The sequence below is a fragment of the Papaver somniferum genome, unplaced genomic scaffold, assembly GCF_003573695.1.
Source record: "Papaver somniferum cultivar HN1 unplaced genomic scaffold, ASM357369v1 unplaced-scaffold_81, whole genome shotgun sequence".
In the NCBI taxonomy this organism is placed as follows: Eukaryota; Viridiplantae; Streptophyta; class Magnoliopsida; order Ranunculales; family Papaveraceae; genus Papaver; species Papaver somniferum.
This window is the reverse complement of record NW_020651082.1, coordinates 2831600-2903688: the sequence shown is the minus strand read 5'-3', so window position 1 is coordinate 2903688 and position 72089 is coordinate 2831600. Positions and strand designations below refer to the sequence as shown.

The following is a 72089-nucleotide window of genomic DNA, read 5'->3' as shown; positions in this document are numbered from 1 at the left end:
CGTATTTTAGAGAAAACAGTTAATCCAAATAGGAAAGACTGGTTGTCGAGGCTTACTGATGCCTTATGGGCTTATCGTACTGCGTTTAAGACACCCAATGGAATGTCACCTTATTGTTTAGTGTTTGGCAAGGCATGTCACCTGCCTGTTGAGTTAGAGCATAGAGCCTATTAGGCTATTAAGAACTTAAACTTTTCACTTGACAAGGCAGGAGCTCAAAGAAAGCTCCAGCTCAATGAGTTGGACGAGATTCGTAGAGATGCATACGTTAGTGCTAAGGAGTATAAGAACAAAATTAAACTTGTGCATGATAGGAATATTTTATGAAAGTCATTTTCTCCAGGTCAAAAAGTTCTTCTGTATGACACTCGTTTGCATCTATTCCCCGTGAAGTTGCACTCTAGGTGGACCGGTCCTTTTGTGGTCCGTACTGTTTTTCCTCATGGCGTTGTTGAGATTGAGACACCAGATGGTAGTAGTTCTTCGAAGGTTAACGGTCAGCGATTGAAGCCCTTTTTAGAGCCTTTTCCTACAGGTGATGTTGAGGAGGTCTCTCTGGAGGACCATGTTTACCTTGATTGACCATCGAGGCGATTTTGTATGTTGTATAATATTTTTGTAGGTTTTTGGTTACACTTCACCCAGGTACAATCTTTCCGAATTCTCTCTTTACTATTCCTCATGTTACTTATATTTTTGGTACTGTTATCTAATTAGAAACATTGAGAACAATGTTAGATTTAAGTTTGGGGATGGGGTAGAACTTTTTGTTACCTTTTCGTTGCAATAAATAAACTCCAGAGCATAGAAATTTATGCCTATTAAGGATGGCACTAACCAATCTAAGTGGATGGAAGCATTTTGGTTGTAGGAGTTGAGGAACCAATCTGACTAGATGGAAACATCTAAAGAGTCTATTCATAAAAGCACAGAGCTCAGGTGTTAGAAATAACATGATAGTTTCACCATATATCGTTGAGTCCTTTTCACTTTTGTTTTTATTTTGTTTTGTTTTTAAACTATGTTTCTCTAAGTGATTAGGTGGGGCTCACGATTCAAGTTGTTACCAATGCCAGGGTGAATTAGAGTGATTGAGATACGAAGAAAAAAAAAAGAAAAAAAAGTTGAAAAAAAGTTGGAAAAAAAAAGAAAAAAAAGAAAGAAAGAAACTGAGACCAGACCATCAGACCAACTGGAATAAATTCAATAAAGTCGACCACTGGAACCCTTGTATATGCCAGTTGTGTTGACCTAGAGTTAGGATTATCGACCATTGGTACCCTTGTATATGCCAGTGTGTTGATATTGTCAGACTAGTATCTCAGTCCATTAGGATAGGTTCATTTTGGCGGAGGCCTTTAGACAGATATGAGAAAAACCGTTCACCTAGTAAACATCAAAACCATCTATGTTTTTCTCTATATTCATCTTCTTGATCTATCCATGTGATTACTTTTGACTCGGGATATTGATGTCCATAGTGCGACTATCTGAGTAGAGCTCTGTCACTTATATATGAATTTTAGTATGCTTGAGTGCAAACTCGTGTACAACAATTGGAATTTCGCATCAGGGTACTTCCTCCTGTAGTCAATAAGTATGCCAACCAAGGAGATTCTTTAGTGCCTTCCAAGGTTCTGTGTAGATAGCTAGGGTCTGGAGTATAAAGGTTTTGTGGGTATACCTCTAGTAAGCCCTCCGGAGACAACACTCCGCCACTAGGGACACCTAGGAGTTTAAAGGCTTATTGCATACGCTAAATGCAATCGACTATGCCTGCGACAGTGAGTTAGGATTTTATTTCTATTTTATTTTTTCTTGAGGACTAGCAAATAATAGGTTTGGGGGTATTTGATAGACACATTTTTGTGTCCGATTTGTCTCGATTCTATATATTGTTAGGGCTCATTTTTGTACTTATTATGGTGTTTTATTTATTTGCAGGTATTTTTGGCCAATAAACATTTTTGGAAAAATTGGCTCGAAAAGTTGTCGGAAAGCACCCGGAGGAAACTTGCTATCTGGACCCCCGGTTTGGATAAGGGGCACACCCAGGACACCCCTTAAGGCAGCTGCTAAAGGCACCCCTACTCTGGTTAGGGGGCATCCCTGTTCTTCCCTATTTGAACAGAAAATTGGCGGGAAATATTTGGAAGTTTTGGAAATCGTGATTTGGAGGAGTTTGAGGTCGATTAAATCTCTGATTTTCATAGGATAGACTCTTTATGGGTCTAGGAATCTGATATGGGTGTTGAAATCGATTAGACTGGGCTCAATCGACGAATTTTTATCACAACAGAAATATATGGAAAGTCACGTGTGTGACCTGTTTTAGGGAATTTTAGAGAGATTAAAGTGCTATGAACCTTCCCAAAGATCTGTATCTATCTAAGGAAGAGTTTAGAATAAAAAGGAAAGCTCAGAAACGCGTAGAAATTCTAAAACAAGAAATTGCCGCAACTTTTCCGTGAAGAGAGGGGAAGAGATTTTGGAAGATTTTGGGGGAGATTTAATCGAGCTGTGGCCTATAAAAGGAGAGGGGATAAGTCATATAAGGGGTACGAAGCCTTTCAGAGAAGTTTAGAACACCACAGAGCTCCAGAGATCGAGTTGCATGAAAAATACCTTATTCTGATGCTGCTGCTGAAGAGGAAGAACACGAAGAACATTGAAGCACAAGCAACTGTCGCAGAATCCGTGGCCTTTTCTTTCAAATTCAATCACTTTGTCACAATTTATGTAACAATTATTCAGAGTTCGCAACAGTTCTGTGTTAGGGTACTTTGTAATAGTGGTTCGTAACAATTATATCTGTTACAAACACACTGTTTTATACCTTCTCTTCTTTTTAATCAACTTTTGAGCAACAAACATGTATTTTGAGCAAGTGGTTAATATGAGGAGCTAACCCCATTGCTGAGGAGATAGAGGTGGTATATTCTTATTTATTTATTTATTTATCGCAATTATTTTTATGATTGTTTTGCCTTAAATGAAAATTGTTTGAATGATTCTTGTTAAGCAATTGTTATTTCTTTCGATAGAGCATGCTTGGACCTAGGTTTTTGATGTTCTATGCTTAGGATTTACACTTGTTATTTTGAGAATCTACTTGTTGCAATAGTTTAGAATCAAATTGAACGAAAAAATTGCATGAATATAAATATTGGATTAAATCACCTTGAACTTGGAAAATAGTGGAATCTTAGCCTCAGTGTTCTTTTAATATTGATACCAACTTTGTCAGTGTTTGTTATAATTATTAGTGAGTTTTCTATTTAGTTTTGAATTTAAGTCTAAAGTTATCCTTCACAAGTTCGAGAATCGAATCACTTTTTACTACTATCTACAAATCACATCATATACATTCGAAGATTTCGAACCCAAGTAAGTATTATTGAAGAACCCTTTTTGCAATCAGTCACTTCTCCTTCCGCTAAGGCTCGGGGAATCAACAACCCGACCGCCACTTGGAGATGTGAATGGGAAGCTGGTCCTTTCAAATGCTTTGTCAAAAATTTAGAAACTGTCTCAGTCAAAGATAACAAGTTCAAGAATCAAGTAGTTGTACAACGCCCAAACCCATTTCAAGTTGGAGATATGGTAGTGAAGGTGACCGCGTTTCAAGTTGGAGATGTGACAGTGAAGGTAACCGCTCAGTCTGATTCTCCTACATAAATGAAAGACGAGCCATACCTGGTGGCAGATGTTATCTTAGGCGGTTATTGCAAGCTCATCATTGCCGATAAACTGGAAGGCGTGACGATTCACTCACGATGGCTCAAGCCCTTTAATACCTAAAACGCTGTGGTACCTTTTCCTCCAGCGTTCTTTTTAGTATTTCCTCCAGCGATTTCTCCTTTCATGCAATATTTTGTAATTCCTCCAAAATGATTGCACTTCTTGCATTCATAATTAGGGTTTCAATTTTTCAGTTAATCAAAGTATTATTTCCTTTTATAAATCTCTCTACTCCTGAATCATGAAACAATGTATTGAGCAAGCCTACACCCTTATCATTACCCATCAGTTCAAACCAGAAAGACAAAACCCTAAAAATAAACATCTCATATCTTTCGAGAGACATTGAAGGAATACAAAGAAAAGGGGAAAAGGGGAAAAGGAATCATATAATTATTAGGGAAAGCGTACTCTGAAGAGCAGCTTACTCCAACGGTAAAGCGTCCTTTCGATCATCACATGATTAGGCGGATTGCAACACGAGGGCAGACGGGTTCGTGGTCAATCTTTGATTTCCATTATTTCATCCCCTTCATTATTTTTAGGGTTACATGCAGTCATCATGAAGAAAGTGCACGGTTACATAAGAACACATCATCACTTATGAATGTCGTGTTCCCATTGGCTGTACGACTCGATGGAATGAAGAGTTGTATTGCAACCTTACTGGGAAGCATTACAACTAGGATTCCCAGATATCGTGAATAAATAAAAAAAAAACATCATTCAATGAAAACCAGGCTCAGCCGCAAAACTACTGAGTATAAGAAGAAAATGTCTACAAGCTATGGAAAGTGCTCAACTATGAATGAAAGCAACAAAGGAAAGTCTAGTCATTAGAGGGATCAGCAGTGTCATCACTGGATCCATCATTGGAAGTTGCTTCAACACCTTCATCACAAGCCGTTACTGCATCCTCTCTGGAAGCCGCATCGACTTCCATTTCTGATGTCGTTTCAACGCCTTTCTCAAAAGCTGCTTCAATATTCCCTCCAGGAGACGCGCCGACATCTTTCTTGGAAGCTGCTTCACCATCTTCTCCAGATGCCGCTACCATGATCTCCTCAGCAGCCACTTCAGTGTTTCCTCCAACAGTTGCTTCAGTTCCCTCCACGGAAGCTACTTCGACCTCCTCCCCAGGAACTGCCCCAACGACCTTATGAGGATGCTCCGATTCGTCCACGTCAGAATCTAGAATTATGATTCCTTTAAGGATAGGGTAATCATACTTGTTTTCACTGGGAGGCCGCTCATGCTCAATCCTTCGCCGCTTTAGCCGAGCTGCAAACCTTTCAGCTCTTGCGCTCGTCGGCTGAGACGCTTCGTCGTATCTCCATTTCTCCTCCATGCTGACTGAAGCCAAAAGGCCTGAGTACGCTCTCGAACGATGCGTAGGTGCAGAAGAGACATACCATGTATGGCACGACCAGCTTCGCGAAATGGGGAATCTATTTTGGCCATCACCTCCTCGAACACGTTAGCCTTGGGTTTGTCGACTTCAAAGCTCTTTTCTGGAGAAGTAAAAGAGTAATCATCACCAGCAGTTCCCATCATATACTGCAAAAATGGCGTTTTGATCACATCAGCAGCTGGTACATATATATATATATATATCATTACCATCATCAATCAAAAATCAAACTGCAAAATGAACATGGAGCAATACCTGGAACGAAGAAGAGAAGAAATTCTGTTATGGGAGAAAGGCTTCAGCGTCTTCTTTATATTCCACAAATCAGCAAGATCCCGGGAAGAAAAGGAGTCTCTACTTTTCGTGTATAAAGGCTCCAGATGCGGGATAACAATCAAGTAGATACTTATCTATCTGAAGACAACTGATGTGCTTTGAAAGGAAACGTATGTTAATCAAAAACCGAGACAGACTCTATCCTGGTAATGTACGCCGAACTTCTCTTGTGAATTTATCCATCTGTCACCATCTAGTGCTTACCCCGTAATAGCATCGCTATTACGTGCTAAACAGGGGACTTAATGTTGATGGTGGTTTTAGTTTAGGGTCAAAATTATAAAACCACGTATTTTAATACGATGTCATCCTGCAAAAGAACATGAGCCATTTGAAAGTGATGAGTGCACAAACCTTTTCACTTACATATGTATTGAGCAATTCAACATATTTATGAAATTTATCCAGAATGGTGCGTGAAGCAATAATCCCAAATATTCTGTAAATTTCAATCTATTGCATTATTCGCTAATGCATGGCCTGTCTAGTATTTTCTTATGCTATGTTCCCAGCCGAACTCTCAATATTGGCATGACATGACGATTAACGTTCGCTCACAGCGGAGTAGAAAAAATCTCCCGAAGTGTCAGTATTGAGACCTAAAAAAGTGGGAGTACAACAACCACACCCAATATTTCGCTTAGCAATCTGTATGGACTAGATCCAATATACTTTCAATAGAGAATCAACTAGATAGTCAGACTCAATCTAGATAAAAGTATATCAATGAGTTAATATCTCAATCTCTCGATTCGATCTATACTCAAGCAAATAGAAATCTACGAGTCTTTATCAAATACTAGAGAGATAACTTGAACAGTACCAAATACCAATGTTCAAGTATCAATCAACAACCAAAGGTCGGATTTCCAATTGATTGATTCTAACGCACAACCTGTGATATTTCAATTATAAAGATAAACAATATAATCCAGAAATAGAAATAACACAGACACCAGAATTTTGTTAATGAGGAAACCACAAATGCAGAAAAACCCCGGGACCTAGTCCAGATTGAACACACATTGTATTAAGACGCTACAGACACTAGCCTACTACAACCTAACTTCGGTCTGGACTGTAGTTGAACCCCAATCAATCTCACACTGATCCAAGGTACATTTGCGCTCTTTACGTCTCTGATCCCAACAGGATACTACGCACTTGATTCCCTTAGCTGATCTCACAAACAACTAAGAGTTTCTACGAAACAAAGTCGAAGACTTTAATAAAAAAATATGTATCACACAGAAAAGTCTACGATAATAGATAAATTCGTCTCCCACAGATATACCTACGAGTTTTGTTCCGTGATAAATCAAGGTGAACATGAACCAATTGATAACCCGGACTTATATTCCCGAAGAACATCCTAGTATTATCAATCACCTCACAATAATCTTAATCGACGCAGCGAAAGAAAATATTGTGGAATCACAAACGATGAGACGAAGATGTTTGTGACTACTTTTATATCTTGCCTATCGGAGATATTAATCTCAAGCCAATCTTTGCGATTGTACTCGTACGATAAAAACAACAAGATCAGATCACACAACTACGAGAAAGTAGTATCGGTCTGGCTTCACAATCCCAATGAAGTCTTTAAGTCGTTAACCTGGTTTTAGAGAAGAAACCAAAGGTTAAAGGAGAATCGACACTAGATTACACAACTAGTATCACACGTAAGGTGTGGGGATGAGGTTTCCCAGTTGCTAGAGTTCTCCCTTATATAGTCTTTCAAATCATGGTTTGCAATCAATGTTAGCTTGGTAACAAAGCATTCAATATTCACCGTTAGATGAAAACCTGATTATATTCAAGATAATATCTTTCAATCGTTAAATCGAAAACCTAGCTTGTTACACACAATGAAATGCACGTTTCTAGGTTTGTGTAACCGTACCCAAACATGTACATTTGTTGGTTCAACAATAGTTAACCAAATGGTTAGCCATATGAGCACCTTCATATCAACCATATTCTTCTTGACCATAACTAGTTCAAGTGACTCAAATAAACTAGTTAGAGAGTTGTTCAATAACAAGGAAATCTTATGTAACTACACAAGACACAATTGAAGCAAAAAAGATTTGATTCACTCGAATCGGTTCATGAACTTTATAGCCACGGTTTTTAATTAGCATTTCTTAGTTTATATAAACATGAGTTCACAGACAATCGTCTTTAGATGTTTCTTGCACATCGATTATTTTCAACTGCTTAATTAAAAGCGATGCTTCATACACATCGATTATAAGCGATGTTTTATAAATATTGGTTTCACAAATAAATTATTATTTAACCTAAAAGCACTATGTGCTGATTTTAGCGGCAAGTCTCATGACTTGACCCATTCGCTCGAGACATCAAACATGTCACAAACTGGGGGATGCTCACTGGGGTATTGTTCTGGCGGTTTACAGCGTGAGGCATGCAACGTGTCCATTACGAGAAAATGTCAGGAAAGACGGACGGTTAACAGTAATGAGAGTAGTGGGTGAACATGTGATCAGTCTTCCCTCACAACGGAAACACGATGATTGCCACCTTCTGCACAACTCCACTTCTTCATTACTTAACTTCCTCCACTTCCCATGAGATCAGGGTGCGCTCGATGACTTATATAAATAGTTTTTCAACCTATTTCAACAGGATACAAGTGTTATAAACACAAGTATCCAGAAACCATTTTTCTGATACAAGTCATAAAACAGCAACACCTTCATAATTCAACATTCTGGTCTCAAACACCTTCTTAGCTTCCCTCCCTAATATCAAACCTTTTCCTTCACCTTGTGACCGAATTGAATCTGGAACAACCATTTCTTGGTTTAGGCCAGAGTCTTACAGATTGATCTCTCGAATCTAAAAGTACTCACGTGCAGTACATTTGTTTAGGGTATGAATTAATTTCTCATCAACACACCCAAATTTACCAAAAACAACAGAGTTAGTTTTTACCCCAAAACAGATATGTAGGAGCTAAGGACAACCTTCGTTTATTTCTTTGACTGTTTAGAATATAGATGAATACATTTGAGCCAAAGATAAGCTTTAGTTTCGCTCCAAGGCTTCGTAATCTTGACCTTTGTATTTTCGTTTCCTGAGAGTAAAAGAGAAAAAGGGGTAGGCTAAGTTCCTAGTAGCCCCATTACAGAAATGAAAAAAATAAAAAAATAAAATTCTAGTATAGAGCTTAACAGAGATATGTTTGCTGAGTTCATATTTAATAGAACTGTCCGATGTTTGAGACTTAGTTCCTAAATGAACCTCAGTTTCAAAAACGGCAGAGAGTACTACAAGCTGAGTAGAAGAAGGCGTATGCGAAAGAAAACGACCCTCAACTCACAAATAACCTGAAAAAGCGGGGGTCTAACAACACCACCCAAAATTTTGCTTAGCAATCTGTATAGACTAACTCCGAAATACTTTCTAGAGAATCAACTAGACAGTCAAACTCAATCTAGGTAAAAGTATCTCAAGGAGTTAATATCTCTCTCTTGTTTTTTGATTTACTCAAGCTAATAGAATCAGCGAGTCTTTAATCAAACACAAGGAATAACTTGGATGGTACCAAAGACCAATATCCAATGATCAATCAATGACAATCAACAACCAAAGGTTGGATTACTCTAATTGATGATCTAACGTACAACCTCTATTATTTCAATTATAAAGATAAAACAATATAATGCGGAAATAGAAATAACACATACACCAGAAATTTTGTTAACGAGGAAACCGCAAATGCAGAAAAACCCCGGGACCTAGTCCAGATTGAACACACACTGTATTAAGCCGCTACAGATACTAGCCTACTCCAAGCTAATTTCGGACTGGACTGTAGTTGAACCCCAATCAGTCTCCCACTGATCCAAGGTACAGTTGTACTCCCTACGCCTCTGATCCCAGCAGGATACTGCGCACTTGATTCCCTTAGTTGATCTCACCCACAACTAAGAGTTGCTACGACCCAAAATCGCAGGCTTTGAAAATAAACAAATCTGTCTCCCACAGACAAGTCTATCAAAGGATCAATCTGTATCCCACAGATAAACCCTAAAGTTTTTGTTCTGTCTTTTGATAATAATCAAGGTGAACAGGAACCAATTGATAATCTGGTCTTATATTCCTGAAGAACAGCCTAGATTTATCAATCACCTCACAACAATCTTAATCGTATGGTAACGAAACAAGATGTTGCGGAATCACAAAAAATGAGACGAAGATGTTTGTGATTACTTTTTATATCTTGCCTATCGGAGATATCAATCTCAAGCCAATCAATCTAATTGTACTCGTACGATAGAAGATGTAAGATCAGACCACACAACTATGATAAAATTAGTATCGGTCTGGCTTCACAATCCCAATGAAGTCTTTAAGTCGTTAACCTGGTATTAGAAGAAGAACACCAAAGGTTAAAGAAGAAACGACTCTAGCACGCAAACTAGTATCACGCGTAAGGTGTGGGGATTAGTTTTGCATAATACTAGATGTCTCCTTTATATAGTCTTTCAAATCAGGATTTGCAATTAGGTTACCTTGGTAACAAATCAATTAATATCCATCGTTAGATGAAAACCTGATTTAGATTCAAGCTAATATTTCTCAACCGTTAGATCGAAAACTTAGCTTGTTATACACACTTGAAAATGCACGTTTCTAGGTTCCACTTGTTGGTTCAACAATAGTTAACCAAATGCTTAGCCATATGAGCACTTCATATCAACCATGTTCTTCTTCACCATAACTAGTTCAAATGACTTCAAATGAACTAGTTAGAGAGTTGTTCAATTGCAAGGAAATATTATGTACTACACAAGACACAATTGAAGCAAAGATGATTTGATTCAATCGAATCGATTCATGAACTTTTATAGCCACGGTTTGCAAACTGCATTCCTTAGTCTTTTTAAGTTTGAGTTCAGAAATCATCTTCAGATATACAACCTTCTCAAGTTCGCAGACTAGGTTCGCGGACTTAAGTTACCGGGCAGAGTTTACAAACTCCAGCATAAATTCTCGGGTTTGAGAACTTCGTCGGTTCGCGGACTGAGTTCGCGGACTTAGCTTCACGCAAGTAGTTTATCAACTCCAGCAAAAATTCTCGGGTTTGAGATCTTCGCCAGTTCGCGGACTTGGCTCACGCCATTCTTTCGGTTCTCTTGATCAACAAAGTTCGCAAACTTTGGTTCAAGGAATAGGACTTATACATAAATGTGTTTCCACAACAATGCTTATGTCCACCATTGGTTATGTAATCTAAACTCTCATTTCAATCATTGAAACATTCTTAGAGGACATTATATAGTTGTTACACCATTTCTCGTCAAAGCAATTTTCAAGATGATTGAAACATATTATGACTTTCGTCACATGGTAAAGATAAACTTGATCGAAGCGAAAATCTTACCAACACATATTTCGAGATATAGATAGGCGAAGTATACTCGGATCGAAATATCAAATGTGTATAATCCAAGTCTATATATATAGCATACGACTTCTTGTCTCAAAGAGTAGGAGATATAGTATATATACTTTTGAGTGACAGATAAGTTCAAGTCTTCACATACCTTTTTGTCGAGAAGTTCCACTGTTTCCTTGAGTAGTTCTTCTACTTGTATGATGAATCTCCATGAAGTCCTTGAGCTCAACTACACTTTCTATCCTAGTCTGAGACTTAGCTATAATAGACTAGAAATCAAGACTTATAGTTTTGATCACTAACATTGACAAACATGCTTGAGATAGCAACGCATGCGAGTTCGACCGAGCAATGCTCTACCAATCTCCCCCGTTGTCAATTTTAGTGACAAAACTATCAATACATACGGAATAAAAAAAAGATAAAGAAACTTTAGTAGCTCCTATTCCACATGTCTAATCTTCAACATTCCTCGAAATTTTCGTCACTTCCAAGTACTCCAATGATCCCAAAGGTTGTAAGTTTAGCATCACCGCTGTTGAAGATCCGTAGCTATAACAATGAGAAAACATAGTTCTCGATAATTGTTATACACTGTCATAGTATTATTACACAGTGTCAAAGTCCAATTGTATCACAACTTCAACAATAACACTATGGTCATATGTATCACTCCCCCTTAGTCAATACTCCATCTCACATGGAAACCACTCCCCCTTACACAATGATCCGAAAACCATATGTATTTGTAGTGTGAACTATATATTAATTCTCCCCCTTTTTGTCAATAAAATTGCAAAGGTACAAGAATGGGATCATAATGAAATTTCCGGAAGAGACATTTCATGACAAAAGGAAAAAAATACATACCAACTAATTTAGATGCAATCATAAATCCGAAGCTAAATGCATTCATCAAGGAGTTTAAAGATACAAGATAACCCCTATAAAATTCCACAGCCGCATACCCCTCAAGATATGACCATTATGCACAAGTTCAAAAGAACTCTCTCCCCATTTGATGTCATTCCTGAAAGAACAACAAGAGCGACCTTAATTTCGAAGGAAAAAAAATGATTTTTTATTGGACACAAAGAACCATGAGAATGATTTCCTATATCCAAAAACTCAACCAAATTAATCACAAGTAAACCCATGATTAATGTAATCGGAATACGCAATCAAATTAAACACAAAAAGGGATCAATTCAATTGATTATGCTCAACATAAGAGAACTTATGGAGACACGAAAATACTCAACTAGATTAATTACAAGAGAACCCATCTTTAATCTAATCGGAATACACAACCAAACTAATCACAAAATTATTCAATTTAATTGTCATTTTTTTTTTGCTCGACATAAGAAAACTTACGGAGCAATAACTAAATAACCAAACAAGATGATTAATTTAGTTAAATATGCTCGACATAACATATCTCACGGAACACCAACTAAGCTAATAAATCAACTTGGTTGTATAGTGCTCAACATAAGATACATTCTGGAGCCTCACAGTAACATGGATCAGAGATGATCAATACTGCGGAATACACAAGGATTCATTCTATCTTCAATAACTATTTGCATAATGACAATTAATAGACATAATCCTTGAAAACAAAAGATTTTAACCTCCTATCTTCCATAAAAATATTTGACAATATAGGCTTAACTTTTTTATTTGTCAAAAGTCCGTTCATTCTTTTACCAGTATGTGAATACCGAACACGAACGACTTTACTTTTGACAAAGTATGGGACAAATATAGTTCACAGACGTAAACACCAATCCCATAACAAATTGCAATATAACAAATCATAAAGATTAATACTGCAAAAACATCATCCTCCAAATATTTTTAGAATTTAAACCAAAAAACCTAAAAAAGATAAGAAGATGAAAAAATAATAGCTATGTGTAGTCACAATCATTGCTATTCCAAGCACTAGTTATTCTTCCAACTAAACCAAAAAGAAGACATACTAGGCAACATGAAGCTTTCCCAAGGACTCTTCAGAGAATTCCTTGTCGTTGTTGAAAAACCTATTGATAATGGGATCATTCAATTCCTCCAACTCTTTGGAAATAACTGTCAACTTACTAAGTTCTCTTTTCAGTTTACGTACGGTGTTCGTTGTTAGAGACAACATCCGTTCATAGTAAATTAGTTTTTCCAAAGACGAAGCGATTTGAGATTTTAAATCGTTTCTTTTGTTGATGAATTCTTTTACCAGGTTCATGAAGTTAACATCACTTTGATAAAAGGACAAGAACTAGTTTGAGGAAGGACCTTTACCATTAATTGCAGCCTTCACTTTCTTCACCCTTGTGGAGGAAATTCCTGTACACCGACGTACGTTAGCTGCTTCAACTGCATCCCTGCTTGTGCTGCCTCTAGTTACAGGAGCCATAAAACGGGATTCCTTTTGGGAATAACACAACGTTTACGAACGACTAAAAATCCTAGACAACAAGACTTTTGTAGTTCATTATTTATATAGTTTTAAACAAAAAATTTTAACCAAGAAAATACTACTTGAGCCAAAAAGACGCAAAGCCCCATTTTCTCAAGTTAAAGATGAGGATGCGAACGTCTATGGAGTTAGATAAAGACGTTGTGAGCCAAAAGCTCCCCTTGTTTATTATATCGTGAATTTTCAAGGTTTGTTGTGTGAGCAGAAATCCTCCTCCTTTTGATTCTGGAAATACTCATCTCATAGGTCCTATGACGATTATCCATTCGAAACAGCTTGTCCTTAGGAAAACAAGCATAAGCTAACAAAAGTAGAGTGGACTCAGGGAATCCCACAGGAACAAGGGTTTAGTCAAACTCAAATTCTTCAATCCGTGAATATCCTTTAGCAAAACGATTTTTGTCTCAAGATAGGAGATAAATTAGATAGACTTTTGAGTAATAGATAAGTTCAAGTCTCCACATACCTTTTAGTCGATGAATTTCCACCAGTTCCTTGAGTAGTTCTTCGTCTTGTATGATGATCTCCATGGAGTTCTTGAGCTCAACTAGACTTTCTATCCTAGTCCGAGACTTAGCTATAGTAGACTAGAAATCAAGACTTATAGTTTTGATCACTAACATTGACAAACATGCTTAAGATAGCAATGCATGCGAGTTCGACCGAGCAATGCTCTAACATAACCTTAGGGATTTTACTCCAAAACTTTTACTAAGGTTCCTTCGGAAACGGAGGTATCCAGATACAGAGAAGGTTTTCTCATGAGCAAGCAAATAATAATAAAATAATAGCTTTTTAAGCTTTGAATAGTATTTTTCAAGGTGTTTCATAACCACCTTTTGTAGATCCGTAAGATTTCAAGCTTCTTACAAGGTTTAATACTCGAAAAACTTGTCAAAGAATGATAAATCTTTACTATAAAGTAAGATCCAACTCTCTTATTCTTAGATCTGATCTTCTAACGAAGATCTAAAGAAAAAAGATTATGAAATAGCAAAAATGACGAAAATCAAGAGCTTTTCGGTCCAGCTCGTTTCTAGCGCCAAACTGTGACTACTAATTTTCCCATAGTCTACGTAATATGAATAGCTCAGAGAATCCAATACTAAGTAGTATGGATACCTCATTTGAACTGATATTGTTGATGAAATAAAAGGTACGTTCGTAATGAGATCTTCTCAGAATATCATACATTAAGTAAGTAAAGATACTTCGATAGGGCAGATGCTAAGAAAACAAAGGTATCTCTGTAATACAGAGACGAGTAAGAAAATAAGCTAAATGAAGAGATATCTCTGATGAACGGATAACTCAGAAAATAGAGATAACTCAGAATACAGAGATAATTCAGACAACAGAGATAACTCGGTAAGTAAATCTCTAAGAGAGAAGATAATGTAAGTGCATCTAAGTTATAAACACTCAAGAGATTATGTGGTTCAGTTAATCTTAACCTACGTCCACGGGTAAAGACGATAAGTTTATTATTGATCTTGTTACATTTGGGTGGAAGAACTCCATTAAAGAAAGTATGAAGCTCTAGTAAATAAGAGAGAAAGTAGAGAGATGATTCTTTTCTCTAATCCTACCTTACCCAAAAGTCCCCTTTCTTTGTTGGTGAAGCTTGGTATTTATAGCCTCTTCTGCTCCAGATATATTTTGCAGTCTTTGGGTCCAACATATCCTGATACATCTTCCGTACCAATGGTTCCTTCGTTCACCGCAAGCTTTATCCAATCGGACTCTGCCACCTCAGTTGACCCACGTTCCTTTGGGAACTACCCAGCCTTAGTAGAGATTGTACCTTCGTTAGCCGCCTACCATCTCCAATCAGACGATGCCATTTTAGCTTCCCCCACGTGCCATCGTGAACTATGAAACCTCCATACAAGTTGTACCTTCGTTAGCCGCATACCTTCTCCAGTCATAGGATGCCACGTACTCTGAGTCCACGTGGTTGACGACTGCTCATTTGTACTAAAAGCTGTGCAGACTGCTCAGCTACCTCTGACAGACAGACACATCCATGTGCATATACTACGACCTACTGCTTAATAATTAAACAATCTTGGTAGTGATTTGGTGTACTTCACTATAGCGTACTTTGATACTCCAAACTTTAACATTGCGCCACACGTTGATAGAGATAACTTCATAACTTAGCATCTTAAGGAGAGGTGTAGTGTGCGTTGTTGTAACATAGTAAGTTGCTCCACCTTTAATATTGTGCCACGTGGAACAGTAGATTTTTGGTATCTACACTTGGTGTCCAAACTTCATCGGTCTAAAAATATCAAAGTTTGCATTTCGAGCAAACTAATCCTCGGAGCCAGCAAAACTACCTAGTTGTGTTTTTACTGATGGAGCCTCCTATTCAGAGAGGAAAGTAACCTAATTAGGCGAAATATCTTACGGCCGCTCAGTTTAAAGACTTCTTTGGGATTGAGAAGCTCTATTAGTACCGTTGGTGGGAAACTAGATAATTGCGGTTTATTATTAGTTTTCGGTTGATTTGATTGACTAACGTTTGTTGAACTTTGATTGCACCTAGTTTGTTTATGCTTGAGAATCTTCTCTTCTGATATAAGATTCACTCAAACTAGATCAAAGTTTCAACGGGGATCTTTAGACTGTTTTTAAATCTAAAGAAGTCTTGTGATAATCCATTGTTAACAAACTCCATTATGTGCGTGGTTGATCACAATAGATTCAAGTTGATTGTGTGCAGGTGTTTATTGAATATCTAAGAAGATTTGAATACAAAGAAGACTTTGAAGATTTCTGATTTGGGTTCATAATCTTTGGTGTGCACAATACTTGTTTCGGTTAAAGAGGATCCAACTACAATCGGTTTATCCTTGTGGTAGATTGGATTTATTAGTTGAGTAGATCGGCATCAACACAATTCTTTGTGATTCAAACTATTGATTGCAATATCTTGACAATTACTTTGGTAGTTGTTATTAGATAGATCTAAGGACCTGACAAAGGAGTTTATTGGGATAAACGGAAGAGCCTTTTGTCGAACTCACATCACTTGGTTGAAAAGAGTTGTTACCAAACAGATTTGTTGTTCCTTTACTGTTTGAAATACGAACTAAAGAAATTTTTCCAAGTACGTGACTTATTACAAGTTGGAGGTGTGGGAATACAGACGGAACTAGGTGAACTATAGGTTTAGTTGCTTGGTCTCAACTATACGAAGTTGGTTTGATTTTGTATAACGGCTTAATCCTGGGAGTATTCAATTCTGGACAAGGTCCTGGGGTTTTTCTGCATTTGCAGTTTCCTCGTTAACAAAATCTTGCTGTGTCTTTTACTTTTCTAATTCCGCAATTATAATTGTTTTTATTATAATTAGAAGTAAAATACACAAACGTTAAATCCTATTTACTTGATAGTAATTCTATTATATTTGGTTAAGTCCGAACCTTTTATCAAGTAAACATACTTCGTTGTTGTATTGTCTCGATCTAGTATCCATGGACGATCACACGAAGTGTGAACCGATTATTTGTATTCTCTCGACTCAGTCCATAGATAATCACTTTCGGAGAAAGGACTTATAGGTGGAAATTTTTTACATTGAGGTATATTTGGATACCCTCGTCTTTTCAAATTTCATTTCAGACCACAAAAACCTTCTTTGAACAATCTTGACATGTGCATAAACTCCAGACACCAGCAGATCTCCAACACTTACTGTAAGCATTTGACTAGAAACAAAAATAACTTGGGTCTTCTTTATACTTTGTTCCAGAATAACCATATATTTCCTTTCATACCAGGACTATAATTGTGTATCACCATTTTTTCCATTCCAGGAAGATTCAATTTATGACAGAAATAATAACTACAGACAACTTTAAATTCAGCTATCCAAACTAAGGAAGGACTAAATTGATTCACTAAAGACCAAAGTTTTCCCTAGGCCCTTACTCTTCTTAGTCCCCTGACATTCCAAAAATTATCTTCATTGTTTAGGAGGGGGATTTCTATTTCCCCCTTTACCAGGATTCTTCCTAAAGTTGTATTTATTATTTAGTGGAATTTGGCTATTTACCTTTGAAGGATCAGAAGGACTTTTAGAAGAAGATTTGCTAACTGAAACAGAAGTACTAGCTGAAGTAGAAGTAACCATTTCTTTCTCCACAACTTTATCCCAAGAAGTAACTTGAATTGGTATATCCTTTACTGTGCCATTTGTCCCATTTAAAAATTTGACATTACTGTTATTCAAATTATTTTCTTCAACAACCTTCAAAATCTAAGGAACATCCAAAATTACTGCTTCAAGTATCTCTTCTTGTTGAGCATTTTCATGAGCACTAAACTTACTTATCTGTGAAATACTTTCCCCACTTTAAGTACTAGCATTAACAACATCCTTAATTGAGTTTACTATAGAATCTTCCTGTAATACATGTTCACAAATTTCAAAAGGTACTGGAGTATGATGCTACTTCCTTTGATTAAGTTCATGAACATTTTCGTAGGTTTACTAGTTTGGTTTTTGGTCTTCTCAAACCTACATTCAAATTCATATGTCCAACAATTTTACAAGAAGAACAGAATTTTGGACAGTCTGGAATTAGAACATCTTGAAAGAAACCAACATATTTGGTTCCAATCCATACCTTACTGGGAATGTCCTTAGAAAAATCTACTTCAACCAATACATTTGCAAAATCTACTTAGCAGTAGCATTATCAAACTTGATTGGTGTACCAATTTTTTACAGATTGTAAACAGAATTTTCTCACTCCAGAACTCCAATCCTAATCCAGGAAAACGTACCCATACCATTGCCTTTGAATTTCTTTGACTTGATGGCCGAAAGTTATAAACCCAATTTCTAACTTGTAAAATTTGATTGAAAACTTCCCATCTCTGAGATTTAATATGTTGTTTATCCTGTTCATTATCAAGCTTAATAGCAAAAAAAAACCTCCTAGAGGAATGAGTCTACAATCTCCCACTAACTTCCATTGACTTCTTAAAATAACTAAAGCATCAACAAACTTGATTTTCTATAAATCGAGTCTTCCAATAAGAGAAAATTTCCAAGGATCCAAGCTATTTTCAAACAATTCATCAGGCAATTCAATCGAAGGATTTTTTTTTTAATTTTTTTTCATTACTAAAGCTCTCCATTTAAGAAGTATTTTTATTAATCAAAGTATTTGTAGGACTTGAATCCATTAAAAAAAACACTTTAATTAATGCTCAACAATCATTATAAACCGAAAACCAGAACAAATGAATCAAAAATTTCACCTGAATTTAACATCCTCATGTAAGATGTTCAAGGTAATTTTCACGTGATCATCTTGACTCAATATTTAGTTTCCAACAAATAAATTGTTGACAACTAAACTTGTCAAGTAGATGATGAACTTAAGATAAAGCTAAAAATTTTCCAACTCGTATTTCGAGAAATATATAAACGAGATAAACTCGGCTCAAAATTTCAAATGTGTACAACAGAAAGTCTATATAGCAATACGACTTAGTCTCATTAGAAGATAAAATATAATAAACTTCTGAGTGATAGATAAGTTTCAGTCTCCACATACCTTTTGTTGATGAAGTTCCTCCAAGATCTTCAATAGGTCTTGTTCTTCAGTTGGTGAACGTCGTGAAGTCTAAAGCTCAACTACACAATATATCTTAATCCGAGACATAGCTATAAGTAGACTAGAAATCAAATATATAGTTTTGATTACTAAACTTGACAAACAAGCTTGATATAACAACGCTTGCGAGTTCGACCGAGCAGTGCTCTAACAACTCGCTTAAAAATATGCTTCAATATCATACAAGAAATTCTCAATTTCTCTAGCATTTATGGAAACCGCATAAATTGTTGGCTCGGAGATTCGATGAGAGCTTTCTCCATTCATATTTGCCCCTGCAAACATGTTATTGTTGATCAACTTGCGAAGGATTGTCATCTCCTGAGACATTAACTTCGCATGGCTTGTTAGTATGGTATTCATGTCACTGAATTTTCCCTTCAATTCCGTCACTACATCATTGGTTTCTCAATTCAACAAGGCTACATTCGACACCTTTTCATCTACTGCACCTATTATTCCATCAAATTATTGGAACCAATCCGATGTTCTTCCTTCAAGTAAATCTAGCATGCCAATATCTTCAAAAATAATAGGAATATCAAGGCCATCAAAACCCCTGTCAATCCTCATATTTCCATGATCAATATACTCCTCTAACTGATCAAATGTACAGGGTGGTTATTCGTCGATCACAGTGCCGTTAGAACCATTTCTAATTCAATTTCTTTGACTACAATGCACTAGTAACTTTCTCGCAGGAAAATAACTTAAGAGACAAAAAAGTACAAGCGTATTATCCAACAAATACACTTGAACTGTGTTCCAAACACAATTCTGATACCCGTACTGTCACACCAACAAATGCACCTTGCAATTTTTTGCGCAAGTGTAACCCGGAAGAACAGTGGTTCAGTGAATCAAGATTCACCACTTGTACTCATCCTTGTAAGTTTTCACAATGCAAACAACCAACTCTACAGTTCTACAACGGAAGTCTTTAGCCTTTTTTTCTCTTTACTTCTCAAATGCTTACCATAAAGCATTCAAACATTGCCATACATAAACTAACATAATCATCCAACCAAGAACACTTATAAAATGACACAATTCCTCATTTTATTGCATAAAAGTCAAGAATACAAAAGTTTCCCACTTAGGGACTTACACATACTTCTTCCTCTTGAACCAATTCTTAGCCTTACAAAAACTTTCTAAATTGAGTCCAAAAATACCCTATGTAAGCCTACTGATTTTCCAACGCCTTAGCACTATTTATACCTCACTTTATTGACCAAAAATCGTGCACAACTATTCATACGCATGGGACAGCCATCTTTCCCATTGGGCAGTTCCATAACCGCCAATACTGTGCCAACTAAGCCAGTTTCGTCTCTAACTCACCTCAGCCTTCAACAGTTGTTCCAAGACAGTTATGGACACTCTCTAACGCTTATAAACTTCCTTTACAACCGTCCTTACTTGTATCACACCATTGGAACACTTGTATAGCCAATAACCAACTCCTAACCGTTACTTGAGCCATATTGCACAATTGTCGCTCTTTACTGAACTTGGCCGGTTCCCATACTCAGTCAACATGTTGCAATCTTCCTGGGATACAGCCAATGCACAGCTGACATTGCACTACACTCATTTTGGCCAATTCCTTAGCGTTCTGATTATTCATGCATCATATGCTTCACTTATCCAACTTGCTCGACAATAGTAATGCCTAAACCTACTCTTGGATTACTAGCTTGTTTGCACTTTTCCAAGATTTGGACAGCCTTGGACTTATGCATAGGCCAACTCTTGACCTATTTTACACTCTTGCATCATCCTTGAGTTTGGGCCAACTTAATTCTACATATCTTCCTTAATGCCAACATGGCATGTTGCATTTGTCATCTTGGCCTGCCTTGCCTTTCCCTCCATGAAGCTTCGTTGTGTCGGACAACAAGCTTCACCACTTGGCCAATGTTCCTACAATGTTGTGCCATCTTTGCACTTCACTAGCCCTGCAGGGTCTTGCCAACTTAGCATTTGACATTCTATTCAGTGTCGCATAATCATTGTCGGACACTGACTTGACCAGCTATGTTGTGATGCGCAATCATTGTGCATCACTAGCCTGACTGGTCATACTAGGGGTTATCCCTTCCCTATCTCTTAATTGTGGGGAATGGATATGGGTCACAAGGCATCCTCACTATGGTCTGATTTTATCCCTTCCTACACTGCACGGAAACTCAGTTTACGTCTGGATAGTGCCAAGTTTCCGTTTTTTTTATTTTCTAAATTTTATTTCCACGGGTTTAGATAATTATTATTTATGGATAGAAAAAAATTAAAGAGCAAAAAACAGAGATATAATAGGAAAGTTTTAGTAGAAATAAAAGAGTTAAAGGTAAAAATCCAGGGTAAAAAAAAATTAAACGAAAACTAAGTATCAGTTGAAAATCACATGGATACTCAGTTTCCTTAAAGTAATTTTTCCCGCGTTTCCGTGCCATTTCCTTCCCTATTACATGGATCATATCTGATCCACTTTGAAATGTAGAGAAATGATATCCCTTCTAAGTAGGAATATCGGAGACCATAGCGGATGAATTTTGAGAAATTTACCTACATTTAGGGGATAGGGAATCACTTTGAAATGTAGAGAAATGATATCCCTTCTAAGTAGGGATATGGGAGACCATAACAGATGAATTTTGAGAAATTTCCCTACATTTAGGGGATATGGAAGGAATAACCCCTACCATAGTGTGCCAAGCCTTATAGCAGTTCCTATGGAATGAACAAACTTGATAGTTTGTTCATTTTTCTCCCACTATGCACTTAACAAACATGAAAATTGGATGTTCAAACCAACAAATTTGTTGGTTTGTTCATTGAGTTGGAGGATATATCGAGAGTTTGATGATAGGCCGGGTGAGATTGCCTCAAAGGCTGGCGTTTGAGACAAAAGCGTTGGTTCTTTTCTTTCCAGCGCGCGTTCTTTACTAAATTGCCAGGGCTTGTCCTTCTAGCGCCGCGTTTTTCATATATGCGCCAACGTCTGAATTTGGACGGTTGAAAACTCTTGTGATCTAACGGATATAATTTTTGAGTTCTATAAATAATCCTCATTCCAACTCTAAATTCACACATTCTTCTCTCTCAAATCATCTACAAAAATGCCTCCCAGAGTTCGTGGTATTAGATACACTAAACAAGAGGACTTAGATATATTCTAAGCATACGTTTTTCACACACAAGATGTTGGAGATATCGGTAGGAATGTATCCCAATCGACGTTCTGGGAGAAAGTTTATGAAATGTTCGCTTCTGAAACAATGAATATTTATGGGCGTGATTGTCACGGATTGGCGCACCGTTTTAGTGTAATTGGTTGTACTGTATTGGAATTCGTCGCTCAACTAATAGAGAATCATAAAAATAAGCTCAACGGTGAATCCGAACATGAAGTGGAACCCAGAACTCTAGCGATGTGGCCAGCATCTCACCGAGGTCGTCCTTTCGACTTTCATGCTTGTTTCAACATTCGCACCACCCTCCGAAAATTAACGCATATGTAGTAGTTGTTTTAATCTAATGTATTTCTTTTGTTCTCATGTATGACGTGGTCGTTCAATGCAGTATGTTTTTATTTATGAGATTGATGGTGCAATATTTAATCGAGGAAAAATTTAAATTACTTATGATAATCGTAACAACACAAAATAAACAGCAAACTAAATAACATAATACCATAGTGAATCGATTTGTCCTTCAACTTCAATCAGCCCACTCCACCAAAAAACACTTAGGACATTCCCAGAAATGGCTTCCATATGTGTCTTCTTCATAAGACGTCCGCAAATGCATAAAAGTCTTGCAATCAAGCTTTGAGCATTCACTGATTCTCTGTGGACAATGTTTGTATTCGTGATCTCCATATCCATAATGCTTGCAGTGTAATAACTCCTTCTTCAATTTGGCTTTAAGTTTGAAGTTTCTGCAGAGTGTTGCAATCTTTTCTTCTTCTTCTTTTTTAATCTTCATAGCATCATCTAGCATATGTGGTTCCTATGGACAGTTGGGATCTTGACATTGAAAATACCTGAGCTTTTCCGGTTGTGATTCAATCACCATTCTGATGCGCGAACAACCTTCCCACGGACACTTTGAATACATCCAAGGGCATTGCATAAGACTGTGGTTAACCATCAAAAATAATGGACAAACCTCTTTTGCTTCGACACATAATATCTGCTTCACTTTGCCTTTAGAAAACATGGTGGATGTTGAGAGAAAGAAATATGTTGGTTTGGTTGAGAGACCACCACTAGTGTTGTATTTATAACAAAAAAATACGCTTTGGTAATTAAAACAGGCGGTTATAGTAAAATCGCGCGGTTTTACTACAAACGCCAACTCATATGGTAATTCAAACGGGCGCTTAAAAGAAAGCCGCGAGGTTATACTACAAACACCAACGGCTAAATTTCAAACGGCTTGATTTTCTTTCTGGACCTATAAATTCCATTCTTCCCGTCTACAAAATCACATCTTCTTCTTCTTTTCTAAAACTCTTAATCTCTCTCACTCTCTAGAAATGTCTGTTAGAAATCGTGGTCCCAAGTTTACTGAAGAAGATGATATAACTATATGCAAAGCATATTTTTTTCATAGGGTAATCACTGGTATGGGCTTTCAAGACGCTTATTTTTGGGAGAACGTTTTTTTCAATGTTCGTCTCACTGATGGGAAACCCAGAAAACCGAGATGCTCGTCGATTGCGTGCTCGTTTTCAATCTATTAGGCTTACAGTCCAGCCATTTCTTGCCCTTGTAATAGAAATTGATCGAGAAAAGTTCATTGGTGTAACTGAAGATGAAGTGATCCAAACAGCTCTTGATAATTGGGAGGAAGCTCACGACAAACCTTTTCGTTACGAAGCGTGTTTCAGAATTCTAAAATATGGTCCATCTCAAGCAAATCGTTACTGCACTCGAATGGCGGTCCCGGTCTTTACAATGGAAGAAGATGTTACTCTTGTTCGATGTTGGATACATCGTTTGATGAGACCAATGAACAGTGACTATTTCTGGGAAAGAGTATTGGGACATTTTGTAGCATCGCGGAACGAAACCATAAGAAACAGTAAGATCGTAGAACTAAGAATTGCATTCATCACTAAGGAAGTCAAACATTATACGGAAGTTTTGTGGATGGTTCACCGTCGCTATTCTGGATTATCCAACGAAGAACTGGTGAGTATCTTACCTTTGTCCTCACTGATCAACTGCATCATAAATATTTGAACTTCTTGTTTATCTGTTTTACAGAAAACCATCACTCAGACCAAGTTTACTGAAGAAAGCGGAAGAGAGTTTAAGCATTTTGAATGTTATGAACTCTACAAAGAGAATGTCGTCGGATTTGATGTCGCTTGATGTTTTTGTTGTGGTTTATTAAAATGTAGTTTGATGTTATTTGCAAGTTTAAATGGTAATAAATTTCGCTTAATCTTAAGTGGAAATCTATTTTCATTCATTGATGCCAATTCTTTTACAGGATATATAAACTTAAGCAATAATAAAACGTACTAAACAATTTCAATACAAATCGAGTACAAGTTTTGGCCCCTGTTTATCTTCATTTGACGTATCTTCCATTCAACGTGCTCTTTGACAGTTTCGCCTTTGTTTTTGAGTTTTTTGTTGTTAACTTTCAATACTGGAGCTCTTCTTTGCCTTTTAGCGGAACATTTTCTTGGAGCAACTTCAAAAGTTGCACTTCCCTCTTACAATTTTCAATCTTTTTAAAACTCCCACATATCTTAGAAACAGCAGCTTCAAGTTTTGCATCGCAGAAAAGTGTGATCGCTTTTCAGCCATTGAGAAATAGATTTTAGAAGAGAAAACTCAAGAGAAGTGAATTTTGGTGTGAGTGAATTGTTTGAAATCGATGATAATTTATGGAGGTAAAAAGTGAATTTTGAATTTAAAAAAAATACTCGTTGGCATTTTTGCTACAAACGCCAGCATCTTACGTTCAAGCGTCGCGTTGAAGCTGTGAGCTCCAGCACTTGTCCTTTTGACGCTGGCGATTTTGCTACAAACGCTAGCTTTTGTCCTACACTAGCGCGCTTAGTTATCAAACGCCAGAGTACTTTACCAAAGTGGAAAAGCCAATATCTCAGCTTTGTTTTACAGAGTCTTATTCCACTAGATAATGAGATGCAACTGTAACATGATACAGGGGATTTTGACATAAAGTTCAGTATAGGTCGGGCAGTACCGTACACTATGGATGATGCGATGTGCCTAGACAATTCAATCTTTTTTCTACTTTTTTTTTAATAAGAAAGGATGACGTATTAAATAAAAGACTATTACAATAAGTTTCTCTATTATGAGGGTTTCTACCCAGGCTGGCAACTCTTGAGACCAAAACACAGTGGTTTGCCACATTGGTCTGCCCAGGAACATAATGAAATTCCCCCTTATCAAAAGACTTGAGCAAATTTAAGCAGTCACTGATAATGCCCATTCTTCTCTTTTGCCCATTTGAGACCCCTTCCCAAGCAGCTAAGGCCTCCGCTTTCTCTGCATCTGCATCCTGAGCTTTTGATGGTACATGCCCTGCTCCTTTGCATGTGCCTGCATTATCAATGGCCACAAAACCAGATCCCATTAGATTTGTTTCATTACAGTAAGATGCATCAAAATTAACTTTTATGAATGATTATGGAGGAAGATTCCAGGGTGTTATCACTCTGTTTTGTAGTATTCTTTCCACATTGTTTCCCACAGACCCTTGATGTACATTACACCAGTCCATTCTATACTGCTGAATCAAATCAACAGTCTGTCCAACATTCACTTGAACATAATCAAAACCTGCCAATAATATCAAATCTTTCATCCACTTGGCTACCGGTAAACTACTAATTAGTAATTACTTGATCTATACCTCTGTTTTATTCAACTTTAAGCCTAATTTGTAGTTCTGTATAGCATTTTTACTACCCATGAAGTTTCTAAGCTTATGACTACTACACATGGCATGCTGAAGGAAGACAAACCACATATTCATATCAAAATAATTACGGTCAGAAATCACACCATTTGCAGATTAATCAGTTTATCATTCATTTGAAGTGCATTTTTCATTTTTCACACCATTTTTCATTTTTCATTTGAACCTTAGAAATACCAAAGTAATTGTTTTCTAGGAATTGTCTCTACTGATTTTCATAAGAAATTATGTTCTAGATGTAGCCTATCCCTAACAATTTTCCACCACAAAATCAGAACACGCTGAACAATTTAAACAGAAACACTGTTAAGTTCGAGAAACGTACCCGATGATCAAGAATCTTTACGACCACCAAGAAGAAATCATTGTCAACTTTCGTGAAATCTTGGACACCAACAACAACTTCCTTTTTCATCCTCAACCTTGGGAGCAAACTCCGAGCCACAGTCAGTTTCAAACCGTGCTTCTTTAAACAACTTGACATAAACATCAACTCCATTTGGAGGTAGCTCCATGTATCTCACAACTGATCCCCTTATGAAGCAACTCCTTAATGAAAGCTGCCATAAAAAATATGTGCAACGCCAAAAACATTATAAAAAGTAATGATAATGAAGAATATGAAAATTTAGTGCAAACAACAGAAACTTAGAATCAACTACGCTTTAACGCTTTAAATGGTGCTAACGTCGGGTAATCAAAGTTATTTTGGAGAGTCTATAAATCTCAAAGAAATGCATGATGTTTGAACTTTTTTTTTATTTCCTCCGCGGTGTCCTAAATTATGAGTAAAGCATCAGCGACGGATATTATTAGGCGTAGAGGCATCTAGACACATGGACTTCATTGCAAATAGCCATAGCATGCTGCCTCTACACGATCATTCCACAACTAGTAACCTGGTTGGCTTTCACAAACAAGGTTCAAGTCCATTTGAACACCTACTCTAGTACACAAAGATTCCACTATTGAGGATTGTTAGAACACAATGAAAACTATAGTCCCATTTTTGCTTCAAGTTCATGTGTTGAGGATTTTGCCAAGTCTTGGAATTAGTGGTAAGAAAAAACACACATACCGGTTAGACCCACGCAGTATTTAATATCAGACATATAGTGAATCTATAAATCCAAGAATCGTCTGTGTGGGTGATGTTAGACTTGTTAAATCCGAACTGAACATAGCATGGCATAGAAAATTTAAGATCGTTAGGAACATACCTTCAGAAATCACTAGGTGGTTTTTTTCTTTCTGAATCAAGTGCTCAACTCAACACTGTAAGTCTGTTCTTTTTCCTATTCGTTTTAATGGCAACACTTCGGGAGCTTCTCTTCAAATGAGCAGGAAGTCCTAGGATAGAAGATGGATGGCCAACAGATGTTCTACCTTTTTTAGCAGTCCATTTCAAGGGTAAATTCTTTACGATGTTGGAAACACCATTAGAACTATCCAACTCAACTGATCTCTGAATTTGGTCCAATATCTGGTTGGACCATGCAAGTGACTGATCGAGTGCAACTGAATCATCCATGGGTTTTTGCCACAAACTGAGAATGATTGATCTGAATGACTGAAATGACATTGAAGGCTGATGATCCTGGCCATTACTACATACCATATTCACCTTTATCACATGCTTGCAAAGGTTTCCTTGCAATGACCACGAACAGTCGCAAAGAGAGAAATCTGAACCTGGATTCCACACTATATGTGTCTGACTAGGGTCTTTCTGACTAATGACCTTGGCGAAGAGGCGATCTTTGCCGTCAAAGATAACAGCATTTTCGGGAATTTGCGAAGCTCGATGCCATGAAGATGATGCAATGTAATCCTCCTTGACAGTTTGAAAAGAATCAATTTCATCAGCGTAGCGGTCGAACCAGTAGCTTGGGTGTAATTCAGTGTTCAGCTGGTGGACTAGCCAATCTACTCGTTGCAGTGATCCTAGATGTGAATCATCATACAATATACGCTTCAGCTTCAAATGGTAGCCTTCAATGGCACCAGAAGCCTCCTGGCTGGCAAGCGGTAGAGATCTCATAGTTGTGAGCCACATTTCTATGTACAGTAAAAGTAAATTACAAGGTAAGTACAAGATCATTATAATATATCCCAACATACATGATGAAAGAGGGAAAAAATTTATCTAACCAATCTTAGGGACCCAACAGGCCTTAAAGTATTGCACGAAGGAAGTTTGGTCAACAAAATCTTGAATGAATTCCTCCATGACATCTACAGGATCAACACCTCCCCATATGCTGTAGGCAATTCGCCCAAGACGTTTGAACATCTCCCGCTGAACTTCAATGTTATGACATCTTTTGATAATGTTTCGGAGCCATGACCTGCGGACACGCCAGATAGAGAAAAGGACAGGACAGCAAAATATTTCCCTGAAACATCAGTCAATAAAGAAATCAAGGCCTGAAATTGTGAACTGCAAAAGAACAGGTTAAGCCTTACAACAATAGGTTATTAGGTCTTATACCAAAACACTATAGGAGCCCCATTTTTGACTTAGCATACTTGAGAGTCTGTCCCTCCTAGTTTTTATCCCTTCAATCAGTGCTTCGGATCGCAAACTAATAATTAAACAGTTTATTTGTCTCTCAAATAACTCTTGCTGGCTGGATGAAGTGTGAATATAAAATTCTACATGATGAGCTAGTTTATGTTGTACAAGGCATCACCTAGGCACAGGTTAGGCGCCTTAGTGGGAGTTTGGTGCCTAGGCACCTCCTTTATCTAGGGTTCCCTGTCAAGACCTAATTTACTAACCTAATCCCTAAAATCTAAATATGCGTTCATTCTTATCCAGTGCCTTCTTTTGAGTCATATATCACCTAAATTAGGTTTTCTAGTTAGAAAACAATGTATGACTAACGCCACAGCTCCATATTTTATACCCCAAGGCCACAACCCAAACGGCATAGGGTACATAGGAAAAAACTTAAAAATCTTGCCTGATTGGATCCATCTCTGCAGCTGCATCATCAATCATAAACCCATTGATCTTCCAACCAGAGTCGATTGAACGAGCTCGATCAACAAGAGCTTTCATCCATTTGGACACATCTTGCTTGGCAAAGCTACGTGTTATGACCCAAGCAATTGGAAGGGCATGATGTCTTGAGTCAAACACTAGAAGTGTACACAAAGGATACTGCCACAACAATAACCACAATCAACAAAAGATTTGATCATAAGCTTGTATTAATACCTGGGCACTGTAAACAAACTGCATACTTTTACTCCCTACCTTTAGCTTCTTGAGGCCAAATGTTGAATCAGCAGCCATGAGACTGTGATGTCCAAAACGGATCATTTGTTGCAACTGCCACTCTGTCTGAATCCCTAAGATGAATGAATCTGTATCTGACGCATCTTGATATATAAAAGTTGATTTCTTATTCTTCTCTACCCACAATTTGATGCTAACTTGATCATCAAGATCCAACTCATGTGTTGACCTTCTGATAATGATTCCCATTTTACGGACATACTCTGATGCTGACATACTAACTTTGGAGTTTGAACCGCAGTAGCGTTGAACACTTTCAATGTGATTCTGCAATATATTCTCCTCAGGGATGCCCAGATAAATCAATGCCATTGTTTGTTGCTGGATTTCATCACAAATGTATGGAACTGTTTTAGCACCAGGACCTATAGCATCTCGGTCTAGTGGGCCATGGCAAACAAATCCAGACTTGTTCACATGTTGACGTCTATCATTGTATATAAGTAGCGCAGCTGATGGACGGGCATATAAACGCTTCACTATGAAATTGCAAGTACATCCCCTCATTGATTGAGGTCTTGCTGCTCGATTTCTAGTGTTTATTCGATATCTCCTGCTAGGCAATATTTCTCCGCCCTCTCCATAATTTTCTGGACCAAACGAGCACCAGTATCTGCATGGAAATGACCCACTAATTCAAGTAGAGCATCTATCATATGTGAAGATAATATTATCCCGAAAAGACCAATACAAAAGAGTTCTCTCTTGACAAGATGGAAGAACGCGTGATGGCACCCAATATTCTTTAATGCAGTTATAAGCTCCGAAATCCAAAAATCCAAAACCAATAAAAGATGTATTCTATTCTTTCATAACAACCGTTCCTATGATGTAAATACAAAATATCATTTAATGAATGTCAAAGGGATAAAACACTGTCAGTTTTCTGAGACGTTGAGTATCGAACTACGTAATACATGTTAAAACCAACATATGTGCCCATTCAATCGCTACACATAATTTTCTCTCAAACTTGGAAAAACCAAACCAACAGAATATGTGTTCTTTCATAACAACTGTCTCCTATGAAGAAGTACTGTAAAGACAAATAATCGTATAAAGAATGTCAAAGTGATACACACTGTCAGTTTCCTGAGACCTCAAGTGATGAACTAGGTATACATGTTGAAACCAACATACTTGCCCATTCAATTGCTACACATATAAATTTTCTTTCAAAATTGCGATTCACTGAACACAGTTTAGTTTCACCAGGGACTATCCAGTGATTAAGCTACAGTAAACATTGAAAGAACCATGCTGCCTCAGGTAACACAGAGAGGAAATGAGGTTCACTACTTACAGGCGATATTCGAGATATTCATCACTCTTGTAACTAGTCAAACTCCCTCTGGTACGTTTTCTTCCTTTTTCAATATGAAACCGGGTCGGACATTCAGCGATAGAACACTCGCCAATTATGAATGCATCAACTCTTTCATATGGAATAAGTGCTACATCATCATGGTGCTCTGAAGTTCCATATTTGTTCCAAGTAAGATCAGCAGATGTGAATTCCTCCCCTGGTGGATCTTGTAACCTAATATCTTCAATTGATTCTATTATCTCCATCAAATCTGCTTCGAAAAAGTATCTACACAAGAGAATTGGTTAATTAAATCAAAAATGAATTCAAAGTGTTGGAGAAAATCTCTAACCCAGATAACCTTTGCATAATCAAGGAAAACTAACCTGTTTTGAATGCCAAATTGAATAAAGTTTTAAATTAGGGTTTTCGTTTTCGTTTCCGCGGAGAGGTTTATCCAAATAGTAGCAATGAAACGATTTTCTGCCGATGCATTTCTTAAACCCTAACTTATTCTGCAACAGAAAAAACTTCAGCCCCGTCTTTTTCATCTTAATCAAAATTTTGGGCCTCTTCGTTTGGGCCACCTATTTAGTCAAAATTTCGTTGACTAGGTCAAACTCTCAAATGCCATTGCAAGGTCTTGGAGCAGTAAGCCGCTTGCAAGAGAACATAAGCTTCAACTTGCTCGAGAGCTAAAAGCAGCCGAATCGAACCCCTGAACTATAACTTGGGAGTTTGATGGGCTAATCCGCCTTGGTTAACTCTGGTATTTTTCTGTGATGTTAATCATATATTCCCTCCGTTTCTCGAACTTGTTTTTAGGTTGAAACGAAAATGTGGTAGTTTTTTTTTTCCCTAAAAACGGAGGTAGTATTTATATGCTCTCGCTTTTGAAGCTGGAGATTCCAATCCTGCTGCATTTTATTACTAGATACTTATTTGGAAGTTTTATACTAATTCAGTATATCCATTTTAGGCTCTTCGGACTCCAAACTGGTTGCACGCTCATCTGCACCGGAAACTGAACAAACTTTTGCAACATCAATTGTCATTTTTGTTTTCATTTCTTCTTTATTTTCCTGAATCAATGTGTTTATAGCTTCCATGAGTCTGTCAAAATCTCTGTTAAGAGAGTCACGAGCAGCCTGACGTTTCTTCATTGCTTTTTCAGGGTCTTCCCGAACAACAGCGCAGAAAATCGATTCTGGAGATTTCCCGCTCTTTATCATTCTTTTATTTATATCTTCAATGCTTCTTTGTAAAGAGGCAATAACATCGTTTGATTTATTAAGCTTTTCCAATATTTCTTTCGCAACATCTGCCATTATTACTGATGTAAAATTATCTCTGTTGATTGGAAATACATATGACGTTACCCTTATATATAAGATACAAGATGAGAAACTTAGACCGTCCCAAACTTGGAGACCGGTTTTCCGTTTTTGACAAGGATTTCTAGTTCTTGTTTACAAGTTTCTTGATAGATTTTTGTTTACTATCCATCTGGGGTTTACGGATCCAATTCTATAATAACCGACTAAAATAAAGTCATCCAATGATGCCCATAGACTAAAACACTGCAACACAATGCAACATAAATCCATATAATTATCAGTGTCTGTCTTCACAGTTCCTATGTTGAATCTTCACTGGAAAACCACCTTTCATTTTCGAGGTTAAGTAGGAAATGAAAACAGGTTCAAATTCGTCTCCTTCTGCAGGAACAACTCGAAACCGACGTAAAATTTCAACAACTAACATCTTCATCTGCAAGAATGCCATCTCTTTACCTAAGCAAATCCTAGGTCCTGCCTGAAACACTGGATATGTGTAGGAGTCTTTGGCCATAAAGTGTAGTTTTCCGGTAGTTTTATCAATCTCTAACCATCTCTCTGGCTTGAACTCATTCCAGTTTGAACCCCACAAATTTTCCATCCGTCCCATTGCGTAAGGAGAATATGTCACAGTCATTCCCTTCTTTATAATAGTTCCGTCTGGTAAGATATCGTCGCTTGCTGCTTCTTTACCGTCAGCTGGGACTGGTGGGTACAACCTCATGCTTTCGCAAATCGACGCGTGGATGTAAGCCATGTCTTTGATGTCGTCGTAACCAGGTTCTTCTGACGTTTGGTTTATCTCTTTCATTATCTCTTCTTCTACCTTGGGGTTGCAGGAAATTAACCAGAAAAACCATGTCAAGGCTGCTGAAGTGGTGTCCTGACCTGCTAAGATGAAGCTTATAACAATATCGATCACAAAATCATCGTCTAAGTGCTCGTCTCTTAAGAACCTTGAGAGAAGATCAGTGGCCTCCAGTGAAGACCTGTCTTTGTTTTCTTTCTTTTGCATTATAAGGTTTTTGGCGTACTCTCGAACCTTCGAAGTGGCTTGCTTGAGTTTCTTCTCAGACCCAATGTTGAGAAATCTCTTAATCTTCCAGACTAATGGGATCACAGAACGGAAACGTCTTCCGCTAATCTCGGTAGCCTCTTCAAAAGCAGTAGCGAATTCGGTCTTATGGAGTGAAGGTGAAAGGTAGGCAGGATCATACCCAAAAGAGATTTTACAAATGTTGTCGAAAGCAAACCTTTGAAGAATATCTTGAAGATCAAGAACTGAGTTTTGCTCTGCTGTTGTTGACAGAATGGGAACTAGCCGATCAAAAACCTCGGTCTTAACAACATCTTCGATGAACTTACGAAGAGATTTAGTGTTGAACTCATGGCTTGATATCTGCCTCTGAAACTTCCAGGTATCCCCGTTAGTATTGAATATACCATTGCCCAGGAAATCTTTGAGAATGCTTATAGAGATTCCACCTTTTGGGTAAACAGAGAATTGGGTCTTGAGAATGTGCTTCACATTTTCAGGATTTGCAGTCCAAACTTGAGCAGGACCTAGTAAACCTCGAGAAGCAACATAAGTTCCCGTGGAACAATGGCGAAGTACATCTGCAATCCATTGGTTATTTCTGTTTTCATTCGCACGAATAGCGAAAGTAGAACCAACCAATGGGTAAGATCTTGGTAACTTCGACGACGAAGAAGAAGAATTACCTCCAGTTTTGATGACTAAGAATAAAATGATAATAGGGAGGAGGATGAAGAGAAGGCATGATGAAAGCGTAAACTCAAGCTCTAGCATGGTTGATGACTTGCAAAGGGTTTCTTGTTTTTCTTTTTTCTGTCTGGAATTGATTGTGCCGGTTATGAATTTCTATCAAGTTTGCAAATTTCATATTTATACTTGTGTTTATGTTGGCTGTATTATGCGTACCTCACGAATTGCGTCATTGATTTCAACCCATGTGGAAAAGTGTTGCTTTCAACGTAGTCAAACACTCTAATGGAAATTTCCATCCCTGCTGTAGCCTCAATGATGTCCCCAAATGCTCAACTTCTTCCAGATGACCTTGAGAAGGAAGTAAGGAAAAGATTTAAGAATTCTGTCATTAGCAAGTGGGGTTCGGTTCCTCACGTGTGACGTTTTCTTTCAGGTTTCATGGTGGTGTAGCTTCCCATCACCTTCTGTTCTTTTATACAGTAAGGTTCTGTAACTGCAGCATCTAACTTTACCATGTGTTATTTGAGTTCAGATTTACTCAGGCTGCAGGGAGAGGAAAGTTTTACCATTTAATCTCAGCTCAGATTTACTGGCATGTACCCCACATATTCATATGTTTCTTTCGGCGTCCCGGAGGCAGGCTGCACTACAAAATATGAAGATAAATCCAGAAATGAACTGTATGGAACATAAATCCAGAAATGAACTGTATGAGCCAGTTGATGCTGATCCGGGCAGATGAGGATAATGGCTGAAGATAAGGTACATGATCAACATCTAGAAATTCAAAAATATGAAGAAGTGTGATCCATCAAAATGTTAATCCAGGAAATCCCCTCATAGTGCAAGCTTCGGGGTATTATTGATCAGTCAGAGACCACAATCTAATTACAATCCCATTATTATACAGAACATGACTCGAATTTGGAGTTGGCAGTCTTCTGGAACTGTTGACTGCGGATACACGCATTCTGCCTTTGTAGGAACGTCAGAATCAACGTCGAATAATCTAGAAAGTAAGAGCAGAAGGTGAAGTCAGATATTCTCTTCACAATGGGAAGGTTCTTTGTCTTGTCCAGTGACTCTTCATTGCCGTAGATGGAACTGGCGAAATTCTCAACAGGAAATGATGGCGAAAGAGGCCCCTGCCTAGAAAGAGAAAGTGCTAATTAGAAATTATACTTGGAAGTAATTTATTTTCCAGCAAAACCAGACTTGTCTCACAAGGACTCTCTGACATTAACGAGCTAAAGATTACATAGTTAACCGAACGAGCTCATGATGTCTTTTTGAAGTAAAGACGTGTATAATCTTATACAAAGCTACTAGGATGCTTACACCTTGGTCCCCAACATGTAGAAACCGTTTTCATCATCTCGTAGTGAAAGATAGACATAAATAAAGAGAGAAGATACTAAACTGATTGAGAGATGAAACAAACCCTACCTGTCATGGAATAGATTGTTGTCAAAAGTTGCAATGTCGAAATAAAAGATTAAACTACCTAATGAAGATTTGAGAGATACTGAAGGAACAGCAGTTTTGCTCCCCATAACCATTTCTAAGCTTCTGGCTACTACACCTAGTATACTGAAGGATGACAACCCCATATTCATCCATTAACACATTCACAGTCAGATTCAAATCAGAATATCACCAAACTAACCAAGCCATTGCGGCAGTTACCAGATAAAACTCCATGGTGTGTCTGCGTGTGTTTTCAGCTAAAAGTGTACTTTTCAATTTATTATTCATCTCAAGTTCATTTTTCATTCAGCTTTTCTATACTCAGTGATGTATACAACTACAAAAGTATTAGTTTTCTAGGATTTGTCTCGAGTCTCTCAACCGATGTTCATAAGAAATTTGTTCTAAATTAACAGAACATTCAACGATTCAAATGGAAACAAATAATCATAAGTTCAAGATATATACCTGATGATCAAGAATCTTTACGACCACCAAGAAGAAGTCATAAGTTCCTTAACATCTTCGATGCCAACATCAACCTCGTTTTTCATCATCAAAACCTTGGGATCAAATTTCAATCCACAATCAGTTTCAAACAATCCTTCTCTGAACAACTAAACAACAACTCCTTCCGGGGGTAGCTGCACATATCTCCCAACTAATCCTTACTGAAATCTGCCAGACATGCGAAAACGTTGTAAAGAAGTATTTATAATGAATAAGGCACATGTACTGCAAACAACAGAAACAACAAAGGTAAGAATTAACTACGCTGTACTACATGGTGCTAACATCAGGTAATTAAGGTGATATTGAAGAGAATAAGGTAAGGGTCGCAAAGAAAAGCATGATGTTTCACCTTTTCTTTATTTACTTTGCGGTGTCATAAATCATCTTTAAAGCATAGGCTACGAGTATAATTATGGCTGGAGGCATCTACACACACGGACTGATAGGACTTATTTACAAATAGCCATAGCATCCTGCCTATACACAATTATTCCGCAACTAGTAATATGTTCATAATGATGATACAGGGATTTTGACATTAAGTGCAGTAGAGGTCTGCCAGTACCAGAAAGATATGCTCTGATGTGCCTAATTAACACTTCAGTCTAGTCTCTGCTTGGCTAACGGTAGAACATACAACTACTAATTACTAGATATCTACCACTGTTCTATTCAACTTTAAGCCTAATTTGTAGTTCTCCATAGCATTTTTACTACCCATAACACATGGGGTACTCAAGGATGATAAACCCCGTATTCATCCATTCGTTCAGATTCAGAACAGCACCAGACTAATCAAGCCACTGTTGCAGTTACCAGATACAACTCCCTGGTGTTCTGTGTGAGTATTCGGATAAAAAAGTACTACTATTCAATTTATTATTCATCTGAAGTGCAATATTCATTCAGGTTCTCAATTCTCAGTAATGTATAGCACATTAGAACTACAACAGTTTGCTACAATTTGTCTCTACTGATTTCATAAGAAATTATGTTCCAAATGTGACTTCATTAATGAAGAGTAGAAGCCCTAAGTGTGAGCTAGAGAGGAGTGGAGAAGATCCTTTCTAACCTAAAACACCTTCTCTTTTATACGAGAAATGAGTCCTTGGCTTTATTAGTAAGCGAAGGGTATCTTTGTAATCTTGGTGCGCAGCTCTCTTATAAAAGAGAAAGTGATTTCGGTTAAAAAGAATCTTCTTTCTCCTTCTTCTGTACTAGCTCATACTTAGAGGTTTTACTCCTCATAAATGGAGTTTCATGTAAGAACACAAATCTAATAATATCACTAAGGACGTAGGGAAAAATACGCCGACCACGTTAAATCCCAGTATTAACAACATATAACAAATTAACAACAAATAACCAATAGTTAACAACAAATTAACCAATAGGCAGCACTCCAAATTGGTTAACCTATTAACAACACAACAGTTCTCTTCAAATAATTTGGAGTACTACCTTTTGGTTACCACATCACATAGATTGTCGAGGTCGACACGACGACGCTTGTAGCAGAATATAACGATTAATTAATCAATAGGCAGCACTCCAAATTGGTTAAACAACAGTTCTCTGTAGCTTGATAGTAAATGCAAAAGAAAGTACAGACAGACCAAACTTTCAAAATCCAGTGATTCTTGTATGCCACAAGACATACCTAAAGAAAAACCTAAACAGGCTTGCAGTTTTCCCGCAGGTCCATCACTAAGCGGGGTTCAGCCACTACGGGATTTTCTTGTCACCAACCACTAAGGGATTTTCGGTAACAACAAATGCCCATTAAACAAAACTACAACAGCACCAACACATTCATAATTTGAACTCACTCACACGGTTGTGCATCTCTATACTACCCAGGTTGGGTAACTATCAAGATTTGTTAGTTTTCGATTGTTACAGCCCACACTCAATAAAACCTCTTATACATCACTTTCTTTTCTATTTTACTTTAGAGCCAGAGAAAATTTGTTATTTTGTTTGTTAGATTAACCAATTTGGAGTATTTCCTTTTGGTTACCACGTCATTATAGATTCCCGAAGTCGACATTTATCAGTCGGATATAACGATAAATTAACCAATAGACAGCACTCCAAAACAACAGTTCTCTTTAGCTCGATAGTATTTAAAAAGAAAGTAAAGACAAACAAAATTTTCTCAATCCAGTGTTTCTTGTATGCCACAAAACATACTGAAAGAAAAACCTACATGGATTAGAAGCTTTCTAGCAGGTCCATCACTAAGCGGGATTAGCCATTAGGGGATTTTCTTCTCACCACAAAGTCCAAGAGTTGGTAATCATAGAGGTGAACTCAAAACATTGAACACTAATTCTATAAACTCTAGAGATTCTGTCACAATAAATGCCCATTGAACTTAATACCTAAATTCAAACACCTACAAGTCTCCACATGATTCACAAATATATGGAATGTAAACAACAAAACCCTAGAAAATAATTCAAGATGGTAGAGGAGTAAATACCATGTGATGTGAGGATACTGTTCTTGATCAACAACTCTAGTATTCTCAAGTTATGAATAATTGAATGAAGAGTTCCAGTTACAGCTAAGTCATCCTTCAACTCAACTAAATCCTTGAGATAAGAGAAGAATCACAGCCAAAAAAAAAAATCATCAGACACTGAACCAAAATACTACTAAAAATCCATAAGAATTTCACAGAAAATTATCGAATTTGACAGAAAACCAACCACATTTTTATAGCAACTTCTAAGGAGTTTTAAGAGATAGATCATAATAAAACCTAAAAATCAGATAACTTAGTAAAGTATAGGAGTTATTTACTATTGAATCGTCCATCCCAAGACATTTCTGACTTTTCCATCCATTAGATAATCCGTCCAAAGAGCATAAGAAAGCCCCAGAACACCACCAATTAACCCGCACCAAAGCTGTCCCTTCTTTTTCAGAGAAGCGTCGATCTGATCCTGGTGTTGTTGTTGAAGCAGCCTCTCCAACATCTCATCCACCTTGTCTTTCGGTTTAATTTCGTTACCAAATTCTCCCATAACCTTCCTTGTTAAGCCTATCGACCTGTGCACGAGGAGGAGCAGTGATTTTGGACCCTGATAGTAGATTGGACCTGTTTTCAGACGAGGAATTTCTGACCGAAACGAACTTCCTACCTAAACCCTAAATTGGCTACCCATTTTTCTCAAAGGAAATTGGATTGTTGTGAGTTAACAAGTTTCTTTCTCTTCTTCTTCTTCTTCAGGGAGGCGATACAATCAAAAGGGAGGCTGAGGTACAAACACTAATGAAACGAAAAATAAAAATGCCCGGCACTGGTAATTGGGTATAGAAATCTAAGTGGACTTGGAATAACGGCTAAGGGGTGTCTCAACCGGAAAAATTACATCATTGCTCTTGACCTTATTAGAGTTAAACCAGACTATAGTTTAGCCTCCATAGATGAATTCCTTGGCGAAGAACAAAAAAAATTGGTTTAGCGTGGTTATTTATTTATCGATAAATGAATAAATTCAGATAAAATTTTCTTGATTAAGTAGTTAAATTGTATAAGTGAAGATGTATCAATGTACTTGGAGGGTAGTTGAAGGCCTGAAAACTGTAGAGTTACTTTTCTTAACCCCTAACACAGCATCTAAAATTCAACCATGTGATACTCAGATTATTCGAGGATTCAAAGTTTATTATCGGCATTTTTTTTATTCAAGCATCTTGCAAAGCCTTGAAGTTGAGCCACCAAATCTTGAAAAGATTAACATTTTGGATGCTTTCAATTTTGCTACTATGGTTTGGAGATTTGATGTGACTACAAAAACAATTGCAAATTGTTTTCGTCGTTGTAAGATTCGGTCTGAAAATATTGATGTTCCCGAAACAGAAAATGGTCAATTAGAAAAGTATATTCAAGGATTAACTGGACGTCGAATATCTTTTAAACTATCCTAACGAGAATGATGCAGTTATGGAATCTCCGAGTTCCAACAGACGAATAAATTATCGAGTCAGTAATAAATGATGAGAATGATCCTGAACCAGATGATAATTGTGTCATACCAAATGGGTCATCTAAAGATGCCTTTCAAGCGATGACCACTTTAAAAAGTTACTTGCTACAACACGAGCAAAATATTCCAAACATTGCATAAAATTAAGGACGCGGTGCATTTTGGTTTTGGTGGAAAAAAAAGGAAATCAACCATAGATAAATTCCTTTTAGTTTATTTCTACATATATTTTTATGTAGAATTTACTGATTATGTATTTTGGGTTATTCTCATATATATTTTTTACAAGAAAATTAGTTATTATTCGTTTATGTTTTCATAGGGCCTTTGAGGATTCAAATTTTTTTATTCATTAATGCATTAAGCGAGGTTATTCATTTATCACCTTGGCCTGAAAATTATTCATTTAGCGGGTTATTCATTTATCGAGCATTCGTTTATCGAGGTTGTCTGTAGATATTAACATAAAAGTTAAAAACCTGTTTCATCTTCTCCACTCTATCTTCCATTATTTATCTCACAATTGTCATCTTACAGTCTCCTCAAAAACGAGTGATTAGAAACAATCAAGTATCAATTGATTTCAAAATCTCCAAATCCAAGTCTGAAATCTTTCAAAATATTGAAAAAACCCATCAATAACGAAAGGAAGACTATAAGTGATGATATAAACTCAATCCAACTACTATATTATGTCAAGTAATTGTTATTTTATTTAGATTATTGGAAACGGTGATTTTCAGGGTTTACGTTGTCATGATTTATGTATTAAAAAAATGACGAAATTTGATATATATTAGAGTTCGTAAGGGTCGCAGGATAAAGATCACGCCGACCTTTGATGGAGTTAATAATGACTGATAAACCAATACCCAGGGTCGTCATAATAATTATCTCTTAAAGATGACGATTTTTTTGTAGTTGTTTAGGTTGTCGTGTTTTGATTCCTTAAAATATGACGACTGAATGTCACAGAACATTGATGTTTTTATGTAAATGTAAATTTTAGCCATGGTCGTCATGGTTTGAAATATTAAAACCTGAAGACTGTGTAGACATACTTGTAGTCGGCATTATCGATTCAACTTCAACATGGCGACTAAGAACAATACTTTAACTCTCTTTTATGTTCATATAATTTAAGTTCCAACAACACAACAAAGGAAAGGGAAAGTTTAATCCTCCCTCAAAACCTCATTGCAAATAACTCGGGAGGTAACTGTATATGAAATTTTAGCTAGGATGGCAAATAATCCGGAGTTTGTATACTGGTTGAAAAGTGATGAAAATCCTTTGAATAGTGATCAGAATATCCTTAAATCAGAGGACGAAGGGGAGAAGAAGAAGATTATTATCCAAGACTTGTTTTTCAGAGAAGCTGACTTTTCAAATGTAAACCCCTGTTACAATGAAAATAGTGACTACATAGGTACACCTAAAGGGTTAGATGAACAAGCTGCTGAGGAGAAGTTGAAAGAAGTTTCTAACAAGAAGGTGGATGCTGACGAGAAGAGGGAAGAGTTGATGATGCTGAAAATCTCGATGAAGTGGAAGAAGAAGATGACATTAATATTGACCTATTTTAATATCTTTGATATTATTGCTTTACTAGTTGTTTATTGGTTGTTTTTAAGACATTTTGGAGAATGTTGTGTACTTTCATATTGTGGTTGTGATTTGAGACATTTTTAACTTACGTTAATTCAGTTACTCTTAAATTTTAGTTGTCGTTGTAGACACTAATTGAAGTTCGAGACTATGTTAGACTAATAGTCAGTCGTCATATCACAAAAGTAACTATAGTGTTGACTGCTTTATGGTTGTCATGTTACTGAAGTATCGTCCGTGGCGACTGTTTATGCATACCTTCTCGATCTTCAGTTAAAGAGGATTCCGGAAAAAAGAGAATCAAAAGACGTGTTTCCAGTAATATCCCTTGCATACTTTACTGAAAACTACCTTACTCTTGACGTTGAAACTCTTGTGTTTCCAGGTCTGGCCTTTTGGAGAACTTGAGTTAACATATGTTCAAAATTCGAAAGTATCATAAAAAAAAATCCTAAAGTAAAAAGTGAGTCCTTTAACACTAAAATGGAAATACCTAATCTATTAAAGCATTTATTATATCTCATTTATAAGATGTCCCCACTCGGAACTGTACCAAAATGTTGTAGCATTGCTTCCTAAGAGAAGCGTGTCTACTGATTTTACCATAGTGGCTTGCTCAAAGTTTGTTCTATTGTAAAGCACTAATTGATGTGTTTGGCCAATTTTTTAGGTGTGGTGGGGTAAAAACTGATTATGGAGAAAATAGTAAAAGTAGGTTGGTTGATGAGTAACGAGTCTAGACCCTAAAAAAATATATATATACTGCACAAGAGTACTTTAAATTCGAGATCAATCTGTACATTTCTGACCTAAACCAAGAAATGATCGTTCCAGTCTTGCTTCGATCACAAAATGAAGGAGAATGGTTGATCTTAGGGAGGGAAGCAGAGAAGGTGTTGAGATCTGAGAAACATGGTCCGTAACATGTGACTGTTTATGTCTTATCTCAGAAAAAATGGAACTTGCTTGTAAAAATGGAAGCTGTGAGTTCTCTGGAAATTTTATGTTAATTGTTTGAATAGATTGAAAATCTATTTAAATTAAGTCATAATCGAACATCCTGATCTCATAGGAAGTAGGAGTTGTAGAGTAGTGTGGAGAGGTGTGAAGGTGGTAGAAACCGTGCCCTATTGTGGAGGTAGGGTGGTTGTGTACCCACTTATCCTTTACTCATTAACTGTCCGCTCCTTCCGTCACTTTCTCATAATGGATGTTGAAAAGGCGAGCGTACCCAAATATACCTCAAGCTAAAACTTTTCCTACCTATAAGTCCTTTCTCCGAAAGTGATTGTCTATGGACTGAGTCGAGACAATACAACTAATCGGTTCACTGAAATCTGTTTGGTATCAACTCTATTCAACTAAGTGATATGAGTCAGACATAACTCTTCCGTTTATCTCAACATAAACTCCTTCGTCTGGTCTAGATATATCTTATGTTCAATTACCCAAAGGTAATCGGTTAAGATTAAGCCAACAACACCTTTAATTTGAAGAATCGTGTTGATTCCGATATACTCAATTAATCAATCCAATCTACCACAAAGATAAACCGATTATTAATTGGATCATCTTTTCCCAAACAAGTATTGTGCACACCAAAGATTATAAAACCCAAGTCAGATCTTCAAGATCTTCTTTGTCTTAAAATATTCTTAAATATTCAATAAACACCTTCACACAATCACTTGAATCTCTTGTGATCAATCACGCACAGAGCGGAGTCTGTTAACAATGGATTATCACAAGATCGTCTTTAGAACTAACAACAGTCTAAAGATCCATGTTGAAACTCTGAACTAGTTTGAGTGAATCTTATATTAGAAGAGAAGATTCTCAAGAATAAACAAACTAGGTGCAATCAGAGTCTATCAAATCAATCGAAAACAAAGATAAACCGCAATTATCTAGTTTCCCACCAACGGGTCGTTCTAGAGATTCTCAATCCCAAAGAAGACTTTAAAACGAGCGGCCGTAAGATATTTCACCTAATTAGATTACTCTCCTCTCCGATAGGCGGCTCCACCAGTAACAAAGACAAAAGAGGAAGTTTGTTGTTACGAAGGATTAGTTTTGCTAGAAAGGAAAACTTCATGTGTTTATAGACAAGGAAGTTTGGACACCGAGGAATTTCCAAAACCGAAAATATTCTCAAGATATTCATAAATGCACATATTCGGTTTTCATAATTACTGGAAATGTTTTGTCAAAAAATACAATCGAAATCTCTCAGAAAATCTAATTAGTAAATGCACATTACTAATTCCATAATTTCCCTACAAAGTTAAATGAATAACCTTAATTAAAAGATTCTTAACTTACTTATGTTTCGATCCTGGGATTCTCTTCCATTAGACTTTAAGGAATATCTTTGAACAATTATAGAAATAAACATTCACAGTACGTGTTCAAAGTTTGTCGACATCTTTACTTTGTAAGTCCTCTTTCACACTTACAACCTTGAAACCGATTTGCCACACTTCCAAACAAGTTTAGAATTGGTTCATCTGACTTTCAAGAACTATGTGATTGATCAAACCAACATTCAATCACAATCATGGGTTTACGGTTCTACCAAAACAAGTTCGGTTCTACCTCCATGTGAGTACTATGCATAGTCCCACTAGCTTTCCAAAGATTCGGTTGACTAGATACTAGGATCGGTTCCCCACATATATATGGTATTAAACTCATATGTATTGCACATGTCCATAGAATCAGATCCCCTTTCTGCTATAAACCTTGTTGCACTCCATACAAGGATCGGTTCCCTATTGCACTGCACCCCTTAGGTTCGGTTCCCTTTCCCTCACTGGGATCGGTTCCCTACCCCCAACAAGGATCGTTTCCCTTTCCCCAAGGCACATACAATCTGATCATACCAGGTGATTACTTAAGATTGGTTTTTCTAATAAAAGTTATACCAATACAAAAGTCAGGACTTTACGAATATTTCTACCAAGAACACAACAAGTTGTGAGCGTTTATACTCTATCACACATATTGGTTGTTCATAATATATGCAATGAATAATAAAACCAATTACTCCCAGCAATTTCCTTTTCGGTTCACAAACAAGTTTATAAACTTACTTCCTTAGAACACATGTAAACATTGTTCCATAGGATGAAATCCTCACCTTATACCCATACATAATCACAATAGCATTCAAACGATTATGGCGATGTCTTATCTACAAAGTTTAATGGTTAAGCAATAAACCTCGTATTTTATTCCTTAATATTATGTCTATCTAGAGTTCAAATATGCTTCGAAGTTATGTTTTCAATATGCACGACTTGGAAGATACGTCAGGGAATGAAACAGTTCAAATCAAATATCACTAACCTCAAGTGGAAGGATGATCGTTGTCGTTGTAACTCCTTGCTTCTTCACATCTTCAAGACTTCGCATACTTGTAATGTCTCATATCATAATACATTCAAGCTAACCTATACGAATTTTAACTTTAGTACATAATCAAGCGACTCTTAACATGAGTTTTGATTCACTAAAATATGACAACCAAACTTGACATACCAACGCTTGGTGGGTTCAACCGAGCAATAATCTAACAGATTTATTGCACAATGCATGTTGTAAACCGCCAGACCAATACCTTGATGAACATCCCCCAGTTATGTGACATGTGATGTCTCGAGTATTTTGTAGAAAATAATACCTAGTCGTGACTTGCATATTCATGATACTTGCATGGTAAAATATATATGATATATAGAGCAAGTCACACCACAACTAATGAAAAGTGGAGCAAGTCTCGTATGATAGTTGCTGAGTGGGCTCACCACTACGACATGTGAGAAATAGTCATGAATATATTATTATTCCAGCAACTAATCATATCGTAGGTCTTGTTTGTAAGTGAAAAGGCGGGGGTCTAACAACACCACCCAATATTTCACTTAGCAATCTGTATGGACAAAATTCAATATACTTTTTATGAGAATCAACTAGACAGTCAGGATCAATCAATGAAAAGTATATCAAAAAGTTTATACCTCAATCTCTCGATTTAATCTTACTCAACCAAACTGTGAGTCTCGATTAAAGAGATATAAACTTGGATGGTACCAAAGACCAATATCCAAGGATCAATCAATATCAATCAACAACCGTTAGGTTGGACTATCTAATTGATTGATCTAACGCACAACATGTATTATTTCTATTATATAAACAAATATAATGCGGAAAAGAAATAACACAGACACCAGAAGTTTTGTTAACGAGGAAACCGTAAATGCACAAAAACCCCGGACCTAGTCCAGATTGAATAACATTGTATTAAGCCGCTACAGACAATAGCCTACTCCAAGCTAACTTCGGACTGGACTGTAGTTGAACCCCATCAGTCTCCCACTGATCCAAGGTACAGTTGCACCCCTACGCCTCTGATCCCAGCAGGATACTACGCCCTTGATTCCCTTAGCTGATCTCACCCAAAACTAAGAGTTGCGACGACCCAAAATCGCAGGCGTTAACAATAAACAAATCTGTCTCACACAGACAAGTCTATTAAAGGATCAATCTGTCTCCCACAGATAAACCCTAAAGTTTTTGTTTCGTCTTTTGATATAAAATCAAGGTTAACAGAAACCAATTGATAATCCGGTCTTATATTCCCGAAGAACATCCTAGATTAATCAATCACCTCACACCAATCTTATTTGTATGGTAGCGAAACAAGACGTCGTGGAATCACAAACGATGAGACGAAGACGTTTGTGATTACTTTTATATCTTGCCTATCGGAGATATCAAATATCAAGTCAATCAATCTGATTGTACTCGTACGATAGAAGATGCAAGATCGGAACACATAACTACGATAAAAGTAGCATCGATATGGCTTCACAATCACAATGAAGTCTTTAAGTCGTTAATCTGGTTTTAGAAGAAGAAAACCAAAGGTTAAAGGAGAACCGACTTTAGCACGCAAACTAGTATCACAGTAAGGTGTGGGGAATAGTTTTCCACAAGGCTAGATGTCTCATTTATATAGTCTTTCAAATCAGGGTTTCGCCTTGCTCACAAAGCAAACACTATTCACCGTTAGATGAAAACCTGGTTTAGATTCAAGCTAATATATCTCAACCGTTAGATCGAAATATTAGCTTGTTATACACAAATGAAATGCATTCACCTAGGTTTGTTAACCGTACCTAAACGTGTAAGTTGTCGGTTCAGTAATAGTCAACCAAAAGGTTAGTCATTTGAGCATTTCATACCAACCATTTTCTTCTTCACCGTAACTAGTTCAAATGACTCATATGAACTAGTTAGAGAGTTGTTCAATTGCAAGGAAATATCATGTACTACACAAGACACAATCAAAGCAAAGATGATTTGATTCACATGAATCGGTTCGTGAACTTTATATCCACGGTTTGCAAAAGCATTCCTTAGTCTTTATAAGTTTAAGTTCAGAAATCATCTTCAGATAAATAACCTTCACAAGTTCGCAGACTAGGTTCGCGGACTTGAAGTACTGGAAAGAGTTTTCAAACTCCAGCAGAAATTCTCGAGTTCGAGAGCTTCGCCTGTTCGCGGACTTGGCTCAAGAAATAGTTTGTTAACTCAGCAGAAATTCTCGGGTTTGAGAACTTTGGCAGTTCGCGGACGGAGTTCGCGGATTTGGCTACTAGCCATTCTCCAGTATAGGACTTATGCACAAATGTGTTTCCACAACATACTTATGTCCATTATGGTTATGTAAACTAAGCTCTCATTCCAATCATTGAAACATTCTTAGAGGATGTTATATAATTGTTACACTATTTCTCGTCAGAGCAATTTTCAAAGTGATTGAAACATATCATGACTTGCGTCACTAGGTAAAGAAAAACAAGGTCGAAGCGAAACGCTTACCAACACATATTTTGAGATATAGATAGGCGAGGTATACTCGGCTCGAAATATCAAATGTGTATAATCTAAGTCTATATATATAGCATACGACTTTTGTCTCAAGAAGTAGGAGATAAAATAGATAGACTTTTGAGTGGCAGATAAGTTCAAGTCTTCACATACCTTTTTGTCGAGAAGTTACGCCGGTTCCTTGAGTAGTTTTACACTTGTATGATGAATCGCCATGAAGTCCTTGAGCTCAACTACACTTACTATCCCAGTCCGAGACTTAGCTATAATAGACTATAAATCAAGGCTTATAGTTTTGATCACTAACATTGACAAATATGCTTGATATAACAACGCATGTAAGTTCGACCGAGTAGTGCTCTAACAATCTCCCCCTTTGTCAATTTTAATGACAAAACTATCAATACATATGGAATATAAAAAGATAATGAAACTTTATTAGCTCCTATTCCATGATTATATTCTTCAACATTCCTTGAAATCTTCGTCCTTCCAAGTATTCCAATGATCCCAAAGGTTGTAAATTTAGCATCACCGTTGTTGAAGATCCGTAGCTATAACAATGAGAAAATTGTTATATAGTGTCATAGTATTGTTATATAGTGTCAAACTCCAATTGTATCACAACTTCAACAATTATACTATGGTGATATGTATCTCTCCCCCTTAGTCAATACTCCATCTCGATCATGGAAACCACTCCCCTTTACACAATGATCCGAAAACCATATGTATTTGTAGTGTGAACTACATATTAATTCTCCCACCTTTTGTCAATAAAATTGGAAAAGGTACAAGAAAGGGATCATAATGAAATTTCCACAAGAGACATTTTATGACTAAAAGAAAGGACGAACATCATCTTAATTTAGATGCAATCATATAGACGAAGCTAATAGCATTCATCAAGGAGTTTAAAGATACAAGATAACCTCTCTAAAATTCCACAGCCGCACACCCCTCAAGATATGACCATTAAGCACAAGTTCAAAAGAACTCTACCCAATTTGATGTCATTCCCAAGGGAACAACAAGAGCGACCTTAATTTCGAGAGAAAAGAAGGATTTTTATTGGACACCAAAAACCATGATAATGCTTTTCTATATCCAAAAACTCAATCAAATTGATCACAAGTAAACCCATGATTAATTTAATCGAAATACGCGATCAAATTAAACACACAAGGTGATCAACTTAATTGATTATGCTCAACATAAGAAAACTTACGGAACATATGACTAACATAACCATTAGAAAACGATTAGGATAGTCGTTCATATACTCAACACAAGAAAACTTATGGAATATATGAATACTCAACTAGACTAATTACAAGAGAACCCGTAATTAATCTAATTGGAATACAAACAACCAAACTAATCACGAAAGTAATCAATTTAATTGTCAATTGTTTTGCTCGACATAAGAGAACTTACGGAGCAATAACTAAATAACCAAACAAGATGATTAATTTAGTTCACAAATGCTCAACATAACATACTTTTTGGAATAACCAACCAGGCTAATCAAAAGATTAATCAGCTTAGTCGTATCGTGCTCAACATAAGACACACTACGGAGCCTCACAGTATTACATAAAATATGGATCAATGAAGATCAATACTGTGGAATACACAAGGATTCATTTTATCTTCCATCACTATTTGCATAACGATATTTAATAGACATCATCCTTGAACAGAAAAGATTTTAACCTATCTTCCATCAAAGAATTGACAGTATAGGCTTAACTTTTGTATTTGTTAAAAGTCTATTCATCCTTAAATCAATACATGAATACCGATAATGAACGACTTTACTTTTGACAAAATATGGGACAACAAAGTTCACGGTCGTAAACTCAAATATCCTATAACAAATTGCAATATAACAAACCATAAAGATTAAATATTTCAAACCACCATCCTCCAAATATTTTTAGAATTTAAAGCCAATAAACCTAAAAAGTAATACAAGAAGATGAAAAATAATAGCTACGTGTAGTCACAATCATTGCTATTCAAAGCACTAGTTATTCTTCCAACTAAACCAAAACCAAGACATCCTAGGCAACAATATCTTTGAGAAATTCTTTATCATTCCCGAACTCCTTGTAATCAACCACCATTGGAACATAAGGTTCGTGAAGAAAGGAATTAATATCAACAAACCGTATTGGCTGGTGATGTCGAACCAGGGCTTTCTGAATTTCCAAAGATCTTAAGACGCAAGCCTTTATTTCATGAATCTCCTTTCTTACTTCCTTCAACTCATCAAGAACATCGGAAAATTTCTGAGAGTTAGAAGGGACGGACCTTGGCTTTCTTATATTCCTCCTTTCTCTTTTCAAGGACGAAGTCATTGGAGGTTTCTCTTTTTCCTTGATTGATGGCTTAATAATCATGTTGACATCTTTTCCATCCAAAGACGTGATGCTTTGAGAACAGCTATTACCAACTGGTTTTTTTGAATGGAATTCACAATCTCAACAAGCCGTCTTGAGAAAAAAATATCAAAGGAAAAAGGAATGTAGGGTTCGAAACCTTTAAACAGGTTCGTGGCCGACCATCTCTAAATCCTGTAAATAGTATAATTATCGATAATAACCCTTTTCTTTTATTTGATAGACAGAAAAAAAACATACCTAAGAAACTTTTCTTAAAGCCTGTGCGTTTACAACCTTGTTTCTTTTGATCATGCACATGAGACAAGATTTACCAAACAACACAATTAATTTGTGTTGTGGTGAACAACAATTTGTCCACCATTTTCCTCTTGAGAGGAATCGTCTGGCTTCTGTCTATCAAAGAGACTTGACCATATGTTCTTCTCTAATGGTCTTATTTTATCCTTGGAAACCAACTTCTTAGACGAAGATAATATCCTACATACCTCAGCAGTCTTCTGAGCAAGTTTAAGTTTCCTTGTCAATCGATTTTCTCTTCGTTGAAGTTTGTTGGCGTGCCTCACTTGATGTTTGTACTTGTAACATCTTGATAGTTCATGACCCTTTTGAGAGCAGAACGAGCACATTAATCTTGGATGATATTCAGACATATGTGGTGTGAGCGCAGCTAGACACATAGTAGATCCTGAAACATTACAAACAGAGTTTCCAAAGGATGGGTCAATTGATTCTTCCAGCTTGATTGGATTCTCATCTTCACTGAAACTATCAAGGTTGATATATGTATTGCTACAATTATCAAAATCAACGTTTTCACAAAGAAGACCGATACTTGATTTCCTATCTTCATCGGAATCATAGATCTCAGACATTTCATCAAGTTTTACAGCAAGACCTTTGTTCCAAGTGTATTTTCTCCGATTAGGGTATTCGTTTGAAAAATGACCAAAACCTTTACACTTAAAGCACTGTGACATATCCTCGTCACAGCCTCGTCAGCATCCCTGTTTTTAGGAAGGGTGCGAATATGAGGTTTATCTGACGATCTAGGTTTGTCTCTTGAAAACCGTTTTCTTCACTTCAAAATAAGATCCCTAAACGGTCTTGTGATCAAGGAGACTGATTTGTCAAGATCTTCATCTGAAAAATCATCCTCAGACTGATCATCTTCAAAGACATAGACACTTTTACTTTTATCAAGTAACTTCATGTTCTTCTGTGCTTTGAAGGCAACATCCTTTCCGATTTTGGATGTATGCTCATGATCAAAGATCTTTAGCTTTCCAACCAAGGAATTTCTGGAAAGATTATCAAGGTTATTTCCCTCAACGATGGCATGCTTCTTAGACTCGTATCTAGATGGCAGCAATCTGAGAATTTTCAATGTCCTTTTCAGGAATAGTCTTACCCAATGCAAAAGATGCATTAACAATTTCAGACACTTTGTGATTAAACTCATCAAATGAATATTCATCTTCCATACGTAGGTTCTCCCAATCGGAATTAAGGTTTTGAAGCCTAGCTTCCTTTTCACTGGAGTTTCCTTCAAATACGGTTTCTAAGATATCCCAAGCACCATTAGACCGAGTGCAATTACACACATGGTGCTGAAGGTTTGGGGTGATGACATGTATTATGGAATTCAAACCGTTGGAATGTTTCTTAGTAACAAGTATCTCAGCAGGGATATATTCACCAATAGGTTTCGGAAAGTTTACATCACCAACTGCCACAACGGGATCATCATAGCCATTAACAACATATACCCATGATTGGAAATCACGTGCTTTAAGAAAAACTCGCATAACAATTTTTCACCATAAGTAATTAGATCCATCGAAGACTGGTGGTACGTTAATAGAGATAGCACCTCTGTCCATAGAGTCAGATTGCTACAAACACAGACTTGTAAGGTCTTAAACTTGTTTGCCTGCTCTGGTACCAATTGAAAAAGCGGGGGTCTAACAACACCACCCAATATTTCGCTTAGCAATCTGTATGGACAAAATTCAATATACTTTTTATGAGAATCAATTAGACAGTCAGGCTCAATCAATGAAAATTATATCAAAGAGTTTATATCTCAATGTCTCGATTTAATCTTACTCAAGCAAACTGCGAGTCTCGATTAAAGAGAGATAACCTTGGATGGTACCAAAGACCGATATCCAAGGATCAATCAATATCAATCAACAACCGTTAGGTTGGACTATCCAATTGATTGATCTAACGCACAACTTGTATTATTTCTAATATATAAACAAATACAATGTGGAAAAGAAATAACACAGACACCAGAAGTTTTGTTAACGAGGAAACCGCAAATGCAGAAAAATTCCAGGACCTAGTCCAGATTGAATACACACTGTATTAAGCCGCTACAGACAATAGCCTACTCCAAGCTAACTTCGGACTGGATTGTAGTTGAACCCCAATCATTCTTCCACTGATCCAAGGTACAGTTGCACCCCTACGCCTCTGATCCCAGCAGGATACTACGCACTTGATTCCCTTAGCTAATATCACCCACAACTAAGAGTTGCTACGACCCAAAATCGCGGGCTTTAACAATAAACAAATCCGTCTCATACAGACAAGTCTATCAAATGATCAATCTATCTCCCATAGAAAAACCCTAAAGTTTTTGTTTCGTCTTTTGATATAAAATCAAGGTGAACAGAAACCAATTTATAAGCCGGTCTTATATTCCCAAAGAACAACCTAGATTAATCAATCACCTCACAACAATCTTAATCGTATGGTAGCGAAACAAGACGTTGTGGAATCACAAACGAGGAGACGAAGATGTTTGTGATTACTTTTATATCTTGCCTATCAGAGATATCAAATCTCAAGCCAATCAATCTGATTGTACTCGTACGATAGAAGATGCAAGATCAGAACACACAACTACGATAAAAGTAGTATCGGTCTGGCTTCACAATCCCAATGAAGTCTTTAAGTCGTTAACCTGGTTTTAAAAGAAGAAAACCAAAGGTTAAAGGAGAACCGACTCTTGCACGCAAACTAGTATCACACGTAAGGTGTGGGGATTAGTTTTGCACAAAGCTAGATGTCTCCTTTATATAGTCTTTCAAATCAGGGTTTCGCCTTGCTCACAAAGCAAACGTTATCCACCGTTAGATGAAAACCTTATTTAGATTCAAGCTAATATATCTCCCCCGTTAGATCGAAATCTTAGCTTGTTATACACAAATGAAATGCATCCACCTAGGTTTGTTAACCGCACCCAAACGTGTACATTGTTGGTTTAGTAATAGTCAACCAAAAGGTTAGCCATTTGAGCATTTCATACCAACCATTTTCTTCTTCACCATAACTAGTTCAAATGACTCATATGAACTAGTTAGAGAGTTTTTCAATTGCAAGGAAATATCATGTACTACATAAGACACAATTGAAGCAAAGATGATTTGATTCACATGAATCGGTTCATGAACTTTATAGCCACGGTTTGCAAAAGCATTCCTTAGTCTTTATAAGTTTAAGTTCAGAAATCATCTTCAGATATATAACCTTCACAAGTTCGCAGACTAGGTTCGCGGACTTGAAATACTGGAAAGAGTTTTCAAACTCCAGCAGAAATTCTCGGGTTCGAGAGCTTGGACGATTCATGGACTGGGTTCGCGGATTTGGCTCACGCAACGGTTTGTTAACTCAGCAGAAATTCTCGGGTTTGAGAACTTCGGCAGTTCGCGGACGGAGCTACTAGCCATTCTCCAGTATAGGACTTATGCAAATATGTGTTTCCACAACATGCTTATGTCCATTATGGTTATGTAATCTAAACTCTCATTCCAATCATTGAAACATTCTTAGAGGACGTTATGCAGTTGTTACACTATTTCTCGTCAAAGCAATTTTCACAGTGATTGAAACATATCATGACTTGCATCACTAGGTAAAGAAAAACATGGTCGAAGCGAAACGCTTACCAACATATATTTCGAGATATAGATAGGCGAGGTATACTCGGCTCGAAATATCAAATGTGTATAATATAAGTCTATATATAGCATACGACTTTTGTCTCAAGAAGTAGGAGATAAAATAGATAGACTTTTGAGTGACAGATAAGTTCAATTCTTCACATGCCTTTTTGTCGAGAAGTTCCATCGGTTCCTTGAGTAATTCTTCCACTTGTATGATGAATCGCCATGAAGTCCTTGAGCTCAACTACACTTACTATCCTAGTCCGAGACTTAGCTATAATAGACTTGAAATCAAGACTTATAATTTTTATCACTAACATTTACAAACATGCTTGATATGGCAACGCATGAAAGTTCGACCGAGCAGTGCTCTAACAGTAAGACCTAAATATTCCGACCAATCATGAGCAAGCTAGGCAGATGGTGGCTATAAGTGACAAGTCAAGTCTTATGAATGAGAGTTGTCGTGAGTTAGTACTCAAAAATAACATATGGTGCTTTTAAGTTAAATAAATATTTAAATAATTAAATTTTATTAAATTATTTATGAGATCATAAAACAATGTTTGTAAACGACACATGTGAAGCATATTCAAGCAAGCAGCTCAACATATTCGATGCATGTAGTGCAGTGTTGTATAGAGCCTGCTTGAATTAGTCGCGGATCTTAAGATTAAAATGGTGGAGCGACCACTCTTCTTTGATCAATTGACGGGAGTCGTACAAGCAAGTTGGGTATGAGGTGATTGGTCCATCTAGGAGAGGGATGACCGGCAATACTCATGGCACCTCATTGGTTGGCTCAAATCAAATCTAAGTCGGTCAAATCAGCTAGCCAAGTTGGATGGTTGAGATGATTTACGACAGTTTTTCGTTATCGTTTAACCTAATTAAGACCCTTATGGGCAGTGCAACTAGCCTACTTTCGTCGATGATTCGGAGAAAAACAGGTAGGCTAGGAGCGACTTGATTGGATGAAATAGTAGAGGGCTCATAGGTATCTATCATGGAGCTTTCTTGGTCATTATAGGAGAGAGCCATGCTTGTTAAATTGACCGGCCAAGTCGTATGGTCGTGATCATTCTTCAACTGACTTGCACAGTCTAGATTTAATTTCTTATATACAAGAAGCAAGTCGACTAGCCTACTTTGGCCAACAATTTGGAGCGAAGCAGGTAAGCTAGGAGCTTGGTGATTAATAGAGGCAATAGATGGGTGGTCGGTCATCATAACATCACCTTATTTGGAGATCTTGAAAGAGTTAGGGTTAGCTAATTGAGCCAGCCATGTTGTGTGGTCGTGATCAATTTGCGAATGACTTGGGCGGTAAAGATCTATTTTATAAGAAATTAAACGCGTCGACCAGCCTACTTCAGTATTCAGTTTAAAGCGGAGATTCTAGCGTACAAGCGATGTGGTTGGTCGATAGGGAAGAGGATCGCGCGGGGGCTAACAGGAGCAAGGTCTGTCGGCCATGGGAGGCGTAAGATAGGGCAAACCGGCATACCAAGTGGAACGGTCGTGCCCTATCTGTGACTGACCCAATTAGTCACGGTATCCCCTTTTTTTATTTTTTCCAATTTTATTAGAGTTTTACTCCTACCGGTTCTATGATGGGCATGTTTCCTAGCTTACCTAGGTTTAATCTCGACCACTAAGGATCAAGATATCGTGCATGCTCCGTTTTTAGGTAAAAATCTAATTTTGCGAGTCGACACAAAATTAGGTCAAAAAGTTGAATTTTGTGTGTTGACACAAAATTAATTAACTTTAAGTAAATTTTGTATATTTACACAAAATTATTAATTTTTCACTCTTATGAGTTGCGTGGCGATGGTCTCATTGACGTATCATGCATGTTTCTAATCAGGTACCTTCATGCATACCTTAATTCAGACACTTCAAGAGATTCATGCTACTCAGCTGAGAGTGAGCCATTAATCGTCGTGTCATGTCAGCATTAAGAGTTCGGCTGGGAACACAACATAAAATAGGTACTCAGTATGCTCCGCATTAGTGAATAATGCAACTAGGAGCTCAATAAATTTACAGAATATTTGGGATTGTTGCAACATGCACCAATATTATTCCAATAAGTTTCATACATGTAGATATTGAATTACTCGGTAAATACAAATTGAATGATCATATTGTTTTGGGGTGAAAACTGATTCTGGTGTTTTTGGTAATTTGGGGTGTGTTGATGAGAAACGAGTTCAAACCCTAAACAAATGCATTGCACTGGGATGCTTTTAGGTTCGATAAATCAATCTGTAAGACTCTGGCCTAAACCAAGAAATGGTCGTTCCAGATTCAATTCGGTCACAAGGTGAAGGAGAATGGTTGATCTTAGGGAGGGAAGCGAAGAAGGTGTTTGAGATTGTGAAGGTGTTGGTTGTTTATGACTTGTATCAGAAAGTTGAACTGGCTTGCACAATATAAGCTATCAGTTCTGGGTGTCTGGATACTATGACAACACTTGGTTTTTTCTGTCATGTTTGAAAATAGGTCGGAGAACCTATTTATACAAGTCATTGAGTGCAACCCTCATCTCGTAGGAAGTGGAGGAAGTGGAGTGATGGAGTAGTGAGGTCGTGTAGGTGATTGAAATACGATCGCGTCTTTGCCCACTTCTCTCATCATCGTTAACCGTCCATGCCTCCTGACACGTTCTTGTAATGGCGTGTTGTACGCTGCACGCTGTAAACCGCCAGACCAATACCCCAGTAAGCATCCCCCAGTTTGTGACATGTTTGATGTCTCGAATGAGTGGGTCGAGTCGTGGGACCCGCCGCAAGAAATAACATACGGTGTTATCAGGTTAAATAACTAAATTATTTATGGAATTGATATTCATGAAATATCGTGTATGCTCGATGCATGTAATGCATCGCTTTTAAGCAAGCATCTCAAAAGAATCGATATGTATGAAGTATCGTTGTTTTAAAGCTTGATTGAACAAGTCGCGGATTAAGCGTCTTAAAATGGCAGCACGTCCAACCATCTTTGAGTGATCGTTTGGAGGCCGCATGGACGGGCCACCATCTGGTCGATCACTCCCCGTGACAGAGTGGCGGACGATAATCATTGAGACGCTTCATCGATTACCTAATTTTAATCCAAGCCGTCCGACCAAGCTGGCAAAGTTGGACGGACGAGATGATTTAGGCACATGTTCACTGCCGTTGATGGATTTTAGGGTTTTTAGAGGTGCGCAAAAATCTCCTCTTTGGATTGATCGAATTCAAGCATGGGCGCTGGTTTTGGTGGGACCGACCGCTCATGCATGGAGACGGCCCATTGTTGTGCATGTCTACACCTCTCGGTCCCATGAAGGTTCGATCTAGGCCACTCGATTTGACCGGCAAAGATGAGTGGCCGTGATCGATTTGCGACAGAAGGATTAGAGGTCGCGCGACATGCCATCTTTGGGCGCGCGTTTCGAGGCGCCTGGTCATATTCTGCCTAGGCCGGCCGGTTACACGCACAGGTGGGCCCATAGTGATCACGTCAACATCCTTGGGACTTCTTCAGTCTATATCTACTCCCTCCGTTTAGGCTAGAGAAGATGGATGGACGTGATCGAACTACGATAGATGTGCATTGCCGCAAACCCTAATTAAGGTTTTGAAACAGTCACGCACTCGTGACTTTGGCCAAACGATTTGGTGAGATGTGCTTCTCCTTTGGGAAGACCGATTGTGAGGGGCACACGTTGGGCTAACGGTGAACATATGTGCACCTTCTTGATGGTCCTAGGTGCGATCCAAGCCATCCAAATACAATGCCTAAGTTGGATGGTTGTGATCAATTTAAGACACTAGTGGAATTTCCACGACCCTTGAAAGCATCGCGCCCGTCATGTTTTGAGCAAATGTTCATTGCTCCATGACCATGTCGTGAGCAAACCGATCAAGTAAGGGTAGAGCGGGCCCGCCAACGTGTGCGTTAGCGCTTCCTTAATCATTCATGGGATGATCTAATCCGTCCAACCAGGATGGCGAAGTTGGACGGTCGTGATCGTTTTAAGACTGCCTTGAACAACCTATGTTCGATTGAATCTCTAAAAAGCAGCACGACCACCAAACTTAGAATTGGCGCTTGACGGTGCCAGGAGATGTTCGTGTGATGTCTGACCAGCTAGGGCGTAAGTGGGCCCACTGGTGGTCATCACGACAATCGCCTATTCTTGTCAGGGTTTGGCTAGGCTTGTTAAATTGTGTGGCCAACTTGTGTGGCTGCGATCGTTTCTGAGACTGATATGGACAGTTTGGATTTTCCTTAAGGAAATTAAGCATGTTCGATCAGGCTAACCAAAGCATGTCGATGTGAGACTCTCTCTGTAAAAGAGTGAGGTAGCTTGTGTGGGTATTTCATGCATATCTCTTTACTGACACTTCGGGAGATTCATGCTACTCTGCTGAGAGTGAACACTCAATCGTCATGTCATGTCAATAATGAGAGTTCGGCTGAGAACATAGCACGGAAAATACTAGGCAAATAATGTATTAATTAATAATGCTAATAAATTCACAGAATATTCGGGATTGCTGTTGCACGCACCATTCTGAGTGAATTTCGTGTATTTATTAAATTGCTTCAAATACAGTGAAGAGATTTTCTGCACTCATTACTTCTTAAACGGCTTTTCCCTTTGCAGGATAACAGCGCCTAAAATACTGGTTTTACAATTTTGGCCCTGAACTAAAATCCACCATCAACACATATATATTTATATTTCTTGAACCCGGCCGGGCAAAGTTCATGAATATAATTATATATATGTAAACCAAGAGGCATAGGCACTCATTGGATTTTTAATGGCTCTAGTTCTTTACAAAATAAAGGCACATAAACATGGAGTTTTACCCCTGAACTAAAAACCACCATCAACATTAAGTCCCCTGCTTAAAACGTAACAGTGACCTTGTTGCGGGGTAAGCACCGGATGGTGATAGTCAAATGTATAAATTAATAAGACGGAGTAGATATATGTTACCAGAGAGATATCAGTTGGTTTAAACTTCCTTGGCAGTCGCACCATTGAAGCAGCTATTAATCAGGGGATACTAACAAATTACCACTTTTCCTCATCGAACGTCAATGATAGGAAAAAAAAGAGAGAGCATGTCCGGTTAATTCTTTAGAGCTCAACTAGGGTTTTTCTAATACCGTACATGCGAGCGAGAGGATGAAGTCCTTTCCGGACTTGGAAACTCGCCAGGTATAAAGGGAGATTTTGTTGTTTCCTGTTTTGCACCAACTCCGTCATCGTGTACACCAACCGCCAGCACCAAGGTAAGTTCATCTCGTCTTCGTCTTCGTCTTCGGGTTTGTTTTTTTTTTGCTCCTCCTCTTCCTTACTATAGCAAAAGGAGATCGAGGTAAGTACTCTTCTTCTTCGTGTGTTTTTTTTTGTTAAGGTATAAACCCTAGTTGTATCTTAGCTGTGAGTGTAATATTCACGAGTAATTGTTCTAACTTGAAAATTTAGCTCGATATGAATGACTTTCTTTGTTAGAAGCGGTAGAGCGAGCATCAATAATTAGGATCAACAGCAAGACGATCAAGGAAAACTCGAGGTAGGTGTTCATTTCCTCTTTTTTTTCTTTTTTTTTCACGGATGTAAAATCCTAGTTTGGTCGTGGCCAGGGGCGGAACTATAGCCAGGCTTCACCTGGATGAAGCCACCCCTAAAAGTATCAAAACCAATTTTTTTCATTACCTAATTTAAATTGGGGCAGATAATCTATGGTAATAATTAGCTTAAGCCAGGGGTAAAATTTTGGTTAAGCCAGGGGTAAGAGGGATTTCCAGTTGCGCCACTGGTCGTGGCCTTAGGCACAATGCCCACAATTGCTCCTTTTTTCCGTGAATTTTGATACTCACAATTTTGTTGGTAAGTAAGCTTCATGTTTCTTCGACCATGTAGCTTCGATCATTGGTGACAATCACATACTTTGACTAGGACTTGCATGCACGGTTATTTTCTTTTAAAAGTACGTATAGAAGTAGTAACTCTTTCCGTCTTGTACATGTAGCTAGCCATAAGTAAATAGGAGCGTAAGAAGTTTTTGTTTGGATAAGATGTCACCTGGAGATATTTCCACCACTAAGCAAGGAAATATTAATGATTCCAAAGACATGCCGGATATAGATGATGACTTCTTCGAAGGGTGCTACACGACTACTAGGACTCATCTCAGTCATGTGATGGCTCTCCTTACTTATTCATAGGATGTATAAGTAGCGTCATTAATTTCTCCAGAACGTGTAATAAGATTATGTCTCCAGAAGAAGGATACCCAGCTTCTCCAGTGGACTTCAGGATTTTTCAAACTCCGTTACGCTCTTGGGATGCATGGATGAGATATATATTTGGTGATGGTCATGTCAGTGCTAATTTGGATTAGGCACGGATCTTTGAAGATGTTAAGGCATCTTCAAAGATCTATATCAAGAAAGATGTCCCAGGCTTGATTACTTTCATTTATCGATGGTGTATTCCTGTTCACACGGCTAGATGTAGATGTGGCGAAATTAATATTACTTTGAAAAGAGTATCTGCCTTGTTGAGTCTTCCGATTATAAGAGATCTTTACTTTGATTGATCTGATGAAGATGATGCATGCCGCGCAACCCTGGTTGAGAATATAGCCAAATATAACGCGAAGGATGATCCGGCTAAATGTTTTTATACTTGGTGGGCATCTGGGTGGTATCATTTAGTACCAAAACCGGGTCAGGTGTTGAATGACATGCTCAGTGTTTCCGCATTCTTGTGTCTGTAGCTGTCTATAAATGTTTTCGATGAAGGTTCTGGTATAAAGACAATAAGATCAAATTTGATTCCAATTGCCATAAATCTTGCACAGGGCGTCGTCTTGCTTATAGGTAGCTTGTTCCTCAGTTCCTTGTATTCCCATCTTGATTCTTTAGTGTCATATGTACTCTCCAATGGATTTTGAAGGTGAAATCTCATGTTCACATTGCCTTTCTTCAAGTATGTTTATGGGAGCATTTTAGCGACTATTCTCCTACTCCCAGTACTGCATTCTTAGTATATATATAGGCACTAGAATACTCAGTTAGTTAGACAGACGTCCAAAGCCTAGTAGAAGACTCATCGATTTTTTTGGCAAGGTACAAACAATAGATTATCGTACTTGGGCCCCAGTTCACCCATCCGTCGTTCATCCAAACGCTTTTACTTATGTCTCCGGTTTAGTGTCGCATTCGAGTGGAGAAAATATGAGTGTTGGAGAAGTTGTATTCATGCGGAGCTGCACGCCCGGATATGTCTCGTCTTTCTTCATGAGAAATTTCATCCTAGAGTCTTATAACATTGAATTAATTATCGTTGGCTGCCGAAGCCCTCTATAGGTTATTTGCAACATGTGTTCGATTCTGAATAGGATAGCCTCCCATTTCTACTTCTCGGTAGAAGGCCAATGGTGACTCCCAAGTATAAAGAATTCTGAAGGAAAGAGCTCCTTGATCTTCATCAATTTGTACAAGCAGATGTGACAATACCACTGAATAACCCTTCTCCTGAGATTTTGGAGAATCATCCCAAGTTGAAGCCTCTTCCTTTGTGTAAGGACCCTCAAGCTCGTCAACGCTATTAGACCGCTCAAGTGACGTTTTAGCGGATAATAACATGATTAGTTTAACACGAACGTTAATTAATAGAAATTAATATAACAACGATCTAGATGCGAAATTAGTATCGTTAGATAGATCTCGAAAAGTTATGCGAGATGGACTACTCGAACGTGTCAAACAGATACCAAATGAAGAAGTAATCATCAGATACTATAAAGGGAAAAATAGTCATTTCATAATTTGGATCGACCTGGCTTCCCATATCATTTAGGAGAGTACCTTTATCAGTTATCGTTGGTCTTATCTAGACCATTTCGAGAAGATAAACTCTCGTATTTTCTCTTCATCGTTATTCTTCTTCTATTCCTTCTTTCTTCTTTCTTCTTATTCTTTCTTTCTTTTCCGCTCTTTCTCTCTGTTCTTCTTCCCCGCTGTTTATTTATGAGATGCAATTGAGAAAATCAATTGATGAGTATGTATGGATGATGAAGGAGATGGTGTAGTGATAATTCATAAAGAAAATCAATCAGAGGTTGACGAATTAGAACAAAGAGAACCAAGTTAGGGTTTTAGTGATTATGTTGATTTCTTAAGAAAATTGATGGGTGATTTGGGTTGCCGTTAGATGAAGAATGAGCGGGTTGAAGTTTAACTAAAGTTTGCAGTTGTTTTGGAGACGATATGAGAATTAGGATTGTGTAATGTTCTTCCCCAAATTAAGAATTAGGTTTGGATACCGAGAGGGTTGTTGAATAATTGATCCGGCGGAGTTGTGCTAGTGAAGAATCATGAGTTAGGGTTTGTGATTTGAAGCTGTTTTGAAGTTACATACTGACATATTGTAGATGATAAAGAACTAGGGTCTGTCAGATTTGTTGTTCGAAGAATTAAAGAAGGTTATTGATGTTACACCAATAGAATTATGAGGAGGTTGTTAATTGGGTTACTATGAAGTAAAATAAAAATGGAGATGGTAAAGGGTTAGTTGAATGTTACAGTTTTGCAGATATGTTTGAAGTGGAGTTGGTTGAGTTTGACGAATTGATAATGCAAGGATGACAAGTTGGAAGTGTTGTTGATACTGAGATGGAGTTGCAGATGATGGTTCTCTGCAATTAATGAAATTCATGGTTTATCATATCGAGGTAATTGTTCTTGTAAAGCTATTTTTCTTGATTATTTGGTGTATGTTATTAATGAAGCTAAGATTGAATTGGTTATGTGAATCTGTAATGGAGTTGCATATTATAGATGTTATTGTTGATAATCAGGTGGTGTTTGTGTGTGCAGAATTGTGTGAATTGGTGGTATTGTTGTTGCCGTGAGTATGGAAGGTGGTATTAACTTCTGTTATGTTTATTATGTTGCATATTATATTTGTAAACCAAACGACTATTGTATACGTATCATTTGAGAGACGTTCTTGTATATATATATATATATATATTTCTGAGCGGGGCTAGTTCTGGGTTAAGTTTTTATAGAAGATTTCTTAATTGAACGCTTAAGTATTTGAATTAGATTCGTAGTGCCTCACTTAGACTTGGGGGTGCTACACTTTGAATTAGATTCGTAGTGCCTCACTTAGATTTGGGGGTGCTCAAAGATTTCTTATTTAGTTAATCTCTTGAATTAGTCAGCTGTTAGATTTGGGGGTGCTACACTTTGAGTAAATGGAAATCCTATATTGAGCCAATTCAAGTGAGAACTCATGTCAATTGTTTGATACCCATTACTACACATCATGTTACTCATGTGATTTTTTTAATATTTCAGAAAAAAGGTCAGGCAAAACCTAGACAAGGTAGAGGCAGTCCCCTAGAGGGAGAGATTAGGTCCAAGAGGCTTGCGGGTGGCTCCCAAACAACTACAGTGATCTTCAAATCTTCTGATGTACAGGTATGCACATGTTTTATTTATTTGACTGGCTGAATTATCTAGATAACTTTGAATTAATCTCGTTCAACTTCCTCCGCAATTATAGTGTTCTGGAAAAATAAGTGTTGTTGCTAGACTCGCGTTAGATGGTATTCGGGATGACAACGCATTCAAGAAAGTCTTAGAGTTTATTTATTTTTAATTTCGTTCAGAAATCTGTATGGACAATTCCAATACAATTCCAAGAGAATCAACTATACAGTCGTGTTCCTTACGGGTATGAATCCCACCAGGACTCTATGCACTTGATTCCCTTAGCTGATCTCACCCACAACCAAGAGTTATACGACCCAAAGTTGAAGACTTGTATTTGGTTGCACAAGTTATAGGATCGGTCATACCAATTACTAAAACTTGTTAACCTACTACAAGGATCGATTACCATCTTGTGATTAGTCCCAACCAAGTTCTAGGATCGATCACCCAATGACTAGGAATGGTCACACCAATTACAAATATCGATCATACCATCTCAGGTGATTACTTAGGATCGGTTTCACTAATAAAAGTCATACCAATACAAAAAGTCAGGCCTTGTGAATAGTTTTACCAAGATACATAAACAAGTTATAAGCGATTATATTAAACACACATATTGGTAATCCAAAGATTTGCAATGAATAACAATACCAATAAGCCTAGCGATTTCCCTTTCGATTCAGAAAACAAGTTTATGAATGTACTTCCTTTAAACGAATGTAAAACATTGTTTCCTAGGAAGAAATCTTCACCCATAACCATACACATAATCACACTAGCATTCATACGACTATGTCGATGTCTTATATACGAAGTTCAAAAGATAGACGTTATACTTCGTATTGCAATTCCTTAATACTATGTCTAACTAGAGTATAATCATTCACAGCTTCGCAGTTATGTTTTCAATATGCACGACTTGAAAGATACGTTAGGAAAGAAACAGTTCAAGTCAAATATTACTAACCTCAAGTGGAAGGATGATGTCATCATTGTAGTTATTTACTTCTTCACATTCTTCAAGTCTTCAGGTAATACTTGTTAGTTTCATATCCTAGTAACTTTCTATCTAACCTATATGAAGTTGACTCTAGTGAATAATCAAGCGACTCTTTAATTGAGTTTTGATTCACTAAAATATGGCAACCAAACTTGACATACCAAAGCCTGGTCTGTTCAACCGAGCTATGCTCTAACAATCTCCCCTCTGTCAATTTTAGTTACAAAACTCTTACATCATATAGATAAACAAATTACAAGAATTCATTACACATACGCTTGATTCCGAGTTTCAACAGCACAATAACCTGTTATACATTCAATCCATAAATGTCGTTGTTGACATTATAATAACAAAGCTAATACTCCTCATAAAGGTAAGATAGGTAGATTTTCAATCCGCACGTCTTTGTTATTCCCTTTTTAGTCCATATAACTACGAGTATCAATATGATACGTTACTCCCCCTTAGTCTAAGATTTACTCTTTCGTTAAATATAACGTTTAAGTACAGTTGTGCTTTCCTTAGTTATACCAAATCACTTGTTTACTCCATATATTTCTCTTCCTTTTTGTCACAAAATGACAAAGGTACGAGCAAATAAAGGACAAACCAAAAGGATCTTACAAATCTCAAAAGACTTGCAACCTACAAGAGTTAAGCACGAGGGTTCCACACACCGTTTTAGATAACCAATATCAAAAATGAAACTAAGAAGTAATTTTGTTTTGATATGTTACCAAGGAAACAATTTCCCTAAGCAATTTTCCCTAATAGTTTAGCAAATCAAAAATTGACTAAGCACCTTAGTTCTTTTGCTAAACCGATTGTACAAATACAATTGCTTGTTCGATAAGACCAAAATAAAGATCAGAATTAACTCCATTTTTATCATCAGGTTCTAATTATTCGAATAATAACTTAGACCTTTCACTTTTAAACAAGACAAGTACTAGGTTAATTAACTAGCATTTCTTGTTAAGGAATTCGATTAGACTTGAATAACCGAAACCTCTACTTTGATAAGTCTAACTAAGATCAAAAATAATTTAGTTTTTCTTATCCGGAATCGAATTGGACTAAACAATTCATCCTGAGAACCCTTTTTGTTAAGCCATAAACAATTCATACAAAACAAATAAATCAACTTGCATAATTATTTACCTCAACCGGAAGCAATTGAAACAAACATAGACAATATAATACCGCAATTGCACCGTAATTTTGTAAGCCTAAACAATTGATACCAAACAATAAAGCAAGATAACAATAATTTTCCTTAACCGGAAACAATTGAATCACACACACATCCATACACAAATAAAGGAATAAACATCAATTGTACCAAAATTTTGTTAAGCAAAAGAAATAAATATATGCAATAAAATCAGGCTTTTCTTAAACATGAAAACGATTAACTAACAAATTTGTTGCCTCAAGTTCCGCATCCTCTTCTCCTTTTCTTCGCATCTTTCTGGGGAGGAATATCACTGTGTTGTCATCCCAAGACAAAAGAACAACAACAAACACCAAATCTTTACCAGAGAAAGGTTGAAAACCGGTTTTAACTAATGCAATGCAAAAGTTGAAACCCCGAAACACATATGCTTTTATGATAAACCAAAAAAATTCAACATATTGTGACTTTTTCACATATTAGTTTCAACCGGAACCCCTTATGATCCTTTGATAAAGCCTACCAACATGGGATAGAACTTAATCCTGCTAAACCAAAACGTCACCCAAACCATAAGGGTTCACAAAATATAAGATCGAATATCAAGGTTGTGAAAACCGAAATCAAACATCCCATAACATACATAGCAATAATATAAAGCATTCAAGCACGGGCTATGTAATCGAAAAACTATCACAAGAAAATTTATAAAATAATAATTTTATTCATAAATAAGATAGTTTTAATCATAGTAGACCTAATACAATTATTGAAAGAAATAAAAAACTGGTGTCTATTTTTCTGAACAAGAGATTAAGCTTATTCATCCTTGTTATCCTCTGTTTCCATGATCTCATCAAGGTTTTCTTCTAACAGTTCCAGATTGATAGACTGAAAATTAATCATTTGAAGATCACGAAAGTCTCTATAAGATGCCCAGAAACATCATGGAAAATAATTTCCTTTCAAGCAATTGACGATAATTCCTTCATAAGTTCTTTTCTTCCGATCAGTTCTAAAACTCCTTCACATAGATTTGTAGCTCTTACTTCCGTAAGAGAGGGCATGATCTGATATGAACACAAACCAGAACAAAGTTCGAATCTTCCTTTATTAGAGGAATCCAAAACACTTTCTACTGCTTGAATAACTTATTCTCCACAAACTCACTGTATGATCTCTTATTCTCAGTGAAAAGAATTATGTGAAGTTTTCTAGTTAATAGATCATGAAATCTATAGGAGTATATCAAATCAGATATATCATTCTTTAGGTCTTTCATTATTGAAAACCATGAAAGATTCAAAAATCAGTTAAGTTGTTATACGATTTTTAACCTCTTATAAAAAGAAAATTTTTATTTATTTCATTCGAAGATTTTTAGGAAATTTTACTTTAGAGGAAATAACTGGAATTACCCATTTTAAACAGATTTCTATAACACAAGAAGTGTTTGGGTACGAAGAAATCTGTTTTTATGAAACAGTGCATTATTTTTGACTGTTTTTCCTCTTCCATTCCTTGAGATATGAAATATCATCATAATCGAAGAGTGGTTCAGAGACTGTTCCTTTTAAAGGATGAGAGACAAATCTTGCCCGTTTATAATCATTTTTCTTATGCCCTTTTTTAAATAATTTTGGTGTATACTGGGTAGACCAAGAATCAGCACAATAGCCCTTTACTCTGTTTGTTAGGAGTCGAGAATCAAAGTTTATCTTTCCCAATTCTTTTGAAACAAAACTGAGAGCATTTTGCGTTTTACGTATCTTGCACATTTTTTGAACATGGTTTTTACTACCACAAGAATAACAACATTTGATATTATAAGAGTTATAATATTTGAAAAAGCAGGGTCTAACAACACCACCCAATATTTCGCTTAGAAATCTGTATGGACAAACTCGAATATACTTTTAAGAGAATCAACAAGACTCAATCGATTATAAGTACATCAACGAGTTTATATCCCTCTCTCTTGATTTGATTTCCTCAAACAGAAACTGCGAGTACTAATCAAATACAAGGAATAACTTGGATGGTTGATCGTATTTTTATATAGTGGTAAATAGAGTTGTCGTTCACTCGAACTTGATGAGATTGATTTTTAAGGTTGAATTAAAGAAAATAATAAAACTAGCAAAAATATAAAAAAATATGAGTAACAAGATGGAGGGACACTAGGACTCAGGATTTCACCAAACAACAATTTTATGCGGTTCAAATATCAATTCTAAACAGTAATAGCTCATAAAAATTCATTAACTCTAATTCATTCCCTAAGGTAGATTTCGAAAATAATGGATATAAATCTAAAGCATGGGATATCAAAACATTTAAGAAAGCATAACCCATCAATTGAAATGACAACCATTCAACGAAAATCATAAATCAATTAAATAACATTGTAAATAGTCATAATAAAATTAATATAATTACCGCATTCATGAGATTTCGTTTCCTCCATCGTCCCAGAAATGGGGTCTAGCTCCTCATGATAATACCAAAGACGATAATATGATTAAATAAATTTATTTTATTAATCACCATTGGAGTTCTCACAATAAACCGTACAATCCTTTTTATAAAATAATAATAATCAAAAACAGTAGAAAATAGAATTGAAAATATTAAACTCCAAATGAACCAATTGATAATCCGGTCTTATATTCTTGAAGAACAGCCTAGGAATATCAATCACCTCACAATAACTTAACTATATGGTAGTAGAACAAGTTATTGTGGAATTACAAATAGCTTTGTGATTACTTTTTATATCTTACCTATCAGGGATAAATCTCGAGTCAATCTTAGAGAAGATGGTACTCAATACGATAGAACAAGTAAGATCAGAATACGCAACTAAAGAGAAAATAGTTGGATTTGGATTCAGAATCCCAATGAAGTTTTCAAGTCGTTAATCTACACGGTTTTGGAAAAACCTAGGCTAAAGGAGAGTAGACTCTAGTACGCAACTAGTACCACACAAGAGGTGTGGGGATTAGGTTTCCCAGTTTCTAGAGTTCTCCTTTATATAGTTTTCAAATCAGGGTTTTCTTAGTTAGCTTAGAAACAAAGTATTCATTATTTACCTGTTAGATAAAATCCTGATTTAAGCTAAGTTTTGCTTGAAACCAAATCAATATCTCTCCACCATTAGATGGACTTAGCTTGTCACACATAAATGAAATATACTTCATTTAGATATGGGCAACCGTACCTAAACGTGTACATGAGGTTGGCTCAATAATAGTTAACCAAAGTTAGCCATACGAACACTTTTGTCTAAATCACATTCATCTAACACATCTAGATCAATTATGACGATCAAAGATAATCAAAGGATTTAATTGTGCTCTTCATGGAGTTGTTCAATTGTCCATTATCTTATAGTAAAATACATGAAAAAATCAAAGCAAAATCGGATTGATTCGAAAGAATCAATTCATGAACATTTAATCCACGGTTTGCAAAGATTGCATTACTTATTATATAAATGCATTTGTTCATGAGTATGAAATCATATTTTACCGATTTAAGAACTTGAACCACTTAAGTTTGAAAAAGGGTATGCAAACTTAAGTTCCATACACTGGTCACAAGCCAACAGTTTGCAAACGGGTACGCAAACTTTAGCTCCGGACTCAGTTGAAACCGTTTGCAAACGGGTACGCAAACTTGGTTCCAGGACTTCAACAGTTAAATCAGTTTGCGAACATGTATGCAAACTTAAGTACCCTGACTTAAACAGTTGAATAGGTTTGCAAACGGGTATGCAAACTTACGGTCCTGAATGCTATCAATACAGTTCGTACACTAAGTATACAAACCATGATGTATCCAGAAATTGGTTTTATCTCTTAACTCCCATTTCAATCATTGAAACATTCTTAGAAGACGACAATGGATGTCTCACACACACCATTAACTAATTAGAAATTTTCAAGTGATCGAATAATCAATACGAAACTTTGCAAGTCGACATCAAATGACTGTCTTACACAAATCATGTAAGATGTTTGAAGGAAATTTCCACATGATCATCTTTGACATAAAGTCAAGAATAATGATGAATGTAGCTAAGACAAAAAGCTACCAACATGTATTTCGAGAAATAGATAAGCGTGTTAAACTCAGCTCGAAATATCAAATGCGTATGATACGAAAGACTATATCATATACGACTTTTGTCTCAATAGGAGATAAGTAAGAATAAAATAGACGTCTGAAGATAAATAATTTTTAGTCTCCACATACCTTTTTTTGATGAAGTTCCTCTGAGTTCTTCAGTAGATCTTCATTTTCAGTTGTAAGCACCGTGAATTATAAAGTTCAACTATACAATCTATTCTAGTCCGAAACTCCTATAGGTATACTAGAAATCAAGACTATAGTTTTGATCAACTAAACTTGACAAACAAGCTTGAGATAGCAACCCTTTTGAGTTCGACCGAGTAATGCTCTAACATTTTTTGCATATTCTCTTATTTCTGGCTTGATATGACCATTAACTATTTCAATATGAAAAATGGATACTTAAACTCAATTATTTGGGATGATGTTTCAGGACGGACCAAGAGATAATCCGAAGATAAAGACGACCAATGATTTTGAGGATATGACTGCGCCTCCATGGGAAAATGAAGGCATCAGCATCATGACCGTAGACGTGAATATTCCCAATGGTAGTTACCTTTGTACCGAGAAGGCTATAGATATTCATTCTGTTGCAGGTGCTTTCTTCGAACCTCCATTTGATAATCCTCTTGTAAATCATATGCTAGTCGGAGGATTCAGAGTACCAGATAAGTATGTTGAATTGTACACTCGAATATGGCAGCGATATGGTCACTTTTCCATATATAACTAAGAAATCCAGGAGTGACGTCGTACTAGCAAAGCGCGTGGAAGAAGCTTTATCTTCAGTGGATGAGATGTATATGAGTAATCGCAAATTGGGAGTATCATTGAGACATGTGTGTGGACTTCGAGTTCAATGCCTCCTGATTATGTGAAGGGGTTTCCAAATTGAAAAACTGCAAGCTGAAATGGATGAACCTCCTTCAATGGATCTCATTAATCAGAAAGAGACGGAAGTCGAGAAGCTGTCCCAGGAGTTGAAGTTAAAGCAAGCTTCTCTTCAGAAAATGAGAGATGATTTCTCTAAGAAGGATGAGTTGTTGCTGGACGATTTCCCTAGAATGTATTTATTTCTTCCTAGAACTTTTCCTCTTAGGTATTATGAAAGACAGTAGATGTTTCTTTTATGGGTTGATTTTCTGGTTTTGAACAAGAGGTAATTGTTTTGCGAGGATTTTGAGTTTATTTGAGATTTTTCTTTGAAATGATTTGTGGATAATTTTCTGAAAGGAAATGGTGCTTTGATTAACTAATAAACTGAAATCCTAATCATGAGTGCAAGCTGGTGTAATCATTTTGGAGAAATTACAAATATTTCATAAATCGGGAAATACTAGGGAAATGATGACATGAAATTCTAGGAGATCAAAGGTTTGAGCCACCTGGCGTGTATTACTACTCCATCCAACTTGTTAGTACTAATGAGCTTGTAGTATCCCCTCAAGATGACTTCTGCAACTAGGTAAGGCTCATCTTCTTCTTCTGAGAAATTTGGTGGAGCAGGTTGAGTATCCATGGTGACCCTTACCACCATATCTCTAACTTGAAAGGGATTTGGGCATTTTACAGCTACTTGGTTTCTAGACTCATCCGAGACGACTTCTAAATATTTGATAAAATATTGAAAAGGACCATCCTTCCATTCACATATCCTAGTCACGGCCGGGCTGATATATGGATCAAGTCCCCAGGTATTGATAGGACGTAGGAAAACTAGTTGTAAGGAAAGTTGTTGTACAAGACTTACTTGCATGCGAAATCTCTGAATGTATGATATTGCATCCTCTTCAAGAAGTTTCTTCACATCTTCCAATTTCCTGACGCAGCTCGATTGAGGGATGCAAATATATCTCGACGTTGTGCTTTCTGGGAGTAGGTAGTCTCCATGGGTAGATGGCTTGTTGGATATTCTCTAATGTGTAGATATTAGTAACGGGGATACATCTAACCTGGCTTTATTTCAAGAGTAATGTAGCCATAGGCATTTCTGAATCTTCCTTCCGAGTCTTTGACTATAGTTGGGCAGTAAACAACTTCTCGCTTTGGAATTCTTGCAGGTTTCAAAGTATGGACGGTGATAATGTTAAGATCAATGGATGCATCAATTAGTGTTCTCTCGAACTCGACATCTTTGAGGTGAACAGTGGTTAGGATTCCCCAGTCAAATATGCCAGTCATGTCTTCCAAAATAGGTTGGGGCTTAGGAGCAACTTCTTCGACTGAAGAAAGTCTCTTTACTGACGCGTCTCGATTGATGGCTGTAAATATATCTCGACGTTGTGCCTTGGAGAAATAGATAATTTCACATACAACCTCCATCACGGCGCAGTTTGTAGACGGAGTCTCTAGAAGCATACAACTTCTTAGAGGAAGAGGGTCATGTGTACTCCTTCAGTGCCTAGTTGAAGTTCTCTTGAGTCAACATTCTCCTTAAAGATGCGCTTTAACTTATTGCAGTCGCTGGTTGGGTTATTGACGAACCTATGAAAACAACAGTATTTGGGATCTTCCATTTTTTTTCTATCGGTGGACGCCTGATATGAGGTAACTTGATAGCACCATCTTGTATCCATTCCTTTAAGAGTTCAATCACCTTTTTAGTTGGAAATGGAAAGTCTGGAGCAGCTGTAGCTTCTCTCATTTCCTGTCGAGCCGGAGGCTTATCTGGAGCCTCTTGATTATCCTTTCGAGGTTGTCGAGCCGGTGTTGGTGCTGCATGT

The 72089-nt window shown here is 37.1% G+C and overlaps 2 protein-coding genes across 4 annotated transcripts; both read right to left on the bottom strand.

The window, feature by feature from the left end:
- Positions 1 to 26428: 26428 nt before the first annotated feature.
- On the bottom strand, positions 26429 to 31141 carry LOC113345287. 2 transcript variants are annotated; one of them, XM_026589069.1, is made up of 7 exons: positions 31006 to 31141; positions 30617 to 30907; positions 29272 to 29926; positions 28976 to 29175; positions 28161 to 28405; positions 27230 to 28067; positions 26429 to 26569 (listed from the first exon to the last, which is right to left on the bottom strand). In XM_026589069.1, the coding sequence occupies exons 2-6, from the start codon at positions 30883 to 30885 to the stop codon at positions 27274 to 27276; spliced, it is 2163 nt and encodes a 720-aa protein (XP_026444854.1). In that variant the 5' UTR covers positions 30886 to 30907; positions 31006 to 31141; the 3' UTR covers positions 26429 to 26569; positions 27230 to 27273. The 2 variants fall into 2 exon arrangements, with proteins under 2 accessions (XP_026444854.1, XP_026444855.1); XM_026589070.1 differs by having other exon boundaries at positions 30617 to 30890; positions 31006 to 31063.
- Positions 31142 to 31946: 805 nt separating this feature from the next.
- On the bottom strand, positions 31947 to 38927 carry LOC113345288 (cytochrome P450 94A1-like). Of its 2 annotated transcripts, none has more exons than XM_026589071.1 (4): positions 38474 to 38927; positions 38151 to 38262; positions 35621 to 35830; positions 31947 to 34834 (listed from the first exon to the last, which is right to left on the bottom strand). In XM_026589071.1, the coding sequence occupies exon 4, from the start codon at positions 33764 to 33766 to the stop codon at positions 32234 to 32236; it is 1533 nt and encodes a 510-aa protein (XP_026444856.1). In that variant the 5' UTR covers positions 33767 to 34834; positions 35621 to 35830; positions 38151 to 38262; positions 38474 to 38927; the 3' UTR covers positions 31947 to 32233. The 2 variants fall into 2 exon arrangements, with proteins under 2 accessions (XP_026444856.1, XP_026444857.1); XM_026589072.1 differs by having other exon boundaries at positions 38151 to 38255.
- Positions 38928 to 72089: the final 33162 nt, after the last annotated feature.

Bases quoted from the DNA above. Each gene is read 5' to 3' on its own strand.
- LOC113345287 (XM_026589069.1), bottom strand. From the start codon at position 30,885: ATGGAGATAATAGAATCAATTGAAGATATTAGGTTACAAGATCCACCA. The intron at 29,927-30,616 runs GTAAGTAGTGAA...ATTTCCATGCAG, and splicing joins GAATATCTCGAATATCGCCT to ATACTGGTGCTCGTTTGGTC. The intron at 28,068-28,160 runs GTTAGATAAATT...TACTGTACATAG, and splicing joins CTGTTGGGTCCCTAAGATTG to AAATGTGGCTCACAACTATG.
- LOC113345288 (XM_026589071.1), bottom strand. From the start codon at position 33,766: ATGCTAGAGCTTGAGTTTACGCTTTCATCATGCCTTCTCTTCATCCTC.